The sequence below is a fragment of the Erythrolamprus reginae genome, chromosome Z (assembly GCF_031021105.1).
Source record: "Erythrolamprus reginae isolate rEryReg1 chromosome Z, rEryReg1.hap1, whole genome shotgun sequence".
NCBI classification, from domain to species: domain Eukaryota; kingdom Metazoa; phylum Chordata; class Lepidosauria; order Squamata; family Dipsadidae; genus Erythrolamprus; species Erythrolamprus reginae.
In genome coordinates this window covers 87,893,191-87,965,279 of record NC_091963.1, presented here as the reverse complement: position 1 = coordinate 87,965,279, position 72,089 = coordinate 87,893,191, and positions in this window count along the sequence as shown.

Below are 72,089 nucleotides of genomic sequence, written 5' to 3'. Positions count from 1 at the left end.
CCCAAGACAACTTATTATGTAATTATTTGTGGGCTCGGTGCTGGGGCAAAATAAGGTCCCTTCCCACTATGTTATTCTGTTATTTTATATTTCAATTAATATCATTATCCTCTTATAAATCCAGATAGGCCATCATGCCTACTCCTCCTTGTACATTCTTTTTAAAAGAAACAAAAAACCCTTATACAAATTTTTCCTAATTAGAAAAAAAAATCCCTTCTTTTTTATTAAAAGAAATTAATAATAAAACAAAACCAAAATCTATTACTATTAAATCTAAAACAACCAGCAAAACCAAAAAACACAACTATTAATAAATCCATGCTTTAAAATCTTCATTTCTTAAATATTTATAGTATTAGTAATATAATAATACTATGAAAATCTATCTGGACACCAATGCATCAATTAATATATTTCCATATTTGCTTTTCTATAATTTCATTCAATATTTCCAAGCTCAATTAATTTTCAGGACTTAACATTTATTATTATTAACTTTCATCAATCTTCTACATTTCCAAGTATATTTTAAATTAATAATGCAAAGTCATAAAATCATATATACATATCATAACCCCTTATTTATCCTATGTATCGTCCATTAATTTTACCTATGTAATTGTATATAGTTCTAAAAATCTAATCTAATTTTACGAATTAATACATCCTAATATTAAACAACTTCTAAATATATATTTTACCATCGTTCCAGAGTCAATCCATATTTAATAATCAATCATCCCTTCTCAAATGTCTACCACTGTCTCATTTCTGGGTGCCTCTCCTGTCTCTCCCCCTTTTCTCTCTCACTTGTTTCTCATTTCTCCCTCTTCCTTCCTTTTTGCTCTCATTTCTCTCTCTTCCTTCCTCTCCTTTTCTCTCTCTCTCTTGCTTTCTTTCTCTCTCTTACTTTCTTTCTCTCTCTTTTGCTTTTTTCTCTCTCTTGCTTTCTTTCTCTCTCTTTCTCTCACACTTTCTCTTGCTTTCTCTCTCACTCTTTCTCTCTCTCTTGCTTTCTTTCTCTCTCTCTCTCTCTCTTGCTTTCTTTCTCTCTCCTTCTCTCTCTCTTTTTCTCACCCCCTCTTGCTTTCTTTCTCACTCTCTCTCTTGCTTTTTTTTGAAATTGAATACAGTACTCCAGGGGAGGTCTGACTAAGGTATTATAAAGAGGTATTATTACCTCCTTAGTCCTAAATTGTATCCCTCTGTTGATGCAGCTCAAGATTGTGTTGGCTTTTTTTAGCCGCCGCTACACATTGCTGGCTCATGTTTAGTTGGTTGTCTACCAAGACTCCTATATCTCCCTCACAATCATGTGTGTTGAGCAGTGCTCCCTCTAACGTGTGCCATGCACTGTAGCGCACTAAAAAATGAAGCCTGGCACATGATTTTCAGAGGCTGCCCAGAGAGGAAAGTGGTGGAGGGCCACCCCACCCCCGCCCACCGCTGCCACCACCAGGTCTGTGCCGGGAGCGGCAAAGCGGTGTTTGGGGCTTTCTCCTTCCCCCCTCTTGCTACTTGTTCAACGGTAGTAGCAATGGCCATCTCTTATTCATCTTCGATGGCGGAAGGCAGCCCCCAGAGTGGCGGCAAGGGCCGAGGTGAAGCTTGGGGATGGTCCCGGGCCCGTCGCCCCTGGCAGCAACATCAAATTTGGCAGCAGAGGGGACCCTGCGGCAGGGGGAAGCCCCCAGTGTGGCGGCAGGGGAGGAGGTGAAGCCGGCTGCCTGGGGAAGTGGTGCATGTCAAATCTGCGCCCAGTAAAGCAGCGCATTTTTCAAATGCACCGCTTCCCCGGGCAGCTGGCCTCGCCTCTTCCCCTGCCCCCATGCTGGAGGCTGCCCCCCACTGCCAAAGACGAATGAGAGACAGCCATTACTACCACCGTTGAACAAGTAGCAAGAGGGGAGAAGGAGAAAGCCTGAAATGCTGCTTTGCCGCTCCCGGCACAGACCTGGTGGTGGCGGCAGTGGGTGGGGTAGGGGGGCCCTCCACCTCCCTCCTCTCTGGGCAGCCTTTGAAAAGCATGTGCCAGGATTGATTTTTAGTGCGCTACAGTGCATGGTGCATGTTAGAGGGAACACTGCATGTTCTGCACTCTAAAGAAACTGCTATAACAATTGAGCCCCTCTTTCTTTCTCTCTGACCCTGTCTCTTTTTCTCTCTCTCTCTTTCTCTCTCATACACCATGGCAGAAATAGCGGCATCGGGCAGTAGCCATGGGGTGGTGGCAGGGAGGTCAGCTGCGAGTGGGAGCTCCAGGGTGGAGGCACTGACAGTGATGGCTGGATGTGTTGCTGGATGCCATACATGCTGGCGCTGCACTGGGCATGGGCGCAGGGCTGGCACATCTGTCCCAGCCCAGCCAGTGGGCCAGTGCCAGCCCCGGAGCGCCAGCATGTATGGTGTCCAGCAACATGTCCAGCCGCTGCTCTTGCTGCCTCTGCCCTTGAGCTCCCGCTCGCAACTGACCGCCCTGCCACTGTCCTGCAGCTACTACCCGATGCCGCTGTTGCTGGCATGGTGTACGCTGTTGCCAACCACTCGCAGCAGCCACCCCATGGCTACTGCCTGGTGCCGCTGCTGCTGGTGCCCTCCCACTCCCGCTGCTGACACCCTCCCACCAGGCCCCAAAGCTTACCTGCCACTGCCGCCAGGGAAGCTCCAGCTGGGTGGGGTGCTGCAGCTTCCAGAAAACTTGGAAGGCAGGAAGAAGAAAGCTCAGCTTCTGGTCTTGCAACTTTTTGCTCTTCACGCCCTCAGCAAAAAGTTGCGAGACCGGAACCTGAGCTTCCTTCTTCATGGCACACCTGACCATGCACGCTGAAAAACACTGATTTAGAGAGAAGACCTTGAAAATTGATCACCTAGCGACATTGTGTGGCCGGAGGAAATACAGCAGTCTGCTTCTGGTTTAAAGACGGTATTCTTGCTTTGAGTCGATTTGATCTAATTGGACTGATTGACTGGAATTACATATGTTACAGGCTTAAAGACAGTACTCTTGAGAAAATTGATCTGCTAATTACATGGAAGGAAATCAATGTTCAAGATGAAATGATTTGAACTGAATTAAACTGATTTGATTTGATCTAATTGGACTGATTGGTTTGACTGAAATTACATTTGGACTGTCTGATCCGACTGAAATTACATTGACTGAAATTACACTGAATAATATAAATTGAAATTGAAATTAAATACTTCTAAGAATTAAATGCTTTTAAGAAATTTAAAATTAAAATACTAGTAAGAATATTTAGAAGTTACTAAAAGATATTAGCGCTTTCTTTTCTCTGTTCTCTGTTCTTACAAAGTTCTTACAAAGTTATAAATTACAAAAAGGATTGAGTTTATTTAATGAATGGGATTGATTAAGATTTTAATATTTTAATTTCATGGGAGCTTACTAATGAAAATACATATACTTTATATATATATACAAATATATAAGCAAGTGATACAAAGTGTAAAATGGAAATAGTATATAAGAAGAGAAAATTTAATGGCTTATAAATGAAAAAATTGAAAATATCTTTGATTATTGAGCATAATATAGGTGAGATATTTGATGTTTTTGATTAGTTTAGGATGATTTTTTTTCTTTTCTTCTTTGCTCCCTTTGCTCTCTTTTTTATTATTCTGATTGTTTGAATTATAAATTGCTTATTTGATTTATAGTGATAAACAAAGTGGAAGGAAGGGGGAAAAGAAAAGGGAGGAGAGTTATTATTTATTTATTTATTGTTAGAGTTGAAAGGGACCACGAAGGCCATCAAGTTCAACCCCCTGCCCAAGCAGGAAACCTATAGCACACCTGTCAAGTGGCAGTTCAATCTTCTCTTAAAAATGTCCAGAGTGTTGGAGTTAACAACGTCCGCTGGTAGGTTGTTCCATTGGTTGATCGCTCTGACCATCAGGAAGTTCCTCCTTATCTCCATGTTGAATCTCTCCTTGGTCAGCTTCCAGCCGTTGTTGCTCGTCCGGCCCTCTGGTGCCCTGGAGAATAAAGTGATCCCCTCCTCTCTGTGACATCCCCTTGTATACTTGTAGGCTGCTATCATGTCCGCTCTGGCCCTCCTTTTCTCTAGGCTATCCATGCCCAGTTCCCTCAGTCTCTCTTAGGAAGTCTTGGTTTCCAGTCCCTTAATCATCTTGGTTGCTCTTTTTTGCACCTTCTCCAGAGTTTCAATGTCTCTTTTGAAGTGTGGTGACCAGAACTGAATACAGTGTTCCCTCAATTTTCACGGGGGATGCATTCCAAGACCGCCCGCGAAAGTCGAATTTCCGCGAAGTAGAGATGCGGAAGTAAAAACACTATTTTTGGCTATGAACAGTATCACAAGCCTTCCCTTAACACTTTAAACCCCTAAATTGCAATTTCCCATTCCCTTAGCAACCATTTAGATTATTACTCACCATGTTTATTTATTAAAGTTTATTAAAAATATATTTATTAAAGGTGGATGAAGGTTTGGTGATGACATATGACATCATCGGGCAGGAAAAACCGTGGTATAGGGAAAAAACCCGCAAAGTATTTTTTAATTAATATTTTTGAAAAACCGTGGTATAGACTTTTCGCGAAGTTCGAACCCGCGAAAATCGAGGGAACACTGTACAGTACTCCAGGTGTGGTCGGACCAGGGCATAGTAGAGTAGTAATAATAGGAGTAGGATTAATATGGGATAATAACTAGCACTAATTTTGTTAGGCATTATAAGGAAAGACAGTTGAAATAACAAAGTGATAAAATCAATTATTAGGGAAGATTATCACTGAGTTCGATAGTGGAAGATATTTAGAATTAGGGATAATATATAGATTAGGATAATATATAGATTAGGGCAAGATTGTGGTACTGCATTTAGCAGTGAAAATAATTAATATAGGGAAGATTATTGCACTGATATGACAGTAACACAGAGATTAGGGAAGATTATTATGCTGGGATTGGCAGAGGGGTTTAGAGATTAGGGAAGTTTATTACACTAAGAATGACAGTGGAAAATATCTAGATTACAGAAGAATATTAATACTTTGGTCTTTTTTAATGGAAGATACTTATCACATAAAATAATGGAATGATAATGATTTATATTTATTTTGATATGTTAAAGTAGAAAGGATATACTGATATAATGAAAGAAGTGAAATAAATGAATTGAGTAGGAAATGTATTTTAAATTTTTTAACAACAACCCTTCCTCCTATATATAAATTAAGATATGATATGAATAGTGGTTTTCCTTTTCTGTTTCCTTTCTGCTCTTCTTTTTTCTTTCATTTTTTCTTTTATTCTTTAAAAAAATTCTTTCCTTCCTGGGTTTTTAAAGAGACGTAAATTTGGATATTTTCTATTGTTAAGGGCAGTTATAATAAAATGAGGGTTTTTTCTTAAATGAAAGTAGGAAAGTGTTTTCTAAGAATGTTAGAAAGGGACTGAAGCACAATGGCATAGTTAGGAAAAATAGCAAATAGCCAACAGAAATTTAGATAGCTATAGCACTTTAAATATTGCCGTTCCAGGGGAACGAGAGATCGTTGCTTAATAACGATCCCTTGTTCCGGCTCTGTGAACCCAATCCTGGGTGCTGGTGATGAGTGTAATTCTGGCCCTGGGCTCAAGCTGCTGCTACTCAATGCCAGGTCGGTGGTAAATAAAGCTCTCCTCATCCGGGATCTGATCCTGGATGAGGAGGCTGACCTGGCATGTGTTACTGAAACCTGGCTGGGCCCAGAGGGAGGAGTTCCTCTCTCTGAAATCTGCCCAGCCGGGTTTCAGATATGGCATCAGCCTCGACCCCAGGGAAGGGGGGGAGGAGTGGCTATTATAGCCAGGGAGAGCCTTGGCTTGCGTAGACTCGTTGCTCCAGAGATTGCGGGCTGCGAGTCCCTCCTGGTGAAGTTGGACTTAGGGGTCCAGGTGGGCTTGTTTCTCACGTACCTGCCTCCCAGCTGCATGTCACAAGCCCTGCCTGTGCTACTCGAGGAGGTAGCCGGGTTGGCGGTGGGGTTCCCCAGACTTATTGTCTTGGGGGACTTTAACCTGCCGTCGCTCGGTGAAACCTCTGGACTGGCACAGGAGTTCATGGCCACCATGACAGCCATGGACCTGACCCAAGTAGTACAGGGTCCGACTCATGAGGGGGGGCATGCACCCGACATGGTATTCCTCTCTGAGCAACTGAGTAATGGTCTGAGACTAAGGGGCTTAGAAGTGTTGCCTTTGTCATGGTCAGACCATTTTCTACTGCGGCTTGACTTCCTGGCTCCAATCCTTCCCCGCAGGGAGGCGGAACCGATTAAGCTGTTCCGCCCCAGACGCCTGATGGATCCAGAGGGCTTTCAGAAGGCGCTTGGGGTTATTCCAGATACACTCGTACACAGTTCGGCAGAGTCTCTGGCTGAGGCCTGGAACAAGGCTGCAGCGGAGGCTCTTGACCGAATTGCACCGTTGCGACCTCTCCGCGGCACTAGACCCCGTAGAGCTCCATGGTACAACGAGGAGCTCCGGGAGTTGAAACACCAGAAGAGACGTCTAGAGCAGAGGTCCCCAACCTTTTTTGCACCAGGGACCGGCTTTCAACTAGACCAGTTTTCCATGGCCCGGTGGGGGGGGGGGGGGAGCTATCTGTCAGCGGCGCCGTAAAAGGGGCGATCAAGAGAGGAATGGGTGAATGAATGGACGGAGGGTGGGAAGGAAGGAAGGAAAGAGGGAAGGTACAGGAACAGAAGAAGGGTGCAAAGAAGCAAAGAAAGGTGTGAAAGGGGAGAGTAAGAGAGGAAGGAGTGAAAGAAGGGAATGAGGGAGGAAAGAAGGGAGGAAGGAAAAGGAAAGCAAGAAATGGAGGGAGGAAAGGAAGGGAGGAAAGGAAGGAAGGAAGGAAGGAAGAAGGAAAGAGGGAAGGGACAGGAACAGAGGAAGGAAGCAAGGAAACTTATGAAAGGGGAGAGTAAGAGAGGAAGGACTGGAGGGAGGGAGGGAAGAAGGTAGGAAGGAGAAAGAAAAGAAATAGAGGAAGGAAAGGTAAAAGAGAGAAAGAAAAAGAGCAAGAAAGAAAGAAAGAAAGAAAGGCAACTTCAAAGAAAGGCTCACTGAGCATCTCTCACTCTCTCTCTCTTTCTATCCCTCTTTCTTTCTTTCTCTTCCTTTCTCTCTCTCCTCTTCCTTTATCTCCTCTTTCTCTCCCCCCTCTCTCCCCCTTTCCCTCTCTCTTTCTCTCTCCCTCTCTTGCTATCTCTCCCCCCTTTCCCTCTCTTTCTCCCTCTCTTTCTCTCTCTCCCCCCTCTCTCTTTCTCTCTCTCTCCCCCTCTTTCTCTCTCTTCTTCTCACTTTCTCTCTCTTGTTTTCTTTCTGTCTCTTTTGCTTTCTCTCTCTCTCTCTTTCTCTCTTGTTTTGTTTCTCACGCTCTTTCTCTCTCTTGTTCTCTCTCTCTTGCTATCTCTTTCTCTCCCCCCCTTTCTCTCACTCTCTCTTTCTCACTTTCTCTCTATCTTGCTGTCTGTTGCTTTCACTCACTCTCGTTCTCTCTCCGTTCTTCTCAGCGGTGACGCGCGCACGCCCTGCCCGCCTCACATTTGCCGAGAGGACTTTCGCCCCGGGCTCTCAGCAAGGGGGTTTGCATGAGAGGCGGGGCCGGCGGAAGGTGATATTCAATGTCGGGGGCGCACGGGCGGTCTTGCGCGCGCTCCCTATCTCCCTGCTAGCCCACTCGGAATACGTATTCAAAATAAGAAAAGCCTTTGCCGGCGAAGGCTTTTCTTATTTTGAATACAGTATTCCGAGTGGGCTAGCAGGGAGATAGGGAGCGCGCGCAAGACCGCCCGTGCGCCCCCGACATTGAATATCACCTTCCGCCGGCCCCGCCTCTCATGCAGCCCCCTTGCTGAGAGCCCGGGGCGAAAGTCCTCTCGGCAAATGTGAGGCGGGCAGGGCGTGCGTTCCGGGTGCGGGAGGAGCTGCGGTGAAAGGCAGGAGGTGGCAGAGGAGCAGAGGGGGCAAATCGGGCGGGCGGTGGGCAGCGCGGAAAGGCCGAGGGGGCCCTGGCGCCGCGGACCGGCTGAAAACCCCCAGCGGCCCGGTGCCGGTCCGCGGACCGGCGGTTGGAGACCCCTGGTCTAGAGAAGCGATGGAGGAAGAGTAAGTCCGAATCCGATCGAACACTTGTAAGAGCACATGTTAAGACTTACAAAGTGGCGCTCAAGGCGGCAAGATGTGCGTATCATTCCGCCTTGATTGCATCAGCGGAATCCCGCCTGGCCGCTCTGTTTAGGGTGACCAGCTCCCTTCTTAATCAGGGGGGAGTTGGGGAGCCATTGCAGAGTAGTGCCGAGGATTTTAACACGTTTTTCGCTGATAAAATCGCTCGGATCCGAGCGGACCTCGACTCCAATTGGAATACAGAGTCGACTGACAACGAGTCAGTTGAGGTGACTGGGGCACGTACTTGTCCACCTGTCTGGGAAGAGTTTGATCTGGTGACACCTGATGAAGTGGACAAGGCCATTGGAGCTGTGAGTTCCGCCACCTGTTTACTGGATCCGTGTCCCTCCTGGCTGGTTTCGGCCAGCAGGGAGGTGACACAGAGCTGGGTCCAGGAGACTGTCAACGCTTCTTTGGGGAGGGGGTCCTTCCCGGATCCCTACAAGGAGGCACTTGTGCGCCCCCTCCTCAAGAAGCCTGCCCTGGACCCAGCCATTCTCAACAACTATCGACCACTCTCCAACATTCCCTTTATGGGGAAGGTTGTTGAGAAGGTGGTGGCGCTCCAGCTCCAGCGGTCCTTGGAAGAAGCCGATTATCTAGGTCCTCAGCAGTCAGGATTCAGGCCCGGCTACAGCACGGAAACTGCTTTGGTCGCACTGATGGATGATCTCTGGCGGGCCCGGGACAGGGGTTTATCCTCTGTCCTGGTGCTTCTTGACCTCTCAGCGGCTTTCGATACCATCGACCATGGTATCCTTCTGCGCCGGCTGGAGGGGTTGGGAGTGGGAGGCACTGTCCTTCAGTGGTTCTCTTCCTACCTCTCTGGTCGGTCGCAGTCGGTGTTAGTGGGGGGTCAGAGGTCGACCTCTAGGTTACTCCCTTGTGGGGTGCCTCAGGGGTCGGTCCTCTCCCCCCTACTATTTAATATCTACATGAAACCGCTGGGTGAGATCATCCAAGGGCATGGGGTGAGGTATCATCAGTATGCAGATGATACCCAGCTTTACATCTCCACCCCTTGTCCAGTCGGCGAAGCAGTGGAAGTGATGTGCCGGTGCCTGGAGGCTGTTGGGGTCTGGATGGGTGTCAACAGACTCAAGCTCAACCCGGATAAGACGGAGTGGCTGTGGGTTTTGCCTCCCAAGGACAATTCCATCTGTCCGTCCATCACCCTGGGGGGGGGGGAGTCACTAAGCCCCTCAGAGAGGGTTCGCAACTTGGGCGTCCTCCTCGATCCACAGCTCACATTAGAGAAACATCTTTCAGCTGTGGCGAGGGGGGCGTTTGCCCAGGTTCGCCTGGTGCACCAGTTGCGGTCCTATTTGGACCGGGAGTCACTGCTCACAGTCACTCATGCCCTCATCACCTCGAGGCTCGACTACTGTAATGCTCTCTACATGGGGCTACCTTTGAAAAGTGTTCGGAAACTTCAGATCGTGCAGAATGCAGCTGCGAGAGCTATCATGGGCTTTCCTAAATTTGCCCATGTCACACCAACACTCCGCAGTCTGCACTGGTTGCCGATCAGTTTCCGGTCACAATTCAAAGTGTTGGTTATGACCTATAAAGCCCTTCATGGCACTGGACCAGAATATCTCCGGGACCGCCTTCTGCCGCACGAATCCCAGCGACCAGTTAGGTCCCACAGAGTTGGCCTTCTCCGGGTCCCGTCAACTAAACAATGTCGTCTGGCGGGACCCAGGGGAAGAGCCTTCTCTGTGGTGGCTCTGACCCTCTGGAACCAGCTCCCCCCTGAGATTAGGATTGCCCCCACCCTCCCTAGCCTTTCATAACCTCCTTAAAACCCACCTCTGTCGTCAGGCATGGGGGAATTGACATGTTCCTTCCCCCTAGGCTTATAAAATTTATGCATGGTACGCTAGTGTGTATGATTGGTTTTAACTTGTGGGGTTTTTTAAATTAATTTAAATATTGGATTTGTCTTACATTGTATTGCTATTGCTGTGAGCCGCCCCGAGTCTGCGGAGAGGGGCGGCATACAAATCTGATTAAACTTAAACTTAAATATAAATGAAAGCAAAGAACATTATCTAAAATCCAGATGATAGCACTTGGAAAGGGGGTAGCACAGGATGAATGATATCTATCAGAAATAATTGGATAAATAATTTAAAAAAAATGATTAATTTGACTAAAAATTTGGCATTTGATATTGTATTGAATCAGTGCAAGTCAAGGTCTATCTGTACAGTGTTCTTATGGTCAGAGGTGGGTTCCTCCCAGTTTGAACCGGTTCCATAGAATCGGTAGTAATGTGGAGGCATGGGTTGCTAGAACCAAGCAGCAACCCAGACCTGCTATGCCCCCGAACTGGCTCTTTCATTTTTGGCTTCAATACATGTACAGAAACTGGGTTTTTAATACTGCACATGTGTGGACCAGCACATCATGCCCAAATGTCGCATCAGGAAGCGAACTGGCAGTGAAGTAAACCAAAGCCCACCCCTTCTTATGGTGAAGAACCGTTGTACTCACCTGAATGGTCTTCTCCAGGTCCTGGAAGGAGAGTCCAGCATGGGTTTAGCTCGAGTCTTATTGGTAGGGACTGAGTTATAAATTAATATAATTATCATATTAATTAGGTACCGCCCCCCTTGCTGCCCCCGTACCTCAGTTTTAAAAAACGAATTCAAGTAAGAACAAAAATTTATTTAATAACCAACCATAACCATTAACTGAATGCAACATTGTCCATGGTGCAATGGGAGGGTTTGGACTCTCCTTCCAGGACCTGGAGAAGACCGTTCAGGTGAGTACAACGGTTCTTCTCCCATGTCTCTGGAAGGAGAGTCCAGCATGGGATATACCCAAGTTCCAGAGTTCCAGGGAGGGATATCATTGAATCATGTCCTAGTAGTATCACACACTTGCTGCAAAACTCTCCTCCCAAAGGCCGCCTCGGCCGAAGCAAATGTGTCCAGTTTATAATGCCGTATAAAGGTGGTAGGAGAAGCCCACGTGGCCGCCCTACAAATGTCCTCTATCGATGCCTGTGTGGCCCATGCCGCTGAAGTAGCGGCACTACGAGTTGAATGAGCCATGATTCCACTAGGCAATGTCCGGGAATCTGCTTTGTACGCTTCTGTTATACAAAGCTTCAACCACTGGCTAATGGTCTGCGAAGACACCTTGAGGCCCAATCGATGTTGACCAAAGGAAACAAACAAAGCCTCAGTCTTGCGGAAAGGGGCAGTGCGCCTAATATAGAGTTTTAGAGCTCTGCGCACGTCCACCTTATGCCACTTAAGCTCCAGCGGATGTGATCCATGCACACAAAAATCTGGCAGAACAAGTTCTTGTGACCGGTGAAAATGGGTGTTGACCTTTGGTATGAACGTTGGGTCTAAACGGAGAACCACCTTATTAGGATGAAAGGTACAAAGGTCCGGCCTTACTGACAAGGCCGATAGCTCCGACACCCGTCGTGCCGATGTAATGGCCACCAAGAACGCTGTCTTAAGGGATAACATCCTTAAAGGTACCGTCCTCAGCGGCTCGAATGGGGGCACTGTGAGCGCTTGTAATACTATGGTAAGGTCCCAAGTAGGAAAACGTCGTATCAGTGGAGGATGCCTATTGGCAGCCCCTTTCAAAAAGTCCCTGATCAAGGCATGGTGAGACAACGAACCACCATTTTCAGGTCGAATAATCGTTGCCAAGGCCGCCACCTGCCTTTTCAAGGTGTTGGGAGCCAGCCCTTTCTCTAGACCGGATTGTAAGAACTCCAACACCACGACCACACTAGCATCCTGCGGTCGCTGATGTCTATCCATACAAAAGGTGGTGAATGCGGCCCAAGTAGCCTGGTAAATTCTAGTCGTTGAAGGCCTCCTGGCCGACTGGATCATAGTGATGACATTCTCAGGAATATGCCAGGTTCTCAATCTGTCCCCTTCAAGCGCCAAGCGGTCAGGTGGAACCACTGTGGCTCCGGATGAAATATCGCTCCCTGAGTGAGGGTGACTTGGTCCTCCGGAATCCTCCAGGGCTGGACAGTTGAGAGTCCCATTAGGTCGGCAAACCAAGCCCTCCGCGGCCAGTGCGGTGCAATCAGGATGATCTCCGCCTGTTCCACTATAATCTTCTCTATCACCTTGGGGATAAGTGGTGTTGGTGGGAAGGCGTATAGCAGTTCCTTGGGCCACGGAAGGTGTAAGGCATTGGTTCCCTCGGCTCCCCACGTGGGAAACCTGGAATAAAACCAGGGAAGCTGGGTATTGTACGGAGTCGCAAACAAGTCTACCGTCGGGTTGCCAAACCTTTTGGTCACCTGCTGAAACAACAGTGGGGTCAGACTCCACTCCCCTGGATCCACTGTTTGCCGACTGAGCCAATCCGCTTGAGTATTGGTCTCCCCCGCAATGTGTTCTGCGTGGAGAGATGCCAGGTGGACCTCCGCCCAGTCGAATAGAAGTCGAGTTTCCTCCATCAACCTGAGAGATCTGGTCCCACTTTGGTGGTTGAGATGCGCTCTGGTCGCGACATTGTCCGTACGAATCAACACATGCTTTCCCTGAAGAAAGGGTGTGAAGGTTAGCAAGGCTAGGTGTACCGCTTTCAGCTCCAGGAAGTTGATATTCGTTGGAGTCAAGTCCTGGGGAAGCCACAACCCCTGGGTTACATGATGGTCCACATGTGCTCCCCAACCCAGGAGGCTGGTATCAGTGGTCACAATGACGTGATGTAAGTGGCCAAAGGGAGACTCTTGATGTATCGCCCGGGACTGCCACCATTTCAGGGAGTCTCGCAGGCGTCTTCCTACCGCAACTAACCTGTGTGTATGACTCACACGCCGCCTCTGGTATGGGAGCAATGTCCATTGTAGCGTGCGAAAATGATACCGTGCCCAGGGAACAATGTCCACGCATGACACTAGTGTCCCCAGCACCTTGGATAAAAGGGCCAGCGTTACCATACGCTGATGCTGCAACTTGTTTACTAAGACCTGAACGTTGCGCCGTCGTTCTAATGACAGGTAAACTTCCATGGTGATGGTGTCTATCACCGCGCCGAGATGAGTAATATTGGTGGTGGGTGAAAGGTGACTCTTTCCCCCGTTTATTGTAAAGCCATGTTCCTGCAACAGTGCTAACGTGGCTCCTAGATCTTGTCGCGCGGTCACCAGATCTCTGGACAGTAAGAGGATATCGTCCAAGTAAGCAATTAGTCTTATCGATCGGGACCGTAAGGAGGCAATCAGCGAGTCAAGGAGCTTGGTAAAGGTACGCGGTGCGGAAGTTAGGCCAAAGGGCATCGCCCGGTACTGGTAGTGCTGCCCCTGGACATAAAACCGGAGGTATTTTCGGTGTCCCGGATGGATGGGGACGTGCAAATACGCCTCCTTCAGGTCGATGGATGACATGAGATCTCGGGGTCTGATTGACGCGAGTATGGTGCGAAGGGAGGCCATTTTGAACCTGCGGTATAACACGTACCTGTTTAGGTGCTTCAGGTTCAAAATTAGCCTGCAACCTCCCGATGTCTTGGGTACTATGAACCCCATGCCCTCCATGTGGGCTGGCACCTTCTCGATGGCGTGGATCTCCAGAAGATGGGCGATCTCCTGTTCCAGCAATGCCCGTTTGGCAGCATCGGTGGGCACTGGACAGGGCACAAAATGGGTCGGTGGGAGACATAAGAATTCGAGGCGGAGCCCTCGGGTCACTGTGTCCAAAATCCAAGCGTCGGAGGTTGTGGTCGTCCAGGCGGTACAAAACCTTTGGAGTTTTCCCCCCAAAGGGACCTGCCCTGTGGAGTCACTTGGCTCCACGGAAACCTCGCTGGTTGGAACCTCGAAAGGGCCGTTTCGACTGCTGATATCCTCTGCCTCGGCCCTGGAAGTAAGTCCTATCGTTCCGGTACGAATAGGACTGACCATATTGACCTTGTGAATAAGGTCTGGAAGCCTGAGTAATTCCGGAAGCTGGGTCCCATTGAAATGGCTGCCGGCGTCGGTACGGGGTGCTATTGTGATCCTGGCGTCTAGAGGATCTGGTGAGAACCTTCCTCTTGTCCTTGTCCTCCACAAGGACGGCCTCCAATACCTCCCCGAACAACTTCGTGCCTTCGAAAGGGGCAGATGATAGGCGCCACTTCGACTTGGCATCCGCCTGCCAATGTCGAAGCCAAAGCAGGCATCGAGAAGAAATCGTAGAGGCCATGCCCCTTGCGGCAAACTTCGCCGCCTGCAAGGTAGCATCCGCCGAGAATTCGGCCGCAGCCAGGAGCTTGTTGAGATCTTGTTTAAGACGAGGATCTTCAGGTCCCATCCGAGCCTGAACCTCCTGGATCCACATGATGGATGCCCTATTAAAGATGGATGCCATTGATGCAGCCCGTAGGGCCCATGCTGCCATCTGATGGGCCTTCTTCAGGAGGGTTTCGGCCCGTCTCTCATCTGGCTTGAGACTATCCGCAGTCTCGGAAGGAAAGGCGGCATTGGACACCAGTGTGGCTACCGGTTTGTCCACTGGCGGAAACTGCAATAGATTCTCCAGCTCGTTGTCAAATGTGTAGAAACGACGCTCTACATTGGAGGGGCCTTGTGCCGCTGCTGGGTGCTGCCAGGTGCGCTTGATGTTCTCTAAGAATATCTCCATTGCAGGTACGGTATCGGACTCCCTGGGCTGTTCCTTACACAGTGAAGCAGAAGTCCTAAGCCCATCCCCTGCATCCGGAGGTGCAGCCGCACCTGGCACATCCAAGGTTTGTTTCACCTTGTGCAAGAGCAGCCGAAATAATGTTGGCTTAAACAGCCCCGCGGGAGCTGGCTGTTCTGGAAAGGTATACTCATCGTCAGACAGTTCATTGTTCCCATGCTCACTGTCCTCCTCCAGCAGCCCAGTGTCTCCCGCAAGCGAATCTAGCCCAGGGGGGGGCGGTGGTGCTGACCAAAGGTCCCTGGGATGGTAAAGCTGTGGCAATGGAGGTGTCACACTTTGGGCCCCAACCGCCATTCCCTGCGCATAAATGTTGGCAATCATGTCCTGCAGGGATGGCGGGAAGGCCTGCCAGACATCAGTTTGGGATCTAAGCCCCGCAGCTGTTGGCGTGAACGTTATTGTTGGAGCAGAAGCCTGTGTCCCTGAAGAGACCCCATAGGCATGATGGCTGGTTGAAGCAGGCCTATCTGGCCTAGCGAGAGGTGAAGGTGGAGGAGGGTCTGGCAAGGCCTGGCGGTCAGGAGACCAGTCCCTTTCACTTGCAGTGCCCATGGCCCCCAAGGGCAATCCAGGGGATGCTGTTCTTGAAGGGGGAAGAGGCTGGAATGGGGGTATGGCCAGAATTCCTGAAGCAGGAGAAGCTAAGGCCGCCTCCAGCCTTTGTTCTAAGGCCCTGATCTTCCTTTCAGCCTCTTTAATTGAAGCTGAAGACTGAGAGGACTTCGATTTAGTCTTGCCAGACACCTTTTCCTTATTTTTTGCAGACACAGAAGTGGGGTGAGGCTGGTCCTCCCCACGATTGCTTGAATGATCAGCCATCCTTTCTATTAATTTTGAAACGAGGCAGCGTTTTACTCACAGTCTATTTTTAGACAGTCAGACAGCACCGTAATGGCAATTGCAGCAGCTCTCCTCACACTCTCGAGGCTGTGGGCTGCCTTACAGTTCTTTTAGTCGGTCGAGGGCAATGACGTCACGTCACGTGACCAGCCCACCGCCATCAGGGGAGTTACTAGGCAGAAAAAGCCACAACGGTTCCTGGTGCGCCGCCAAGCTTTCCGGTGACAATGCCGGCTTTTCGCGCTCTTTTGCCTGCGAAAATGGCGGGCGCGACTTCCCCCCAGCTCCTCTCTAGCCTTCTCTTCAGCCGGTGAAGTGGGAACGGTAAGGGATCTCTCCCTGCGGCGCCGCTGCCTGCGGCTTTCCCTCGGCTCGCCTCATCTCGGTGCCTGCAACAGGCACGCTGGGAATCAGCTGAAAGGCGGCCCGATAATGCTGCGCCTCATTTTTATGCATTTTTCTCCCACTTGTCCGGCGCTTCGCCGCCCTCATCAATGGGGGGGCGGACCCCCCCCACCCGAGGTGTAGGGCTAGGTTTGACCTCGGGGGACAGGGACCTGTAGCCCGTCCTCTCCTCTTCAGGGCAGTACTCGCGGGGAGAAGAGGCCCCATAAGGAGACCGAAGGGGGTGCTGCCCGCGGAAGGCAGAGACCCCAAACCTTCTGATACCTGTATAAAGATAAAACAACAACATTAATAAAGAAATTAATAAAGAAATTAACAGTTTTATTATTCATTAAATTGATTACTCTCCCTCAGGAGTAAAAAACTCAGAGTCCCTTCCTTGACTGAGTTTTTTAAAACTGAGGTACAGGGGCAGCAAGGGGGGCGGTACCTAATTAATATGATAATTATATTAATTTATAACTCAGTCCCTACCAATAAGACTCGAGCTAAACCCATGCTGGACTCTCCTTCCAGAGACATGGGAGAATAGTTGACAGTACAATACTTCAGATTTGAAGGCTAAAAAGTGCTTCTGAGATATGAATTCCAAGAGTTATACATGTCACACACAACTTTTTTTAAAAAAATCATATTGTCCAGGATTGCACTGTAGCTACACAGAGCCGCCACATAATATTGGGGGGAAACTAATCCTTGTTTTAAGGAATTGCAATTAGGTATCATATAGATATGCTTTAAATTGCCTTTAAATTTCCTTTAAACTGGAAGCACCGAAATGCTAGATCTAACTTCCATTTCCATGACAAAGGCTGATTACAAGTAAAATTGTTAATAAATTATCAAAAAATTAAAATTTTAGCATTTGCTTGACATCGTAGTAGAATGCATAAATGGCAAATTAATTAACTATTACTGGACTTAAATTTTGTGCTTGTAATGTTGTTGGATAAGAGACAGTAGATTTGAGGATCATATAAAATCATTTGGCACTTTTTTCTTAAGAAGATGTTGTTTTGCAACATTTGATATCAGTGGTTATATTGTTAATATTTTGAATGCTATCAAAATAAGAGAACAAAGAAGTCCAAAACTTTCACCTTCTTTCCTGCTTTCAGTAGCTTTCTCTGCAATCAGATCAACCTCGCAAATTTGGGTTTCTACAGACTAAATTAAGAACAATATATTGTTAAATCTGGAATCTCAGTACCCTACAGCTTATCTAATTTTAATATGGGGTTTCAATGCAAGACCAGTATCTGATTACAGTACTTTGTTTTCTTCCTATCTATAAACTTGAGACTTGCATCAATCATGATAGTTGTTGTAATGATCCTTAATTTAATTTTCCGGGTATTTGTTTAACCCAGAGGGAGACTCATCTTGCTGTTACTATGTTAAATGGCAAAGGGTTATAAAATTAACACTTTCAACCAACTAGTGAGTTTAAATTGATTTCTAGTTGTAGATCTAGCACCTTTGATGTCTCTAATATTTTCCTCTTTATTGAGTTTTTTTCTGTAAATTATTGAATTAAAACTGATCATTTAGCTCTTATATTTGAATAAATATATTCCAAATATCTGACTGTATTTTTCTCTGTGATACTTCACCATCACAATGATTACAGTGATTCTAGTGCTTAAATTGTATCTCCTCAAACCTCGGAGCTTAAAGGCACAGTGATTGATGTGTATGATATCTCAAAAGCCGGGGTGATTTTTCTTCATGTATACTGTATACAATAATCTCTGAATGCAAAGAAATTCATGTTTTGTAAGAGGAACTCCTTCCATGCTAAGTTTAATAAGGAATGTTTCTGAGATTTTTTAAAAAATGTACAAATATATTAAATCCAATGTAGGCAGGCGAAATTTCCTCACAGCATCCAGAGAATTTTATAGCTCAAAATATACTACATCTTTATCAGGTAAGAAAAAGCAACTTGATCAGCAAAAGCAATGGATATTTTTATTCCCAAGATCTTCTTGGTTGATGATATTAAAGTGTCGAAGAAAAATGTGTCAGACATCTTAGATAATTTGTTTCATTCAACATATTGTATTATACATTCAGAGCAGCAATGGTCAAGACTCTCACCTCCAACTCAGAAGGTTGAGAGTTCAATTCTAAGTAGCAGTTGTTTCTTTCCTGGGCACAAAGGGAAAAAATATCTGTGAACTCCTTGTGGTGTCAGAAAGAGCATCCAGACAGTAAATGCTAGTTCTATCCATTTTAACCTGAATTAAGGATTAGAGGGTCTTAAATATGAGAGTACATTCTAGTGTCTTTGAAATGTTTAATGATCCCAGAAAACTGTTTGTTATAACATTCTATAAATAATTGTCTTTGATTTCTCTTTTGATTCCTGGAAAAGCTTGCAATGGACACAATGGATGAAGATATGTGTTTGATACACGTATAAATCACTCAAAGAAAGAAAGAAACAAAGAAAGAAAGAAACAGACAGACAGAGCAGACAGACAGACAGACAGACAGACAGACAGACAGACAAACAAACAAATAATAATCTTTAATGCAATGGTCAGGGCAAAGAATGCCCTGACCATTTCCTTTCTCTAGAAAATCAACAGAATTGTAATTCTGCAGGTGAAATTGGGTTTATGGAGCCAAGATTTGAGTTGGCTGAGTGAGGAACTGCTGGCAAGGAATAGGGAACTCTGTTTGGTCAAAGCATGTGAGATTAAGAAAGAACCTTTAAATAAGGACTTTTCTAATTTCCCCCCTTAATATAGCTTTAATTTAAAAAATGTACAGTTTTAAATCCAAAACCAAAAATGAACAGAAATGAACAATGACAACAATACAATGAATGTTTGGGAGGAGTGGATTTATTGTAAAGTTTTCCAATCTCTTCAAGACTCTGTCTTTACTTCCCCAAGCTCAGAGTAGTAAAATCTTCTTTAAAGGGAATGATGTATAGGTCGGAGTTGTACAGTGATCATTCACAGCAATTTGTGATAATTGAAAATGGGACTAGTGAATTACTGAGTGAAAAATAAAAAAAATACTCTTTTATGAAGTAATGGCTTTTATATCTATATGTTAATAGCCAGAGAATGGGAAAGTGGGAAGAGGACCCTGAGCTACACAGAGAAAAATATAATTTCATAGGCATATCAGATATGTAGTGGGATGATTCCCCAGACTGGAATTAGTATTAGATTAATTTCCATTATGCCCCCATAGAAAGCCATTTTAGAACTTTAAATTTGGCCTGCTGGTAACACTGGGAAACAATATCATGAAAACTATGCAACTACTAAAGTAGATGGCTAATTGTACTGCAGCTAAGCAGACCAACAGTGCTAGAATCAATCCAATCCAATCCACTCAGATAACAGAACAGAATTATATATTGGCCAAGTGTGATTGGATACACAGGGAAGTTGTCTCTGGTGCATAAGTTCTCAATGTACATACAAACAGCATGATAGATCATAGTTACAATCATTAATCATGAGATACAAAAAACAAGTAATAAATCACAATATATCAATAGGAGAAGATGAAAAGATGAAAAAAAGATGAAAAATTAGAAGATGAGACGCATAATAGAAATACAGTCTACTATATTGGTAAATATCTTCAGGTCTAAGATAACATTGCTGTGGGAATTAGGTGTTCAACAGAATGATGGCACATAGTGTCTAGTTGTTTTGGAATGCAAAACCCTACAGTGGCATCCTAAGAGGAGATGTTGAGGCAGTTTATGGCCGGGATATGAGAGGTCTATAGATATTTTCTCAGCCCCTTTTCTAGTTTGTGCAGTATATATATTCTCAATGAAATGCAGGCTGATTGCAATGGGTTTTTTTCCCTGCAGTCCTAACTATCCATTGAAGCCTGTACCTATCTTGTTGGGTTGCTATGCCAAACCAGCCTGTTATTGAGGTACAAATGATAGATTCAATAGTTGCTCTGTAGAACTGTTTCAGCAGCATCTTGGGTAATCAGAGTTTTCTGAGTTGATGCAGGAAGAACATTATGCCTTTTTAATGATGGTTCTAATATTAGGTGTCTGTTTCAAGTTCTGGGAGATAATAGAACCCAGAAACACAAAGTCTCTACTGTTGATACTGTGTTGTCTAATATTGTAAGAGGTGGTAGAATAGGAGAGCCTCTTCTACAATATACTATCATCTCTAAAGTTTTAAGAGTGTTCAACTCCAGATTGTTCTGGCTAGTTGATTTATTTCTCATCTATATGCACACATTATAGTTTTGAATGAGAGCAATGATTGTTTTATATCTGTAAACGGCAATACAAACACAGAGATTCAATTCAATTCAGAATAAATATAAAACAAGCATATAGAACAAATCTAATATATTAAAAAGTATGACTAAAAACCCTATGTAATACACAATCATACAGTACAATCACACCATGCATCACATTTATTGCTCAGAGGGGCAAGGTCTAATTGTCCCATGCCTGGCGACATAGATGAGTCTTAACGCTTTTGCGGAAGGCGAGGAGGGTGGGAGCAGTACAAATCTCTGGGGGGGGAGCTGATTGCAGAGTGTCGGCGCCCTCACAGAGAAAGCCCCTAGGTCCCACCAAACAACTATTGTCTGCTTGATGGGACCTGGAGAAGACCAACTCTGTGGGACCTAACCAGCCGCAGGGATTTATGTGGTAGAAGGCGGTCCCATAAGTATTTATTTATTTATTTTTATTTATTTTGTCCAATACATAATACACATTGAAGAAAATAGATATGTAATAATATAAATAAGGAAAAGAATAGAAGAAAAGATATAAAAGTATAGGTTAATATATTTGAAAGGAAGAAAAGATAAATGAGATAAGGAGAGACAATTGGACAGGCGACGGAAGGCACACTGGTGCACTTATGCACGCCCCTTACTGACCTCTAAGGAACCTGGAGAGGTCAATCGTGGATAGTCTAAGGGAAAAATATTGGGGGTAAGGGGTTGACACTACTGAGTCAGGTAATGAGTTCCACGCTTCGACAACTCGGTTGCTGAAGTCATATTTTTTACAGTCAAGTTTGGAGCGGTTAATATTAATTTTGAATCTGTTGCGTGCTCTTGTGTTGTTGTGATTGAAGCTGAAGTATTCATTGACAGATAGAACGTTGCACCATATAATCTTGTGGGCAATACTTAGATCGTGTTTTAGGCGACGTAGTTCTAAGCTTTCTAGACCTAGGATTGATAGTCTGCTTTCGTAGGGTATTCTGTTTCGAGTGGAGGAGTGAAGGGTTCTTCTGGTGAAGTATCTTTGGACATTTTCAAGGGTGTTGATGTCCGAGATGTGGTATGGGTTCCAGACAGATGAACTGTATACAAGGATGGGTCTGGCAAAAGTTTTGTAGGCTCTGGTGAGTAGCGTGAGATTGCCAGAGCAGAAGCTGCATAGGATCAGGTTAACAATTCTAGAAGCCTTTTTGGTGATATTGTTGCAGTGGGCTTTGGCACTTAGATCATTTGATATTAGTATTCCAAGGTGTTTTACTGAGTGGGGGTTGGCTGTGAGATTTTGTTTATTCAGTTTATATATGAGGTTTGGATTCTTTTTGCCGATGTGGAGGGTAGAACATTTGCTGGTTGATATTTGAAGTTGCCAGGTGTTAGACCAGTGATCCCCAAACTATAGCCTGGGGGCCGGATGCGGCCCGCTGAGGCAATTTATCCGGCCCACGGCAGCACACGAGATTTTACATGGAGCCGGGCGTTGGAGTTGGGGGCGGAGAGCGACGAAAGTGCAAGGCCGGCTAAAGCTTTTCTTTTTTTGAATGGCGAAGGTTTTTCTTATTCTGAATGTTGCGCATGCGCGCGCACTCCCCATCCCCTTGTGGGCTGGCAGGGGGATGGGGGTGGAGAGGCCACAACTGAGATGCTCGTCACCTACCCATCTGCGGTGGCCGTGGCTCCCTTTCCTTCTCCCACCTATATCTACCACTGGTGGCCGTCACTGCAGGTTCCTCGGGTGGGAGCTGCCACTCCCCTCTGGGCACGCCAGGCAGGTGGCCATAGAAAGTGCAGAGATTATTAGAAAGTTGCAGAACCCGCCTGAGGAACTTGCGGTGACTGCTGCTGGCTTGGCTGGAGGCGACGGCGGTGGGTGAAAGAAAGAGCCGCGGCCGTCCCGCCCACTGCGAATGTACTGGTGCCGAGCCTCACTGCTCCACACCAGGCGGGCTGGCTGGTGGATGGGGGTGGGGAGGCCACAACCGAGATGCTCGGCACACGCCCATCCGCAGCAGGGGGGAGCAGCTGCAGCCATGGCTGCCTTTGCTTCTCCCACCTATATCTACTGCCAGTGGCCGTCACTGCAGGTTCCTCGACGTGAACTACCACTCCCCTCTGGGCAGCCCAGCCAGGCAACCATAGAAAGTGCAGAGATTATTGCACTGTCTATGGTCGCCTGGCTGGGCTGCCTGGAGGAAAGTGGCAGATCTCGCCAGAGGAACTTGTGGCAACTGCTGCCGGCTTGGCTGGAGGCGACGGCAGTGGGTGAAAGAAAGAGCTGCGGCCGCCCGCCGTGAATGCTGGTGCCGAGATTCCCCGCTCCATGCCAGGCGGGCTGGCAGGGGAATGGGGGCGGAGAGGCCACAACCAAGATACTCAGCACCCGCCCATCTGCGGCAGGGGGGAGTGGCTGCGGCCATGGCTCCCTTTCCTTCTCCCACCTATATCTACTGCCAGTGGCCATCACTTCAGGTTCCTCGAGTGGGAGCTGCCACTCCCCTCTGGGCAGCCCAGCCAGGCGCCGTAGAAAGTGCAGAGATTATTGCATTTTCTACGGCCGCCTGGCTGGGCTGGCCAGAGGGGAGTGGCAGCTTCCGCCCGAGAAACCTGCAGCGTCGGCCACCGACTTGGCAGGAGGCACTGGCGGTAGACATAGGCAGTGGGAGAAGGGAGACGTGGCTGCCCCCGCCCGTTGTGGATGTGCCGGTGCCATGCCTCCTCGCCCCCGGCCTCCACAGAGAGGTAAGGAAGAGAGAAAGAGAACAAGAGAGAGAGAGAGAAAGAGAGTGTGTGTGAGAGAGATCAACAGACAGAGAGCGAGATAGAAAGAAAGGAGAGAGAAAGTGAGAAAAAGAGAGAGCAAGAGAGGGGAGAGAGAAATAGAGATAGCAAGAGAGAGAACAAGAGAGAGAAGGAAAGCAAGAGAGAAAGAGTGAGAGAGAGAAAAAAATCAAGTGAGAGGGACAGAGAGAAAGAAAGAAAGAGAGAGAAAAAGCAAGAAAGAGAGGGACAGAGATAGAGAGGGAGAAAAAGGGAGAGATAGTGAGTGAGAGAGAGAAAAAATCAAGTGAGAGGGACAGAGAGAAAGAAAGAGAGAGAGAGATAGCGAGCGAGAGAGAAAGAAAACAAGAGAAAGAGTGACAGAGAAAGCAAGCAAGAGAGATAGGGACAGAGAGAAAGAGAGAAAGAAAGGGAGAGATAGAGAGGGAGAGAGGAAGGGGGAGAGATAGAGTGAGTGAGAGAAAGGAAGAAATCAAGAGAGAGAGAGAGAGAGAAAGCAAGAGAGAAAAAGAGGGACAGAGAAAGAAAGAAAGAGAGAGAAAGAAAGAAAGAGGGAGAGAGAGAGAGAGAGAGAAAAAGGAAGAAGGAGAGATAGAAAGAGAATGAGTGAGAGAGAAAGAAAGCAAGAGAGAGAAAGAGGGACAGAGAGAAAGAGAGAAAGAAAGGAATAGAGAGGGAGAGAGAAAGGAAGAGGGAGAGATACAAAGAAAGTGAGGGAGTGAGAGAGAGAGAAAGAAAATGAGAAAGTGAGAGAGAAAGAGAGAGAGAGAAGAAAAGGAGAGGAAGGAAGAGAGAGAGAAAGAAAGAGAAAACTCGGCAAGGAGTTGGGGACTTGCTCCACTTCACCTCCTCCTCCTCCCTCAAGGCGGCGGCATTAAGAAAACCGCAGGGTTTTTTTTATAGTCCGGCCCTCCAACAGTCTGAGGGACAGTGAACTGGCCCCCTGTGTAAAAAGTTTGGGGACCCCTGTGTTAGACCAATGCAAGACAAAGTCAAGGTCTTTTTGGAGAGTAGATGTGTTGTCCGTGGTGTTGAAAAGTTTTACATCGTCGGCGAAAAGAACACAGTTACTTGTGATATGATCACAGAGGTCGTTGATGTAGAGAATGAATAGAGTAGGTCCTAGTACGCTTCCTTAGGGAACGCCACTTTTAACTGGGACAGGGGTGGAAATGGCGCTTCCAATTTTGACAACTTGTTGCCTGTTTGACAGGAATGAAGTAATCCAGCTGTGGAGGAATCCTGAGATGCCATAGGATTTGAGTTTTAGGAGTAGTTTGTCATGGACCACTGAATCGAAGGCTTTGCAAAGGTCAATATAAATTGCATCAATGGATTTTCCTTCATCTAGGTGGGTAGTCCATATGTTTTTGCAGTGAAATAGTTGAAGGTTGCAGGGTAATTTCTTTCTGAATCCAATTTTTTTGTTAGAGAGTAGGTTATTAGATTCTAAGTAAAGGGTGATTGATTGATTTATAATTGATTCCATGACTTTACATGAGATGCAGCATAGCGAAATTGGTCTGTAGTTATCAACGAGAGAAGGGTCTCCTTTTTTGAAGATGGGGATGACTACTGCTTTTGACCATAGCTTGGGGAGTGTGCTGGTCCTGAAGGAATTTTGAAAGATGATGCTTAGTGGTTCGGCTAAAGCTGAAGAAAGGTTTTTTAGGAAGTATACGCAAAGACCATCTGGTCCGACTGATAGAAAAGGTTTAAGGTCTCGGATTGCTTTTTCAACATAGTCTATAGTGAAGTCTACTTGGGTTAGGTCGTTGAGAGAGTTTGAGGTGCGATTTGTGAAGATGGGGGATGAACCATTACTGTTAACGAAGACAGAGCCAAAGAAAGAGTTGAAGAGGTTAGCTTTGGATGGATTGTCATGGTATTCTTTGTTGTTGAGTCCAACGAGAGGTGGAATAGGTCTAGAGTCTTTGAGTTTGTTGTTGACAAAGTTGTAGAAGGCTCGGTTAGATTTGGTGCGAAGGAGATTTTCCTCTTGTTTGCTGTGGTAGTTGAGACATTCTGCTTTTATTTCTTGGCAAATGCTTTTATAGCGTCTTTTGAACTTGGTTACTTGGCCTTTTTTTTAATTTAATATTTTTATTGATTTAAAATACATATACACACATTTACAAAAATGTAAGATAAATAATCAAACCATAAATTGAAACAAAACGAAACTAACACATACAAACAAAAAAATAATTCTAGTAATATAGTTAATTACTTATTTAAGTACACTAAACAATAATAACAATAACAATAAACAAATTACATAATATATATTATTTAAATTTAAATTCCCTTGTGATGGGGAAAGTTATAAGTCATCTTATAATTTCAAATTATCTTCTGGTGAAGTATGTCATCATCGGTATCCACTATTTTTTCCTTTTCGTTATCCATATATATTTAATTATTTTTATTTTCTTAACCGCCTTCGTACATTCTTATTTAATTTATTTAAATTCATACAGATTTTTCCTGAAAAATACTGTATATAGATCTTTTGTGATTTGTTATATCAAAAAAGAGGAAAGGAAGTATTATTATTGTTGTATTTCAATTTATGTTTTCTTTTCTTCTCTTAAACCAATCATAAAAGTATTTCCAAGTTTTATCATGGTCAGAGTCTTTTTTATTTTTTAATTTGAGCGTTAATGCACCCGATTCTGCACAGTCTAATATTTTTTTTAATATCAAGGCATCGTCAGGAGGTTTGGGTTGTTTCCAATGTTGGGCTATTGACATCCTAGTTGCAGTCAATACATGTATTAATAAATAATATTTATTTTTATCTATTTTTTGGTCTATAATCTCAAGGAGGAACGCTTCGGGTCTTCTGTTTATCTTAATTTGTAACATTTCTTTTATCCATTTTTGTATTTTAATCCAAAGATTTTTAATTATTGGGCAGGTCCACCAAATATGGTAGTAAGTCCCCATTTTTTCCTTGCACCTCCAACACTGTGGGTTTATTCCTTTATACATTTGTGATAATCTTGCCGGGGGGAGGTGCCATCGGTAGAACATTTTGTATAGGTTTTCTCTAAAAGCTGTTGACCTCATCAGCTTGTAATTTCTGGTCCAAATTGTTTCCCATTTGTCCAAACTTATACTATACCCAAAATTTCTACCCCAGCTGTATATATTATTTTTAACAATATAATCCTCCATTTTGTAATTTAACATATATTTATAAATTTTCAAGATCATCTTCTTATCTTGGCTTAAAATTATTTTGTCCAATTCTGTTTCTTTTATTTGCATCTCATTTCTTTTCCCTTCTTGGTATTTTGATTTTATTAAATTATATGTCCACCAATCCATTGTTGTTCCAGTTTTTTCTAATTGTTCTCTTGTTTTTAACTCCCTATTTCTCTCTAATATTTGGTAGTAGTTAAGCATTTTATTTAACTCTCTCGAGTTAGGATATATTATCGCCTCCATGCTGGAGTACCATTTCGGGATTTGTGTATAGTACATTTTTAAAATTCTGGTCCAGACTGTGTATATTGAGTTCCTGATTATATGTTGCCTAAAGTATTTATGTATTTTTTCTTTATTATCCCATAGAAAGGCATGCCACCCTATCATCAAGTCATGCCCTTCTAATATCAATAATCTTTTATTTTCTAATTTAATCCATTCCCTCAGCCAATCTCTAATTGATGCATTATAATATATTTCAAAATCAGGTAGCCCAAAGCCTCCTTGTTTAACATTGCCTTGCATGTATTGAATTTTAATCCTAGGTTTTTTTCCGGCCCAAATAAATTTTGTTATTATTCTATTCAATTTTTGGAAGAAGGTTTTTTTTAACATAATTGGAATTGTTCTGAATAAATACAGTATTCTAGGTAAGATAGACATTTTAATTGTTGATATTCTTCCAAAAAGTGAAATAGGTAGTTTATTCCATTTTTCCAGTTTTGTTTGTATTTCTTTCATTAAGACTGTATGATTGTCTTCTTTTATTATAGTTGCTCTTGGTGACAATTTTATTCCCAAATATTTAACTCTTTTTACGATTTGTAATTCTAATTTATCTTCTAATGTTTGCTTTTCTTTATTTAAGTTTTTTGTCAATATTTTAGTTTTCTGCTTGTTGATTTTTAATCCTGCTACTTTGCCAAATTTAATAATCTCATTTAATAAATTTTCACTGGATTCGATGGGATCTTCTATATTAAATACCAGATCGTCAGCAAATGCTTGAATCTTATATTCTTGCCCCTTAATTTTCAACCCTTTGATGTCTTTATTTGATCTTATCTGTATTAATAAAACTTCTATAGCCAATATAAATATTAAGGGGGGAAGAGGGCATCCCTGTCTTACTCCTTTTTCAATTTTTATGTTTTCCGTTAATTGTCCATTTATAATAACTCTTGCTGATTGTTTAGAATATATTGTCCGGATAGCTCTTATAAATTTTTCTTTGAATTTCATCTTAATTAATGGGTTAATAAAGAAATTCCAGTTTAGATTATCAAACACTTTCTCAGCGTCTAGAAATATCAAGGCCAAATTTTTCTCCGGGTTTGCTTCATAATATTCTAGTATGTTTATTATGTTTCTCAGGTTATTTTTAATATTTCTATTTGGTAGAAAACCGTTTTGATCTGAATTTATTATTTCGTTAATTATCGTTTTAAATCTTTCTGCTAATATTGATGTAAATATTTTATAATCAGAGTTCAGTAGTGTTATCTGTTCTGTCTGGGTCCCCCCAGACGCCAACACCAACCAAAAAGAGTAGCCAGACACACTGGTAAAAAGCAAAGGCAGTTTATATACTGGATTTCCTTTTTCAATTTTTATTAATTTTTGATACAACTTTTTATAAAAGGTTTTTTGATCTTTGTTAGGAGCATATATCACAATTAGAGTTGTTTTCTTTTGTTTGATTTCGATTTCTATAACAAGTATTCTACCCTCTTCATCGCTGTCAATTATTGTGGGGTTTAACCAGCTTTTAACATATACTGCAATTCCTCTTTTTTTTTCTTTAGCAAGAGATGTAAATAATTTTCCCAATTTTGGGTTTTCCAATACCTTTTTATCCTTTTTTTTAAATATGAACTTCTTGAAGGCACACAATATCTATATTTTGCTTTATTAATTTTGCATATACTTGTCCTCTTTTTTGAGGAAAGTTCAACCCATTGATGTTCACCGAAAATAATTTGATTTCTTTGTCCATTCTATGTTAACTATTTAGCTCTTTTACTACTACTTAATTCTCTGTGGTTTCCTGTCCTTTCTTCTTTCCCTTTTTTAAGTTTATCCACTTTCTCCTCTTCCATTTCTCCCTCCTCTTGACTTGTTGTATCTAAATCAATACTGCTTTCCCCTTCTTTTTTCAAGTGCTCTGAAATGAATTTATCTGCTTGATCCAAAGTTTCTATATTAATCTTCTTCCCTTTCCAGGTTATCATTACTCCTTCTGGGACTAACCACCTAAACTGTATTTCATTCTTTATTAATTTATTTGTAAAATAGTGGAAGTCCCTCCTTTTTTCTCTGATTCTTTTGGGTATCTGTTTCAATACTATAACATCCTTTTCTTTATAAGATAGTACTCCTTGGTATTTCTATATATTTCATCCCTTAGGTTTTTTTTGGTAAATCTAATGTGTATCTCTCTGGGGAGCTGGTGCCATCGTGCATAATTAGTTTGCACCTGGTACACCTCATCTACATGATTAATTAATTCATTGTCATCTATTTTTAGTTCCTCTGCAAAATTTCTACTGCTGTTGCAAATAAGTTTTCCCCTTTTTCTTCCGGTACATTTTGTAGTCTTAGGTAAAAGGAAGCTTTTTCAAACTCTAGCTAGGCAATGGCTGCTTCCCGATCTTTATTTACCCTTTTAAGTTCTTCCTCATTTTTAGTTAATCTTAGTTTATTTGCCTCTGTTGTCTCTTCAACCTGTTGTATTTTAATTTCCTGTTTGTCTACTGTTTTTTTAATACCCTCTATTATGGTATTAATTTTAGCAAAATTCTCACTTACTTCTTCAAATCTTTTTTGTGTCTCCAAGTAATTTTTTAATATCGTCTCTTGAGTTTGGCTTGAGGCTTCTTGCTGTTTTATCATAAACTCTTGTATTTTGTCTAAAGAATTTTGTAAACTTTGTAACGGGGGGATCTGATCTTTACTCTCTGCTGTAGTAATGTCAGAGGCTGAGGAAGATTTCTGCACTGCCGGTGATAGCAGAGTTAAGTTACCTCTCTTCATTGATTTAGTAGTAGTTTGTTGAGTAGCCATTAGTAATTTAAATTCAATCACTTTTTAAAAAACTGTTATCTATCAATCCTAACCTATCTATACATATGGCTATATTAATAAAATACAAAGTTCAAATTTATATAAATGTCAAACAATTAATTCGTAATAACTATACAACCTATTCAAATAATTTGTTAATTAGCAAAATATATGCCCAACACAGTGTCAAAGGGGAATAGTATCTGTATACTTAATAGGTAATAGGCAATAGGAAAGAAGAAAAAGAAAAGAAAAAAGGAAAAGAAAACAAGTATTAGCCAAAAAAAGAAGAAGGACCGGGCAGGAGAAAATGTTTCAACTAATATCAGTATCAATACCTATATCAATACTTAATCTAACTTATTCTAATTTAATTTTAATGTTTAATTAATTAGTTAAATAAATCAATCAATCGTTAATTCCTTACTTTAAACAATATTATATACAATCAATTTTTCCAAAGGCAGATGTCTAGATAATATAAATCAAATATAAATCAAGAAGATATCACATCAATTCATTAATTAATTAATTAATTAGTAACAATATTAATAATAATAACTTTTAAATTTATCTATTTATGTCCCAATCCAATCCCTAATATTTATATTTCAGTATTGTTAATTTCTTAAGAATTTTCAGTTTCCAGTTGTTGTTTCTTGACTCCAATTTCTATCTCAGTTTGAAGTAGTTCAAAGCAGACCCGATAATTCCACGTTGATTGTTCAAAATGTAAAGTTCAAGGTACCAGTATAAGTTTTTATAGGAAAGTTTACTGTAGTAATACCTGAGACACCTGAAACAAATTAATAATATTATCTCTACAATACCATATGTTTTCTTCTTATATCCTTCGGGGGGCTCAGGTGAGGGACTGATCAAAAAGCAAATCCAAAATCCAAATCCAAAAAAAAGAGCGTAGATTTAACTGGCGTTGTTTATATGGCGACTATTCCTGTCTTCTCTCTCTCCGCGTTTCCAGAAAGGAAAAGGCTTAGTCATCAACACGTAATATCCGCTTTAGAGATCCACACGAAGAAGTTTTAAGTCTCGCAGTTTCGTCTCCATTTACAAATGTATTATAGTTGTTGTTTACTCTTCCACTGCTACACAATAAATTATGCCTTTTAAACTCTCCTCCGATACTGCATTCCTTTGTTGTAGGACCTTTGTTATTACGCCTTACTCCGATTTCACCGCATTCCGATCTCGTCAGCCTCCTATCCTCCAATCCCCGATCTCCTGTCACCACACGGCCGATCTCCTGTCACCACACGGCCGATCTCCTTTCACCACACGCCCGATCTTAATCCTCCTGTTGCTCAAACCTCTTAATCGCCGCTTGTTGAATTTCGAGCTTCTCTGTCTTTCAAGATCTTACTATTAATCAAAGTGTACAAGAAGCCTCCAAAATAAAAGAAGTATTTTGATATAGATACCGAAGTTCACCGATCTCTTTCCACTTCCCTCCTCGCTGTTTACAGGGCGGCCATGTCTACGGGCCAGCAAACGCTGGCTTCTTTTCTGTCTGGTCCTGGTGGTTCAAGGGCTTGTTCCGATGCAGGTTTGCGGTCCTCGCACCGGGCACAGCATAATCACCCCTTACGATACCCTTCTCTCTAGGATGGGCATCTGATTTTATATTAAAAGACAGAAAAAGTCGTGCTGGGAGAACAGCGGCTCACCCTCCAGCTCCACACCGATCAAGCCCCGCCCCGGAAGTCCTACTTGGCCTTTTTTATTTTTATGCCAGAGAGATCTTTTTTTGGTTTGTAGTTTCCTTACTGAGACAGGTAAGTAATTTTTTGTTTTTCTTCTGGTTGAAATTAGTGGTACATGTAGTCTGATAAGTCTTTTAACTTGTAGTAAGAATGTGTTGTAGAAATCATCAATAGTGTTGCAGTCAGTGTTCCCTCTAATTTTTTTTTTGGGTGGGCGGAAAAGTATAGTGTCTGAGCGGCAGTCCCTTTGGGACTGGGCGGCACAGCAATAATAAATAAATAAACAAACAAACAAATAAAAAACCCATCCTGTTTTGCCTCAGAGAATTTCAAAATAAAATACTGTACTGTGTGTCTATAACAGTGAGCTCATAATAGGGCAACTCTATCAATATCAAAATGCCACTTAAATAGTTGAGCTAGTTTCAAACTAGATTTTGATTTTCTTTCTCTCTTCCTTACTCCCATTCTTTTTATTTCTCTTTTCTTTCCTCTCTTTTTTCTATCTGTTTCTCTCTCTTCCTCTCTTCCTCTCTCTCTCCTTCCCTCTCACTCTTTCCCTCTCGGCTTCTGGGCAGGTTTGGAAAACTCTGAGTTGATGATGATTTTTAAGTGAGCGATTGCTCACTGCTCAGCTTAGAGGGAACTATGGTTGCAGTTAGAAAATATAGTTTGACAGTCGAGAATTGAGAGATTGGCATCTATGAGTTCATAGTTGGCTTTCCTAAAATTGGACACATTATACAGGTGAAAGTTATCCTGGTGTAGATTGAGATTGAAGTTAATCATACTACAATTACTGTTGGAAAAAGGTTCTTTTACATGCAGACCTTAGATTGCGCTTTTGCTATTACAGAATATGAGGTCAAGACAGCTGTTAAGTCTAGTATTGTTTAATACTAATTGGTCAAGTCCCAGGCTGGTGACGGCATTGTATAAGGTAGTGTGGATTGGTTCCGTGCTGCATTTATTTAAGGTCCAGTTAATGTGAGGTAGGTTGAGGTCACTAAGGAAGATAATGGGGTAAGGGCAGGAGGTTGCCCATGTTAGCAGTGAGGTTAATTTGGTTGCATGAGTGATGTCGGAGTCAGGAGCTCTGTAGCATAGTAGGAAGCGAAGTGTGATATTGAGGGAAAGATCACATATAATGGTTTCTGGGAGGATAAAATCATGTGCAACTTGGATGTTTTTTAGATTGAGTGATTTTTTATAGAATATGGCTACACCGCCTCCTCTGCAGGATTCACGGTCAGACCAAAGGACAAGGTAGTTACTTGATGTGATGATGGAGTCAGGATAGGAAGTATTTAGCCATGTTTCACAGACAAAGATCAAATCAAATAAGTTGGTGTCTAGAAGGAGGAGGAATTCAGACAACTTGTTATTTATACTTCTTGCATTGATTAGTTTACATTTGAGATTGAGTTTGGGTTCTGGGTTGAAGTTGGGCTGAGTTGAGTTGAATTTAAATTGGAATGGATTGAGGTTGGATTTAACTGAGGAAGTAAGGGGTGCGCTTTCCTATTCTTGGTTGGAAGTACTAGGGATGACAATTTGATGATGAGGGGTGGTGGGTTGGGAAGTGTGGGATGGTTGAGGAGGGATGGGATTTTTGAAGGGAGGGTTATAGGTCTTGGTTTTGATGCATTCATTGCGGTAGTCTACGTATAGATTGGTTTCACCAAACTCAAGACGTCTCTTGAGTTCGGACCGTAGTTCACGAGAGCGGATGCGTTGAAGTAGAGTTAGATCTGGTCTGGATCTGAGTTTGTTGTAGTTATTATTTCTGGCGATGGAGTTCATGGTTTTGATGAACAGTTGTTTGGCAGTTTCATTTTTGCAGATTATCCTTCAGAAACGAGGGGCCTTTGATCCATCGCTGTACTTAAGTGCAGGGCCGTTTCTAGTAACCTCTAGGACAGGGGTTCCCAAACTTTTTACACAGGAGGCCAGTTCACTGTCCCTCAGACTGTTGGAGGGCCGGACTATAAAAAAACCCCTGTGGTTTTCTTAATGCCGCCGCCTTGAGGGAGGAGGAGGAGGTGCAGTGGAGCAAGTCCCCAACTCCTTGTCGAGTTTTCTCTTTCTTTCTTTCTCTCTCTCTTCCTTCCTCTCCTTTTTTTCTCTCTCTCTTTCTCTCTCTCTCATTTTCTTTCTTTCTCTCTCACTCCCTCACTTTCTTTGTATCTCTCCCTCTTCCTTTCTCTCTCCCTCTCTATTCCTTTCTTTCTCTCTTTCTCTCTGTCCCTCTTTCTCTCTCTTGCTTTCTTTCTTTCTCTCTCACTCATTCTCTTTCTATCTCTCCTTCTTCCTTTTTCTCTCTCGCCATCTCTCTCTCTTTCTTTCTTTCTTTCTTTCTCTCTCTTGCTTTCTTTCTCTGTCCCTCTTTCTCTCTTGCTTTCTCTCTCTCTCTCTTGATTTCTTCCTCTCTCTCACTCACTCTATCTCTCCCTCTCTATCTGTCCCTTTCTTTCTTTCTTTCTTTCTCTCTCTCTGTCCCTCTCTCTTGCTTGCTTTCTCTCTCACTCTTTCTCTTCTTTTCTTTCTCTCTCTCTCTCACTATCTCTCTCTCTTTCTTTCTCTCTGTCCCTCTCACTTGATTTTCTCTCTCTCTCACTCACTATCTCTCCCTCTTTCTCCCTCTCTATCTCTCCCTTTCTCTCTCTGTCCCTCTCTTTCTTGGTTTCTTTCTCTTTCTTTCTCTCTCTCTGTCCCTCTCACTTGATTTTTTTCTCTCTCTCACTCTTTCTCTCTTGCTTTCCTTCTCTCTCTTGTTCTCTCTCTTGCTATCTCTATTTCTCTCCCCCCTCCCTTGCTCTCTCTTTTTCTCACTTTCTCTCTCCTTTCTTTCTATCTCGCTCTCTGTCTGTTGATCTCTCTCTCACACACTCTCTTTCTCTCTCTCTCTTGTTCTCTTTCTCTCTTCCTTACCTCTCTGTGGATGCCGGGGGTGGGGAGGCATTGCACTGGCACATCCACAACGGGCAGGGATGGGGGCAGCCATGTCTCCCTTCTCCCACTGCCTATGTCTACCGCCGGTGCCTCCCGCCAAGTCGGTGGCCGACGCTGCAGGTTTCTCAGGTGGAAGCTGCCACTCCCCTCTGGGCAGCCCAGCCAGGCGGCCGTAGAAAGTGCAATAATCTCTGCACTTTCTACGGGGCCTGGCTGGGCTGCCCAGAGGGGAGTGGCAGCTCCCACTCGAGGAACCTGAAGTGACGGCCACTGGCAGTAGATATAGGTGGGAGAAGGAAAGGGAGCCATGGCCGCAGCCGCTCCCCCCCTGCCGCGGATGGGCGGTTGCTGAGTATCTTGGTTGTGGCCTCTCCGCCCCCATTCCCCTGCCAGCCCACAAGGGGATGGGGAGTGCGCACGCACATGCAACATTCAGAATAAGAAAACCTTCGCCATTCAAAAAAAGAAAAACTTTAGCCGGCCTTGCACTTTCGTCGCTCCCCGCCCCCAACTCCAACGCCCGGCTCCATGTAAAATCTCATGTGCTGCTGCGGGCCAGATAAATTGCCTCAGCGGGCCGCATCCGGCCCCCGGGCCATACTTTGGGGACCACTGCTCTATGATGTCATCAGGAGCAAAGGTTTGTGGGTGTAGACGGCGGATGATGTTGCGTATATTTGTTAAATCAGATTCCCCATTTTCCTCAAGGCCAAAAAGGATGGCATTCTGTCATCTGGTCCAATGCCATGTAGGGCTTTATAGGTCATTACTAACACTTTAAATTGTCTCCGGAAACCAATTGGCAACCAGTGCAGTCCGCAGAGTGTTGGAGAGACATGGGAATATCTAGGGAGACCCATGACCGCTCGCACAACTGCATTCTGCATGAGAGATCCTTTAAAATGCATTTATTGATATATACCCTGTTTTCCCCCATATAAGCTATTCCCTGATAATAAGCCCAAATGGGCTTTTGAATGCATGGCAATAAAGCCAAGCATGTATTCCAGGGTTCAAGAAAAATATAAGACAGGGTCTTATTTTTGGAGAAACAAGGTAGAGAGAAGAGTAATGGAGAGGCTCCTGTGCTAATTGAATAGATATTCAATGTGATTTTCTCTAACTTTACTTGCTGCTTCCTATTCATTAGAAAGCTTTTCTATAAGTGTGGTCAGGCATAGGTAGCTGAGTCAGTTTTGAAAGGAGGATTTCTATAATGATGTTGAGTGCTGAGCTGAAGTCTATAGAAAGGACTCTTGCATAGGTCTTTGGGATTAAATATATTGTAAGCAGTGTGATATTGACAGTATCTGCTGATCTATTCACACAATAGAGAAATTGCAAGGGTCTACAGTGGTTCTCAACCTGGAGTCAGGAACCCTTTGGGGATTGAACGAACATTTCACCGGGGTTGCCTAAGACCATGGGAAAAGACCCCTCTCTTGACTACTCCAATTTTCACAATTGAAGTGCATGGAAATATATGGTGATGATGATAAACCTGAAATACTCCTTAAAAGGAGTGGTTCTAGAGCAGGGATCTCCAACCTTGCAACTTTTAAGACTTGTGGACTACAACTCCCAGAGTTCCTTAGCCACCTTTGCCACCTGCTCTAGGATAGCATTTCTCAATCGTAGCCACTATAAGCTATGTAGACCTCAACTCCCAGAATCCAGCCTATGCCATGAAAAGCCTCCCTCCCGGATAAAAGTCCATCCAGTTCAGAAACCCCTAAACCAGAATTGAAGAGGGAGGCACCAACTCTGAGAGGATTCAGCAAAAGAATCTATTTATGCTGAATGCTGTCACCCCGCATTTCAGCAACCCTGTTTGCTGGGGACCCTTTCTTAAGAGCTCATCTCCTCTTCAAGAATGCCAAAGGAGCAATCCAGATGCCAACTACCCCTGCTTTGAATGCCACAGTCCAGCCTCATTTTAATCCGGAGTCGGCTCGATTCTGGATTCGCTTCCTTCTTGAGCGAGCAGCATTCCCAGCGAAGGCAAATGACAGCCAGCTGTTCCAAGCAGCCATGAGTGATTTCTGGATTCCCCATCCTGCGAGGATGCAGCTCAGATCCTTCGCCCTGGCTGAGCCCCCCTGGGAAGCATGGGAGGTGTAGTCCTGAAAATCTGGGAGGAAGCTACCTAGGGGAGGACACCATCCACGGGGTTACTGGGGGCTCCATCCACTGCTGCGGACAGAAACGCCCCTCTCCCAGCCAAGCGATCCTGGCATTGGCCACTGCAGCAGTGAATAGATCGATGAAACGGGCTGCCTGCTGCATTCCAGAGACCCAGCCAGGCAGCGGGCTTGTGAGGGAGGGGTGGGGGCTTTTCTGAGTGCAGGCAGGTGACAGGGTGCAGTTGGCCAGAGAGGCAAGGGGGTGATCCTTAGCCAGAGCCCCCAGTAACCCCATGGCCGGCGGCAGGTCCTGGGAGACAGGCTTGTCTAGGCTCTGGAGCACCACCACCACCGCTCCTGCTATGGAAAGGCAGCTGAGGGGAAATGTCAACTCAGCAGTTGCTGTTACCACTGCCTCTGCCGGTACTGACTAACTTGGATGGCATGCGTTGTCCCTGCCAGCTGGGACTCCTGCCAGCCGGCATTGGCCGAAGAGCCCTACCGACAGGCTGAAAAGTGGCTCAGGCAAGCAGCTCCATTCTTCTCTGGAGCCACTCGCCCAAGCCGCTTTTCGACTGGGAAGGCTCCTAGGCCAACTCCTGCCGGTCTCCCGCAGGGAGGGAAGCCATGGGCTGCCAGGCAGTCTCAGCAACATTCGATGTATAAGACACACCCAATTTTTAAAGCACTTTTTAAAGGTAAAAAGGTGTGTCTTATACACCGAAAAATCCAGTATGTACACATATGGTATATATACATATAGGATTAAATAGTATATTTTGGATGTTCAGTAATAGTAAATATCTTGTATCTCTTTGACATGAGTGACGTTGGCCACCTTTAAGCCAGTTAGTCAAGTCACTCCCACCCAGCCACATGCTCTTTCATTGTTACTCTCTGCGAAGAATGTTTTCCTAGTCCTAAGTCTTTGCAGGGTTTTTTCATTGCTTTAACTTGTTCGAAATATGTTTCTTTCCAGCCCTAACCAGGTGCCAACAATGTTCCCAGCTCTTACCAGCTTGCAAGCTCTTTCATTGTTTTTTTAAAGGCCTAACCAGGGGATAAAATAATGAGTTGGGTAAGGATGCTAGCCAAATGAATACCTGGTAAGCAATGTTCCCTCTAATTTTTTTTCCTGGTGTGGGCAGAAAAGTATAGTGTCTGAGCCGCACATTAGGTGAGTCCTCTGGGACTGGGTGGCATAGAAGTCAAATTAATTACTCAATTAATTAAATTTTCATGCCTGAGTGCCTGATTTTTTTTCACAGATGTCACCCAAGCCAACCTGTTGCGTAATTATTTGGGGCTGGGGCAGAATAAGGTCCCTTCGCACTATGTTATTCTGTTATTCCGTTGCTTAATTATTGATATCACTAGCATACAAATATTCCAACTGAAATTAGCATGATCAATAATTTAAAGAATGGAAAACTACAAATAGGCAAACTTAGATCAGCTGATGTCCAAGGGAAGAAACCATGTTAAGCTTGTTTATATCTTGTTTGTTAACCAAAATAATTTATGAGTGGAAATAATAGATTTAAAAGATACTGTATATTTGCTCCCAACTAGTATATTATGTCCATAGAAGGCTTCATTTTAACAGAAGGCTAAAATTGTTTGCATGTTTCTTTGGCTATACAGTGATACCCCTCTTTATACGAACTTTTTGTGATACAAACCCGGTGTTTAAGATTTTTTTGCCTCTTCTTCTGAACTATTTTCACCTTATGAACCTGAGCTGCTGCCCCTGGGATACCCTGAAGTGCTGGGAATCCTCGCCTCCAAACTTCTATTGCCAGCCAAAGTGCCCATTCTTGCATTGTTGGGATTTCCCTGAGGCTCCCCTCGCTGAATTCCCTTCATTTTTGCCAGCGCTGCTTTGAATCCCAGCGACAAACTCCCCCCTTCCAAACTGCATGGGGGAAATGAGCACGGGGGGGGGGGGGGGGGCAAAAACGGGAGGCAAAGACTCAAGGAGCTCCAGAGGGGAGAAAAGTGTGGGGGAGAGGAGCAGAGTAGTGGGGACAAAAATGGGAGGCCAAGACTCATGGAGCTAAAGAGAGGAGAAAGGTGTGGGGGAGATGAGCAGAGTGGGGGGGGACAAAAATGGGAGGCAAAGACTCATGGAGCTCAAGAGAGGAGAAAGGTGTGGGGGAGATGAGCAGTGTGGGTGGGGACAAAAATGGGAGGCAGGGACTCATGGAGCTCAAGAGAGGAGAAAGTTGTGGGGGACATGAGCAGAGTGTGGGGGACAAAAACGGGAGGAAGGGACTCGCTTAATCGGGACTGCCACTTCTTACCACCTCTCGCTGTCCCTCCCCCCACTCCGTTCGCCTCATCTTCATCTGCCCGCCACTTTTTTAAAAAAAAACCTTAATGTTTTGGATTTTCCTATTGGGCTTGCAAGCATTATTTGCGTTTCCATTGATTCCTATGGGAAACATTGTTTCCTCTTACGAACTTTTCACCTTAAGAACCTCGTCCCGGAACCAATTAAGTTCATAAGATGAGGGAGCAGATTGGCAGGAAGGTCAGAAGGACACTGCAAACGCTTATTGGTCAGATTGTAAGGAACACCATGGGAAATTAGTCTTTTCCCATGGTCTTAGGCGACCCTTATAAAATGGGAGATAAGCATTCATTGTTAGTTCATTTATTATTTCACACCCAACTGTTTTGTACATAGTACCAACTGTTTTGTACATAGTACCAGACTACGGGAGTACCTATGCAGCAGCCTGTTTTTTGTATTATCGGAGAGGGAAAAGTCACTGCCTCAGAGGACTCGTTTGTTTGCCTCTGCTGAAGACATCCGAAAGCCGGCCAGCCAATTAGCTGAGACCAGCTGGAGCTCAAAAAATGGTGACCGCCATTATAGCCTGTCTGTATGTATGAAGTGAATGGATACTATATGAATGAAACTTTTGGCACACCTGACACTAGAGAGGCAAGAGGGGAGGGAGCACTATCTCTGGGGTGGCAGAGGGTCAAAATATCCCGGTCTTGCTGGGGAGAGGCAGATATGGCGGGGTCCATGGAGCTAGCCATTCCAGGGGAAGGAGGGATCGCTGCTTAGTAGCGATTCCTTCTTCTGGCTCCATGAGCTCAACTCAAGGCACTGGTGATGAGTGTAATTCTGGCCCTGGGCTCAGGCTGTTGCTACTCAATGCCAGGTTGGTGGTAAATAAAGCTCTCCTCATCCGGGATCTGATCCTGGATGAGGAGGCCAACCTGGCTTGTGTGACCGAAACCTGGCTGGGCCCGGAGGGAGGAGTTCCTCTCTCTGAAATTTGCCCAGCTGGGTTTCGGATATGGCATCAGCCCCGACACCAGGGAAGGGGGGGGGAAGAGTGGCTATTATAGCCAGGGAGAGCCTTTGCCTACGTAGACTTGTTGCTCCAGAGATTGTGGGTTGCGAATTCCTCCTAGTGAAGTTGGACTTAGGGTTCAGGTGGGCTTGTTACTCACGTACCTGCCTCCCAGCTGCGTGTCAACAGCCCTGCCTGTGCTGCTTGAGGAGGTAGCCGGGCTGGTGGTGGGGTTCCCCAGACTTATTGTCTTGGGGGACTTTAATCTACCATCGCTCGGTGAAACCTCTGGGCTAGCACAGGAGTTCATGGCCACCATGACAGCCATGGACCTGACTCAAGTAGTACAGGGTCCGACTCATGAAGGGGGGCCCGCCCCCGACATGGTATTCCTCTCTGGCCAATTGAGTAATGATCTGAGACTAAGGGGCTTAGAAGTGTTGCCTTTGTCATGGTCAGATCATTTTCTGCTGCGGCTTCACTTCCTGGCTCCAATCCTTCCCCGCAGGGAGATGGAACTGATTAGGAGGTTCTGCTGATGAATCCAGAGGGCTTTCAGAGGGTGCTTGGGATTATTCCAGATACACTCATCCACAGTTCGGCAGAGTCTCTTGCTGTGGCCTGGAATAAGGCTGCAGCGGAGGCTCTTGGCCGGATTGCACCATTGCAACCTCTCCATGGCACTAGACCCCGTAGATCTCCATGGTCCAACGAGGAACTCTCGGAGTTGAAATGCCAGAAGAGACGTCTAGAGAAGCGATGGAGGAAGAGTAACTCAGAATCCGATCAAACACTTGTAAGAGCTCATATTAAGACTTACAAAGTGGCGCTCAAGGCGGCAAGATTCGTGTGTCATGCCGCCTTGATTACATCAGCGGAATCTCACCCGGCCGCTCTGTTCAGGGGGGAGTTGGAGAGCCCTTGCAGAGTAGTGCCGAGGACTTTAATACATTTTTCACTGATAAAGTTGCTCGGATCCAGGCAGACCTCGACTCCGATTGGATAGCAGAGTCAACTGACAATGAGTCAGTCGAGATGACTGGGGCCCGTACTTGTCCACCTGTCTGGGAAGAGTTTGATCTGGTGACACCTGATGAAGTGGACAAAACCATTGGAGCTGTGAGTTCTGCCACCTGTTTACTGGATCCGTGTCCCTCCTGGCTGGTTTTGGTCAGCAGGGAGGTGACACGGAGCTGGGTCCAGGAGTTTGTCAATGCTTCTTTGGGGAGGGGGTCCTTCCGGCTCTGTACAAGGAGGCACTTGTGCGCCCCCTCCTCAAGAATCCTTCCCTGGACCCAGCCATACTTAATAACTATTGCCCAGTCTCCAACCTTCCCTTTATGGGGAAGGTTGTTGAGAAGGTGGTGGCGCTCCAGCTCCAGCAGTCCTTGCAAGAAGCCAATTATCTAGGTCCTCAACAGTCAGGTTTCAGGCCCGGATACAGCACAGAAAATGCTTTGGTCACATTGATGGATGATCTCTGGCGGGCCCGGGACAGGGGCTTGTCCTCTGTCCTGGTGCTTCTTGACCTCTCAGCAGCTTTTGATACCATCGACCATGGTATCCTTCTGCACTGGCTGGAGGGGTTGGGAGTGGGAGGCACTGTTTTTCAGTAGTTCTCCTCCTACCTCTCTGGTCGGTCGCAGTCGGTGTTAGTGGGGAGTTAGAGGTCGACCTCAAGGTCTCTTCCTTGTGGGGTGCCTCAGAGGTCAGTCCTCTCCCCCCTGCTATTTAATATCTACATGAAACTGCTGGGTGAGATCATCCAAGGGCATGGGGTGAGGTATCATCAGTACGCAGATGATACCCAGCTTTACATCTCCACCCCATGTCCAGTCAATGAAGCAGTGGAAGTGATGTGCCGGTGTCTGGAGGCTGTTGGGGTCTGAATGGGTGTCAACCGACTCAAACTCAACCCTGATAAGATGGAGTGGCTGTGGGTTTTGCCTCCCAAGGACAATTCCATCTGTCCGTCCATCACCCTGAGGGGGGAGTTACTGACCCCCTCAGGGAGGGTCCGCAACTTGGGCGTCCTCCTTGATCCACAGCTCACATTAGAGAAACATCTTTCAGCTGTGGCAAGGGGGGCGTTTGCCCAGGTTCGCCTGGTGCACCAGTTGCGTTCCTATTTGGACCGGGAGTCACTGCTCACAGTCACTCATGCCCTCATCACCTCGAGATTCGACTACTGTAACACTCTCTACATGGGGCTACCTTTGAAGACTGTTCGGGAACTTCAGATCATGCAGAATGCAGCTGCGAGAGCAATCATGGGCTTCTCTAAGTATGCCCATGTTACTCCAACACTCCACAGTCTGCATTGGTTGCCGATCAGTTTCCGGTCACAGTTGAAAGTGTTGGTTATTACCTATAAAGCCTTCATGGCACCGGACCAGAATATCTGCAAGACTGCCTTCTGCCACACGAATCCCAGCGGCTGTCAGAGATTAGGATTGCCCCTACCCTCCTTGCCTTTCATAAACTCCTTAAAACTCACCTCTGCCGTCAAGCATGGGGGAACTGAGACATCTCCCGCTTGCCCATGTAGTTTTTGTGTATGATATGATTGTGTGTATGTTTTTATATATTGGGGTTTTTTTTAGAGTTTTTAATGTAAAATTATTTTTAGATTTTAAATATTAAATTTGTTACCATGTATTGTTTTTTATCACTGTTGTGAGCCGCCCCAAGTCTACGGAGAGGGGCGGCATACAAATCTAATAAATAATAATAATAATAATAATAATAATAATAATAATAATAAATAATAATATTACTGTAAATGCTAACTAGCAGTTGAATATACTAAATATCTTGCTAAATATTGATCTAGTCACTGAAGTATCATACATTTGCTGATTCCTCCAGTTCAAAGTTTGGAGATATGAATTATCATACTTATCATATTACTTAATGTTCAATTTTATAAGAACTCTGTTTTAAGAGAGCTGTTTGAGACAGGTTATCTACAATTTTGTTCAGGAAACTATCTTTACTGCCCAAAGGCAATATCAGTAAATCTGACTAAGCTCAACAGTTATTACAAAAGTGATTATCTCAAGATACATTTTTGTGACAGTTTCTATCATTTTCCAGCCATAGTTGATAGGGGGGAAAAGTTTCCTACTGTTTTGAGCCTGGGAGTGAAATCTGTGACATCTCACTATGATATTACTCATATTCCAAGTGTAAGGCCACACTTGGAATACTGCATTCAGTTTTGATCGCCAAGATGCAAAAAGGATGTTGAGACTCTAGGAAAAGTGCAGAGAAGAGTGACAAAGAGGCTAGAGGCTAAAACATATAAAGAACAGTTGCAGGAACTGGGCATGGCTATTTTAATGAAAAAATGACCAGGGGAGACATGATAGCAGTGTTCCAATATCTCAGAGGTTGCCACAAAGAAGAAAGAGTCAACCTATTCTCCAAAGCACCTGAAAATAGGACAAGAAGCAATGTGTGGAAACTAAACAAGGAGAGAAGCAAGTTAGAACTAATGAATGAATCCGTGGAACAACCTGCCATCAGAAGTTGTGAATGCTCCAACACTGGAAGTTTTAAAGATGTTGGATGTGCATTTGTCTGAGGTAGTGTAGGGTTTCCTGCCTAAGCACGGGGTTGGACTAGAAGACCACCAAGGTCCCTTCCACCTCTGTTGTTATTATTATAATTATTAACCCAGATCGCTTTACCACCACCGAAGAGCCACTGAAACCCCTTCTGGAAAGCGCCGGCCATGGAAGCAAGTTTCTAGTCCTCATCACTCACCCACCTACCCCGTCCTTTTCCCTCTGGCCTACCGACAGCCAATAGCTGGCTGGAGGCTAGGGTGGGGAGCCTGCAGAACTCTCTCTCTTTTTTTGCCTACCTTTTGCAAAAGCGACACCGGATCTTCCACCAGCACCTTGTAAAAGGCCTCAGGCAGTGGGGCAGTGGAAGAGGAGGTGGTGGAGGTGAGGGGCTTGCAAGCAGCTGCCTCCCCCATGGCACAAGACGAGCATGGCGGTCAGGGGGTTGCTGTTGGGGCAGCGGGGACCCACTGACATCAAGTCTGGCGCCAGCCAGCAAAGCTGGCTGCCTGGGAAAGTGGCACTTTTCAAATGCAGCAGGGGGCCGCTGACGTCAAACCTGGCAGTGGCGAGCAAAGCTGACCGCCGTGGAAGTGGCATTTGAAAAGCGCGCTTTTGATGTCAGCAGGCCCCTGCTGCCCCAACAGCAACCCCCCGACTCCCGTGCTTGCCTTGTGCCACGGGGGGCGGGGTGGCCACTTGCAAGCCCCTCACCTCCACCACCTCCTCTTCCACCGCCCTGCTGCCTGAGCCCATTTACAATTGCTGGTGGAAGATCCGATGTCGCTTTTGCAAAAGGTAGGCAATCTGCTTTTGCAAAAGGTAGGTGATTGGCTCCTGCACGGGGTTGAAAAACTGCACGGCAAGCCGTTGCTAGGTGCACCAGTGCGCACTTGCGCACCTTAGAGGGAACGATGCTGGTAAACAGATTCTTTTCCTCATTTTGCTCCCCAAAAACTAAACTGCATCTTATATTCCAGTGCGTCTTGTACTCTGAAAAATACGATAATTATTTCACCAAAAAAATTTCTATTTGAGTAAAGTAAACTTTTTTTAGCAACCCAACTACAGTATATATGCATTGGAATTGGAGAAGAGATGTAAAAAGAATAATTCATATGTAGTTTGAAGAAATTAATCTTTTATTGAGTTATCTGCTCCAAATATTATTTTCAAAAAGAGTCTTAGCAGGAAAAATAGGATAGCACATTTTTAATTATAATTAAATACTGTATTATTTTGAAAAATAACTGAGTAATCAAGCATTAACAGTTTGTTTTTCATGTTTATTAGTGATTTATCCCATCTATATTATCTTCTTTTCATCTATTAGTTTTTTCAACTTATATAAAACCAAGTTTCCCCCTCACACCCTAAATAGCAGGTCTGTGTGCAAATGGAAGGGGCATATAAAATGTTTACAAAAAAGGTTGCCTCATCAATAAAGCAAAGAATGGATATCGACTTTTTTTACTGTGTTTGTCAGCTTGTAACCTGTTTAAGAAATGGCCAATAGCAATGAAATTTAATCAAACATCCTCTGCAATTCCCTCTTTTCCTGATCATTGGCAGAGGATTCAATCTCAATAAAAGAAAATGAACCACTTATCATATAAATGAGAAGAAGGTAATTAATGGTTTCAAATTTTAACTGGAGATGGCTCTTATTGAGAAGCAGGCAATCTAAGGAGTTGTATTATGCATTTGATCTTATTCAGTATTTTTCTTCAAAGCTTTGAACTGCATATTCCCATCCTCTATTTCTTGATAAAAATTGATAGAAAGGTTAAAATTGTTCTAAACATATTTAAAAATATGTATCATAACTTGAGGAAGTATAATTCTCTAAAAATAAAGCATAATGCTTTGAGAATACCTTTTGCCAAACTGCTTTAGACTATAAGCTGCATAATCACAATCTCTGCCTTCTTTTTCTGGTTTTACCCAAATATATTTCTCTTCAAATTAATGTAAACAAATAAGATATGTTTAGAACTTATTATTTATTAAATACATTAAAAAAACTATAGTTGTTACTACATAAATTCTTAAAGGTATTTGTGTCCAGGGGATTCTGCTTATTTGTTTGTCAATCTTGCAATTTTCTTGGCAAGACTTTCAAGGTAGATTGCCTTTGCTTACTATTTAGGGCTGAGAATTACTGGCCCAAGATCACCCAACCGGTTTTGAACCTAAAGGGTGACTAGAACTCACAATTTTTTTTGTTTTCTAACTTGATGTCTTAACCACTAGAAAAGTTTTAAATCAAGTTATTAATAAAATAATAGTGGTCCTGTTACAAAACATTGAGCTTCTAGAATTAATACTAGTCCACCTTTACAGCTGCAATCATTCCATGAATTATGGAAGGAAATGACAGAATTTTGGCTTGACGACAGTGAAATGCTGGGCTTGTAGGCTGGAAAGCCAGCAGCCCAAGTTCAACATGGCAGGGTGAGCTCCTCATCTCACCCCAGCTCCTGCCAATCTAGCAATTCAAAAACATGTAAATGTGGGTAGATGGATAGGTATTATTTTGATGGAGAAATAATAATGCTCTGTAACATTGTGATGGCCACATTACCATGGAAATTGCTTTAAACAGCATTGATTCTAATGATAATGAAACAGATATGAGTCCCCTCCCCCCCAAGTCAAGGAGTAGCAGGGGAAAATCCACAAGTAATGATTAATCTTTTTAAAATCCTCAGCACTACCCTGCAAGACTTCGTCAACTCCCCCTGATAAGGAGAGAGTGACTCCCCCTAAACAGGTGGTTGGGTGGGATTTCGCAGATGCAATCAGGATGACATGATACGCGCATCTTGTTGCCCTGAGCACCACTTTTAAGTCTCCATATGAGCTTTTACAAGTGTTCAGTCAGATCCAGATTTACTTTTCTTCCAACACTTCTCTAGACATCTCTTCTGGCATTTTGTCCCCCGTAGTTCCTCAGTGAACCAAGGAGATCTCCAGGGTCTACTGCCACAGAGAGATTGCAAAGGTGCAATTCGGTCTAGAGCCCCCGCTGTTGCTGTATTCCAGGCCACAACAAGGGACTCTGCCAAACTGTGTACAAGCAAGTCCGGTAAAATTGCAAGCACTCTTGCAAACACCTGGGGTGGAACTACCTAATCAGTTCCACCTCCCTGCAGGGAGGATTGGAGCCTTAAAATCAAGCCATAGTAGAAAATGATCTGACCATGACAAAGGAAAGGTATCTAAGCCCCTTAATTTCAGACCATTACTCAACTGCTCTGAGAGGATACCATGTCGGGAATGTGCCCTTGTGAGTTGGACACTGAATTACTTGGGTCAGGTCCATGGTTGCCATGGTGGCCATGAACTCCTGCGCCAACCCAGAGGATTGGTAGATTTAAGTTCCCCAAGACAATGACAGCCTGGCTACCTCCTTGAGTAGTGGAGGCAGGGCTATTGACACGCAACTGGGAGGCAGGTATGTGAGCAACAAGTCACCTGAACCCCTAGATCAGACTTCTGAAAGAGAGACTCACAACCTGCTATCTCAAGACAGCAAGCCTGTATAGGCTGATGGTGTTCTTGGCTATAATAGCCACTCCTCCCCCCCTTCCCTGGTGTCGTGGCTGGTGCCACACCTGATACGCAGCTGGGCATATTTCCCTCTGAGCCCAGCCAAGTCTTAGTCAGATATGCCAGGTTGGCCTCCTCATCCAGGAGTAAATCCTGGATGAGGGGAGCTTTATTTATAACTGACCTAGCATTGACAGCAACAGCCTGAGCCAAGGGACTGGATTTCACTTGTCACCAGTACCTTAGGCTGAGCTCAAAGGCTTGGAACAAGAGATCACTTTCGAGCAGTGAGCGCTTGTTCTCTGGGAATGGCCTACCCCATGTCTTCCACCATATCTGCCTCTCCTCAGCAAGATCAGAATATTCTGGTCCTCCACCACCCCAGAGATAGGCTTCCTCAACTCCTCCTGCCTCTGCAGTGCCAGGCAGGCTGGCCTTTCCATTCAGTTCATTCATCCTAATCATGCTCTCCAATCAATCATTCACAATAATCTATCCTTAAAAATTTAATCATTTATAATTAATTAAAGTTAACTAATTTACCCACCTCCCCACTGACCCCCCCCCCCCCCCCAAAAAATATACCCCATAACCAGGCATGGGCTGCTGCCTGAACAGGGTGGATCACAGTGTGGTAGCAAAAATGGAGCTCCATCCCAGAACACACAGTCTGCACTGAAAGATGTTGAAAGAAAATGCAGGGTGTCCTGTAGAAGCCATGCCTACCGTGTCATAGTAAAAAATTTGGTAGCCCTTCACTGCCCATAACCCCTCTAATTTAAATGCCCTCCCCAGTTAAAAACATATTTATCAAAAAGCCCTAAAAAGTAACACAGTTAGTTAAAAGTCCAACCCCAACCCGGGAGTGACCTCACTCCTACAGATAGACAAGGATGGCAATAATGATCTTTCAGTCTTTTTCGTAGAAAGAGTCCTGCTTAGCAGCAAATATCTGTCCTTGGTAAGAAAATAGTATGTTAGATCTGGACTAACCCATGTGATCTTCACTGTTGTTATCTTAATGGCAGCAGCAATCAATAAATTAGCAAGATAGGTCACTACCATCCTGATGATAGTCTGTAGTGACTTCGTTTAGAAAAAGTTCACAGATGTTCAGAGTTAAGATATTAGTCAATAATGGCTTATTTCTGCGGTTCTGTCTAATTGTGATATGAGTCTTCCTTCCCACTCTCTCCTTGGTATCTTTTCCTAGCAACTCTCACCTGCTGGCTCTCAGGTTGCGTTTCTCCCCGCTGACTACTCCCACCCACTTCCTGCCTCCGTCGGCTACTCCCACTCGTCAGCTCAGGCCAGTATTTTCTTCCTATTAAGCAAGAACTCCCTTCTCCCACCACCGACACCAAGTTGCCGTCCCAGTTGCTCTCACCTGCTGGCAATAATCGGCAGCGTAACCTGGTTTGATGGCCAGGCTGTGCTTGGTGATGCTGTCACCTCCGGCTGCACTCAATTGCTGGAGTGGCAGCATCGTTTTTACCTTTCCAAATTCTTTAGAGCACAGTCACCCAGATCAGTTGTCAACCACTCTCACTGGCCAATGACCCAAGGGCTAGATATTAACAATATGGCACACTCCTCGCAACTCTTTTCCTTCTACTTCCACTCAGTTCATTTAAAACATTCAATTTCCATTCTATATTCAGTTCATCCCCATTAGGCTCTGCTAAATCTGGCTACCCTTGCTGCTAAGTGCTCTTCACATAGCCACCGTCTTCAGTGTCACCAACTCGGGGTTCTCAAATGTACAGTCAATAAACTCAATTAAGCTCTTGCAAGGGCAGCCAAAGTCCATTTGAACCCCCCCCCCCAGTTCATGTTTGTTTGTTTGTTTGTTTGTTTGTTTGTTTATTTACTTACTTACTTACTTTATTTATTTATTTATTAGATTTGTATGCCGCCCCTCTCCGCAGACTCGGGGCGGCTGAAAGCTTAGAGCCCAGCCCCAATGTGATCAGGGGGTGAAATAGTGGCTTGGTAAAGGTTTCACTTCATTGTCAAACTGTCATCTCAGCAGTGCTCTCTTCTCATCCTCCTCTCCCTCATTTATTTGAATTTCTAATTCATCCTGTTTATTCCTCATACTCTGTGCTTGGTGCATAGACATTTAATTCCATTTTGGTTGATCCTGTGTTTACTTTCTATATAACCTGTGTTGTGCCTGACTGCTCCTTCTTTCTTGCCACCTGTTTCATTAGTGCACATGGAATGGCACTCACTATTTCATACTTGGCTTTGTTTGACAGCAGGGATGATAAACTTACCTGCACACATATCTATGTTGTGTGCACTGTTAACCCTATTAGGTTTATATTGCTAGGGACAGAAATGGTCTTTATTAATTAATTATTCCATATTTCAATATGGCATGTCTAATAAAATAATTTTTGAAGTCAGCATTAACCAAATTAAAAGCAGTGAAATATAGTTTCAAATCTTGGAATACTATATTTAACCTGTGGAGATTTTTTCTCCTGCAAAGTTAATTCAAATATATATTTCTCCCTTTTTTAAATGGTACATTTGCTGTTAAAACAGGTATTATCTAAACAAAAATATTCTTAGCAAAATATTCACTTTATCTCAGGATTTTTCCCCAAATTGACAATTTTAATTTTTCCCATCTTAATTTTTAAATTTTCAGTTTACATCTTAACATAACATTTAGTTCATATGTATCAGTTATAACCAACTATTTTACTTTTTTCTTAATCTTAAAACCATTTTTTTCATGAGTTCTATTTGATATTCTAATGTCATATTTTTGTTAACATTTTTTGACTTCTGATTATTAATCTTGAAACGTGCTTACAGATGAGACCTTTAATTTTCCCATAGTAAATCTTAAAAATTATCATCAAATCATCCACAAATGCGATACACTTATAAATGTGTTTTTAATTTTAATTCTTATAATTTTCTGAATTTTTATCTTTTGTATGTATTCAGTATCACAAGAACCAAAATTAGCAAAAGTGGATTTAATGGACATTCTTGACCTTACATGTAAGTTGTTCTAATGAACCCAGGGATGAAATCTAGCATGTTCTAACAGGGTGTGGTTATCCGGTAGTGGAGATTTTAAGTACTTCGGAGAACCGATAGTGGAAATTTTGAGTAGTTTGGAGAACTGGAAAATTCCACCTCTGGCTGGCCCCAGAGTGGGGTGGGAATGGAGATTTTGCAATATATTTCCCCCAGGAGTGGGGAGGAAATGGGGATTTTGTAGTATCCTTCCCCTGGAGTGGGGTGAGAATAGAGATGTTGTGGTATCCTTCCTCTGCCATGTCCACCAAGCCACACCACCATACCCACCAAGCCATGACCACAGAACTGGTGTTAAAATATTTGGATTTCACCACTGAATGAATCCCTACATCCTTCCCTCAATTTGGCAGCTTTCCTGGTGGCTTCTCTGACAAGAAAGTAAAAGTATAACAATTACTATGTTAAAAATAAAACATAAGCAACCTCTTTACATATATATTTTGCTTTTCTTTGTCTGCAATGTTTTAGCTCCAATTAATTCTCCATAGTTATAGTCCCTTAAAATCTTATTGTGTATTTCTGGGCCTTTATTAAGATTATTCACAAAAATCCCTTTAGCACTTTATTGTTATTTTTACATCTCCACCAGTTCTTTTTTATAATATAATTTGTTCAATCTATACCTTTTTGTTTTATAAAATCTACTGATTACTACAATCAACATTGCTATGAATGTCCAGTCTGTTAGTCTAATAGCTTTATTCTTTTGAAAAGTTATCAGAAAAAAAATCCCTCTGTTTTTTAAAACTACTACCCTCTTTGTCCATTTAATACTTATTTAGATCACAGTTTTGTTAAATTTTTGTTTTAAATTAAAATCCTTTAATACTGTGAGGTCCCGCTTCATAATTTCAAAAAGAAAAAAATCTTTGATCTGCAGTTCTGTTTTAAATATCTCTGTTAGGATATAAATTAAATTTACAATTTAAATTTAAAATGTTTAAGAAGATAGGGATTTTGTCAATCAAACATCCATAAATATTCTATACCATGTTAAACTGCTAATAACAACTCATTCAGAAGTCACCTGATGTTTCTAACTGAAAACGGCATCAAGGGAACTGAATGGTTTATGTTGTCACTCTCTAAATCCACATTGCTTTTGGTATTGGACTCTGCTATCAAGTCAAATATCCAGTCAAAACAAATACAGAATAAAACTCCATAAGTTTATATCCAAATGTGCAGAATTGGACTAATGAAATGTGCTGAGAGCTGGATTAATTGAAATAACTCATTTTTTTAACCTTTTGCTTTAGGCCAGAATAACAAAATTGTCAATAGGAATCAGTCTTCAAATATAGTTTAATCAAATATGAAGTTGTAAAACCAGATACTGTATTGGTCTTGGCCATACTGTTCCAAGCCATGTGACAAAGAATAGAGACAAAGAGACACAGCAGAAAGTTATAATATCTTCTTCTAAAATTTGCTCTCAATTCTTTCTAGGGGAGCAAGTGTGTTATAACTAGGCACCACACCTGTGCTCTAACTTTAGCAGGCTATGCTCAGAATGTAGCTAGGATAATTGAGGTTCCTTTACTGGAGAAATAATGTAGATCTCTGGATGTTTTGGACTGCATTTTGTCCGGGCATTTTGCTAGAGGTCATGACATGAAAAATTATGCATACTTCTTTAAACAATTTAACCCTCTCAATAGGATAATAATTTCTAATTTATTTTCCGGACAGTTTCACAAAGTTGATCGCCTTATTTTTATTATGGTTAATTTCTAGAGCTTCAGAAACTCAATGGCTGGCAATATTTGATTGGCTCTTAGGTCAACCAGAGCAATAACAATGAGACTTATATATCACTTCATAGTGTTTGACAATCTTAAGCAGTTTACAGAGTCAGTATATTTGCCCATATATAATAGGGCCGAGATATGTTTCATTGCTAGTGTAATTGGGTGAATGGAAAGGTAATTCATCACAGCAACTAATATGTTTAAGGTAATAGTTAAGTTTAGCAGTATAAGTGCTAGTGCTATAGCTAGTTAAATCACAACACAGCAAAAATATAGCCTTCTTTGACTTCTCTATTAACAGGGATCTTGTTAATATAATGTCCTTGACAGCTAAGTCTAACTTATGATGGATTTGTCATTAAAAAGTTTTGCAATTTGCAACTGAGGCTGGACCTAGGATTTAGCACTAAAACTGAAATAATTAAAGCCTATGATTTGGAGATGTGGCGCTATAGGATTAAGGCATGGTCAAAGATGAAGTAGCCTGCTCTAGATCCACTTTGTTTCTTAGTCATTATCTGAGTTCCTCCAGTCCAAAAGCTTGAGAACAAGATGCTTAGCATTTATCTTACTGATGATGGTGAGGAGCAGATGGCTAAGTAATTTCCTGACAATGTATGTATGTATGTATGTATGTATGTATGTATGTATGTATATATGTATATTGTATATATATAAACTGCTAAGATTAGTCCCCAATCTTTGGAAATAATCACTTTGTGGCTCACCACTATGAACAAAAAAATCCAAGTCCACAATTCATCCTTATCTACAAATTCAATTGCAATTTGAACCAAGGACGGAATTTTTAAAGCTTGAAATAATTTTGGAATAAGTAAATATGAGAGCAGTTGTAAGATAGGTTGACATTTCAGATTTTGGTTTCTTAGTTCAACTTCTTTAGGCAAGAACTTACAAAAGAGATCTGAAGGAAGATCTTCAAGATTAATCATTCAATTTTGAGGTGGTGACTGATCACATCCGATCTTAGTCTGAAAGCACTAGAACAAAAACTCCATAATGCATTTGACTAATCTAATTTTTAGCCTATTCCTAAAAAAATACCCCAACCCCAACCCACATGGTATTTATATTAAATTTATATTAAAGAGCCACTATTTCTTTGTATCTCAAATTTAATAATACAATTATAAATTTGTCACTTTTGGATATCCTTAAAGCATTTACTACCTACATGTGTATATTTAGTCTTTTAAAATTTTTAGTTGATCTAGATTTTCATTTCTTGATGAGATCTGACAGCTCAGCCCAAATATTAGTTGCCTTGTGACCTAACTTTTATAACTTGAAAAAGCAACTCTAATAATATATCTACTGAAATCAATTTTTAATAAATAGTCACCCCTCCCCAACAAAGTTCTGCTTAAAAAATAAATTATTCAAACTGCTTTTAAACAATTAGTTATTTGAAAATTTTAATTGGAGAAGATAAATCTGTAAAGAATGTAATGGAGGCACAACTCTCCCACATTCCAGATTATCTGTCACCTGATGACCCAAATTCTTTACACTACATTTTAATTTTTGTACCAATTATAGTGTATAAGGATAATTCCTATTAGCATATTTATGGTCATTGCTTCATATTTATTGTCTGCACAACTCATTAATCTTTGTCTAATGTGTAGGGTTGACAGCACAATCTATTTTGCTATCTTTGAATTCCAGCCATATTCAAAAAGGGCTTTGTTTCCATGTAAATAAACTATGTTTAGGATAAAAGAACAATGGTGCATCATACAGTGATTGACACAAGCCAGGGCTGCTAATCAAAAGTAGATTTTATTACCAGATGAGTCAAATGCATTATGGGGCCTTTGTTCTAGTGCTGTCAGGCTAAGATTGGATGTGGTCAGTCACCTCCTCAAGATAGATTGATTGTTCTCCAAGATTACAAAGAGTCATCTTATTATCCAGCCCAGACAACGGGACAGTTCTTTCCAAACAGACACCTTTTGCAAAAAGTGCCTATGCTTTCAGTTGATTTGAATTGCTAATACACAATCTGCCTAGCACAGATGTGCAATGAATATTGGGATGTTTTGCAGGTCATTGGGTGAGGTTGGAAGATGAGGTAATGATTATTCAGTGATGGTTACTGGACATTTGCCAGCACTTAAACACTACCATTTTCTGTCAATACTAATCAGATCATTTTCCAAAGCATCTTTCCCTTCATCAGTTCAGAAATAATAAATGTAAGAATATAACATAGCCTTACTCTTCTACTTAATACCGATGTCAGGAATTTAATGCTTTCATGTATTTTTTTAAAAAAATGTTATTCCTTCTCAGAAAAAACTGAGTAACAACGACAACAATTCATTAAAACTCATCTAGAGTAAAATGATTGCTTTATCATAAAACTTATTTTTATTAGAAACAAAAAAAATATACATTCAATTTCCATGTTTTGAAAAAAGATGTAACAGGAACAATATAACAGAATTGGATGGGACCTTGGAAGTCTTCTCATCCAAATCCCTGCTCAAGTAGAAGGTTCCACATCTGTGATAGCAAACCTATGGCATGTGTGCCACAGGTAGCATGTGGAGCCATATCTACTGGCACGCAAGCCGTTGCCCTAGCTCAGCACCAGCACACATCTGCACACTGGCCAGTTGATTTTCAGCTTGTGTAGAGGCTCTGGGAGGGCATTTTCAGCCTCTGGAAGGCCTCCAGAGGCAGGGAGAGCGTTTTTGCTCTCCCCAGGCTCCAAGAAAGCCTCTGAAGCCTGGGGAAGGTGAAAAATTGGCTTCTCGGCCCACCTGAAATTGAGAAATGGGGGGTTGTGCATACATGCTTGTGTGGTGGAGCAGCGTGGAGATCATGAACACATGCACAGGGGGGCAAGGCATGGGGGGACATTTTATTATAGGTATGGGCAACTTTCACCATCATTGTCCTATATCCTTCTGGACAAATGGCTATTCAGTCTCTTCTTTAAATACTCTAGTGAAGAAATATTTACAATTTCTGAAGGCAAGTCATTCCATTGATTCATTGTTCTCATTGCTGGGAAACAAACCTTCCTTCCTTTTCATTTTTTTTGAGGAATGCATATCAGTTCTTTCCAGAATTAATTATTCTCTTCAAGATCTTTGAAAGATATGGTTCAGTGATTTTGAGATCACTACTGTCAACTCTGGGATATAATCCATCTGGTCCAAGTGATTTGAATTTATTGAGTGGAGATAAATAGATGATAGATAGATGGATAGATGGATGGACGGACAGACGGACGAACGGACAGACAGACAGGGTACAGTGGATCCTCTTCATACATCTTCTTCATGGACCACTATCCTGTTGTGCAATTGCACAGCACAAAGAGCTATGAGCTAAGCCATGCAAGGCTATTCAAGTTATAGTGGAGAGAAGATAGAAACTAATCAAGGAGAGAAGCAACCTGGAACTAAGAAATTTCCTTAACAGTGAGAACAATTAATCAGTGGAAAGACTTGCCTTCAGAAGTTGTGGGTGCTCCATCACTGGCAGTTTTAAGAAGAGACTGGCAGCCACTTGTCTGGAATGGTATCAGCCAGGGCTTCCTGTTTGAAGTAGGGAGTTGGACTAGAAGGGCCTCTGTGGTCCCTTTTAACTCTTGTTGCTTGTGCCTGGATTACAGTGAATTATATGGCATGGTCAAATTTCCCCAAAGCTCTCATAACTTCAACTCCCCTCTATCATTTCACAGTGGTTAGAATGCAGCATTGCAGATTAACTCTGCTCACTGTCAGAAGTTTGCTTGATTGATTCCGGTTGATTCAACCTTTTACTTCCAGGGACAGTAAAATGAGAATCTAGATTGTTGGGGGCAGTATGTGACATTGTAAATTGCTCAGATAATACTGTAAAGCACTTTGGAGTGGTATATAAATGTGGAATTTGAGATGCCATCAAATTCCTATAACGCTATAATAATTTGGTGAAAGACAAAGGAGGAAAAAAAGAAGTTGTGAATTGACCTTGCTTACAGAAAAAATGCTGTGAAAACTTGTAAGGAGTGAATGCTTTGAACTATAGAATTTAATCAACTTCATTGTCAGTGAACGGATAGTAAAACTTCGACTTGGAAAGGAATAGAATAAAACTGGACATTTGGATACTAAAACATGAAATTTTAAAGACTATATGGACATTATGTTTGAATCAATAAATTTATAATAGCAAAACCCTAAAGACAGTAAGATGGATCAAATGGAACTGTGGTTATATGAAGAATTGATGGAAATCTCAAAAACTATATATGATGTTTTAAAACTTGTAAAAGATGATGAGAAATAAGGAGTGATGTTGGATGATAACAAAATATGTAGAAAATATAGCATTGGGGAAGCAACAAAAAACATAAAAGTTCGAAAAAATGGAAAGCAAAAAACAGATAAAGGATTTCTTTTTTTTCCAATTTTTTTAAAAAAATTCTCCATTATATCACATATAAATCTATATGCATACACCTTAAAATATTAGAAGCAAAATTCATAATTACACATTTTTATAAATTGTTCAAAAATCCATCTTATTCTGCCCTTATATCAACCAACATCAGTCTGCCCCTCTTTTTCCCTTTTCTTATACTCCCCTCGTTTCCTCCTCCTACCTACTTACTCCTTCCTTTCCCCTCCACATCTCTCCACTCCTTCTCTTCCTCCCCTTTCTACTTCCTCTCCCACCCTCTTTACCTTTCCTAGAGTGTCTTTTATCTTAACTCACCTCATGATTGGCAGACTGATGATATGTTCCCAGATTTAAAAAACTGAGTGTCTCTTCCACAAAACTTATTATTAATACATTTATTTATGAAAGGGGAAAAATCATTAATCTAAGTATATGTCACCAAAAAAAGCGACCTCCAGAAAGAAAATCTAATTTTGTCTTCTGAGTTCTCCATCAGTTAAATCCAAATTTAAACTCCAGCTTTAACCTCTATTGGCTTAACTTTCCAAAATAATTATTATTTCTTGTGAATCTTAATTTTATGCCTAATGCTTCCTCCCCTTCCTTAATCTCTTCCCTCAATGTTTATTTTTCTAGTCCCCGTTTTTATCATAACTATGTGCCTCTCTAAGTACATTTAGACTTATAGTTATTCATATCATCTTATACTCTTATTAATTATACATTTTCAATATTTCTTGTTAGTAATCAGCATTCATATATTATTTTAAATCAATTAATTTGTTCACACTTCCATTTAATACATCTCTGTAAGGGTATGGCTAGCTGATGAGGCCAGAAGCAAGGCCAAAATAGTGCTGTCCTAGTCTCCCTTAATATTAAAGATTCAGCAAAAACATGTGATATATAATTAATATTAATATTTTATTAAGAGCTGTGTTCCTATTGTATAACACAAATATCGTACAACAGAGGCAGGAATAGATGGATAATAATGGCTGATTAATTTTTGATTAAGGAAGCAACACTGATTGATAATCAATTTCACATGCTGTTGTGCACATTCAGCTTTGTACAGAACAAAGTATTAAATGAGAATATTTTATTCATTCAGATCTAGGATGGGTTCTTTGAGTGTTCCCTTTATTTTTTTGAGCAGTGTATGTATGTATGTATGTATGTATGTATGTATGTATGTATCTATGTATGTATCTATGTATGGGTGTGTGTGTGTGTATACAGTTCCTTTTTGCCTCTAGGCCCAACCCAGGGCCATTTAAAGGCAGTTAATTTATTCATAGCCGATAAACTATATTCTGTATGTATCACGTTTTTGCTGAATTTTTAAAATTAAGGGAGACTAGGATAGCGCTATTTCGGGTCTAGAGGCAAAAAGGAACTGTGATGTTCCTTCAATATACCAGTGATCTGACAGAAAAAACATATAGCCCCTCCCTGGTACAAAGCTGAGGGGATCAGATCCTGTGGCCTAGAGGTTAATTCTCTGCCTTACAAGGCAGAAGTCCCAGGATCAAATCCCAGTAAGAGTATGGCTAGCTGATGAGACCAGAACAAGGCTGCGATTTCTCTGAGGCTTCCCTCGCTGGGAAACCCCACGTCCGGACTTCCGTTGCCAGTGAAGTGCCCGTTTTTCTGATGCTGGGATTTGCCTGCAGCATCAGGAAAACGCGGAAGTCTAGAGGTGGGGTTTCCCATGGAGGGGAACCTCAGGGGAATCCCACCAGTGTGAAAAAAGGCGCTTTGCCTGGCAAAAGGGGTGAATTTTGGGCTTGCACACATTAATCGCTTTTCCATTGATTCTTATGGGAAACATTGTTTCGTCTTACGAACTTTTCACCTTACGAACCTCGTCCTGGAACCAATTAAGTTCATAAGACAAGGTATCATTGTATTTAAACTAAGAAGAAAAATATATAAATGTGAAAGATGAAAAGTAGTAATATGGCTTATTTTTAATGGTGATTTAAGATGTGATGAAGAACAGATATTAGAAAAAACAAAATGTATTAATGTTATTGTGTTTAAAATATTTTAAAATGTTTTTTATATAAACTATACTGAAAACCTTAATGTGCTCAATTTGGTTCTCATTGATTGATGACAGTTGTACATATCTTAATAAATAAGATCTGATTTACTTTAAATTAATTAGCTTATTTTTCGGTGTATAAGATGCACCATTTTACCTCAAAAAAGTGCATCAAAAACTGGGTGCATCTTATACACTGAAGTCGCCGCTTGTAAGCAGCTCCAGCAGCATCCTGGTGGAACAGAGCAACTTGCCCGTTCAAGTCCAGCAGCCTCAGCCGACACCGGCTGCTGCCCTGCCACCGGCTGCTGCTCCCGCATCTCAAGCTGTCGCCTGGCCCATTTGCCGGGATTCCTACAGACTGCAGGAGGTGATCAGTAAGTTGGCACAGAAGGGAGCGGCTTCTATCTCTTAGGATGGGTGAGTGGAGGGGGGAAGGAAAGAGGGGTGGCTGACTCAGTGGAGAAGGGGGGAAGAGGAGCTAATGCTTTGTCCGCCGGCTTTTACTTGCTTTTTTTCCTGTTACTAGCAATCCTCCCCCCAGCAGCAGTAAAATACATGCACTTGGTAAATATTTAGATTACTGACAAGCTGCCGTTTCTGACCATTTGGCTCAAAATACCTTTTTTCTTGTTTTCCTCCTCCATAATCTAGGTGTGTCTTATATTCTGGCGTGTCTTATACACCTAAAAATACGGTAATGTCTCATTTTTTGGTAACGACAGAAAGTTACTAGAATATGGAGACTCTGCCAAAGGCCAACCTGAAACAAGGACATAATGATGACATTGTTATTCTAAATAAAGGATAGGAATAAGTAATGGCAATGGGGGTGATATTCAGATTTTTAGAAAGCCTGTATTATGGAATTAATATAAGTTGAAAATGCACAAACATTTCTGATTGATTCCTTTAATATGGAATTTAAATGGCAATGTGCTTTGACAGCTCAACATAAACCTAATTCTTTAGCTGCTTCTAAATGACGATATGTTAATATTAAAGAATTCAATTTTAGATTTTAAATCTACTTTCTTCTTTTTTTAAAAAAATCAAATGAACAATTCAAAATAACTATAACAAATATACAAGAGCTTGGAAAAGATATACAAGAGCTTGGAAACAAAAATTGGAAACTCTGATCATTCTAAAAATGATGGACACAAATTTTGAAGGATATGAAGTGGATTAACCCAATTCTTTGTATATATGACGGACAATGACAATAAAGACTGCTATTATTGTTGTTGTCGTTATTGGTTTAAATTAATATTGGCTATTGCTTTTCATATTCATTGGATTCTTTGAAAGAGAAGGTGTGTGTATTCAGGTCACAAGCATAGAAATATCAATCTAAAGTTGCTTCATTGGCTATTGTCACCTGTAAATAGGATTACATAGAGCACTCATTACTTCAATATTAATCATAATGTGACTGACCTTTCATGTTAGCCTGAAGACTCAGATTGTACAAAATATCATAAATGTGTTCCTAAACGTTAATTCTCAAGGTAATTCAAGGTACTGGCTTTGACATATAAGGTCCTGGTAGTCCTCAAATTGAGCCCAAAATGTATGTTGCTAAGTGAAACATTTGTTGAGTTTCCCCCATTTTATGACTTTACTTGTTTAAGTGGTTAAGTGAAGCATTGCATTTGTTAAGGCATTCAGAGGTTCAACATCTAGTCTATCAATTCAGGAATACCTGCCCCACTTTAAGCATTGTCTAGGCTAGGCAAATAGATGGTCCTCGACTTACAACAGTTGAGCCCAAAATTTCTATTACTAAATGGGACATTAGTTCAATTCAATTCAATTCAATTTATTAGATTTGTATGCTGCCCCTCTCCGTAGACTCGGGGCGGCTCATAACAATAATAACACAATATATAACAAATCTAATAATTAAAAGTCATTAAAAAAACCCTTATTAAAAAGAAAACATGCACACAAACATACCATGCATAAATGTCTCAGTTCCCCCATGCCTGGTGGCAGAGGTGGGTTTTAAGAAGTTTACGAAAGACAAGGAGGGTGGGGGCAATTCTAATCTCCGGGGGGTAGCTGGTTCCAGAGGGTCGGGGCCGCCACAGTGAAGGCTCTTCCCCTGGATCTCGCCAGACAACATTGTTTAGTCGATGGGACCCGGAGAAGGCCAACTATGTGGGACTTAACCGGTCGCTGGGATTTGTGCGGCAGAAGGCAGTCTCGGAGATATTCTGTTAAGTGACTTTTGCCCATTTCATAACCTTTCTTGTTACAATTGTAAAGTAGCATTTAACATTGCAGTTGTTAAAATAGTAACATGGTTGTTAAGTGAATTGGATTCCCCATTGAATTTTCATGTTTCAAAAGCTGGTCATATAACCCTGGGACACTGCAACCATTATGTGAACCACTTGCCAAACATAGTTCCCTCTAAGCTGAGCAGTGAGCAATGGCTCACTTAAAAATCATCATCAACTCAGAGTTTTTCAAACCTGCCCAGAAGCCGAGAGGGAAAGAGTGAGAGGGAAAGAGTGCCACCCAGTCCCAAAGGGACTGCCGCTCAGACACTATACTTTTCCGCCCACCCCCAAAAAAAATTAGAGGGAACACTGTTGCCAAACATTTGAATTTTGATCATGTGACCATGGGGATGTTGCAGCGGTCACGTGAAAAAAGATCACCACTTTTCAATGCTGTTGTATTTTTAAATGATCACAAAATAAACTGTTGTAAGTCGAAAACTATCTGTACTATATTTAGGATATTATTATTTTGCATGAACAAATCTAAAGAGTGCGGGGTTTTTGGATACCTTAATTTGAGGCTCTCAAATGATTTGATTTGAAGAGGGCCAATGGGAAAAAATTAAAAGAATACAATTTTGCTTCTTTTTATCCAGACCCTAAAGCAGTTTTTCCAGCACAAATTTATGCAATTCTAACTTGGTTACATGCAGATCCTGTAATAATTTTGTCTGTTCCCTGGTAGGGTTAGCCAGAGAATAGGTAGTCTTTTATGCTGGCACTGAGGGTTGCTAGCCCACAAGATTATAAACTGGATATCTGCCATAGTTCAGGGCTATACTAGTTCTGGAAGAACTTTTAAAAATAATTCTTTTTGCAATATCTTAAGAGGGCAATTATAAAACTAGATACTTGCTTGGCACAGGTTGACATTAGCAATCCAACAGCTAAATCCAAGGGAAAAGACAAGAAACAATATGAGATGGAATCTAGAGTTTTTAGCACAGCCCAACAAAGTAAACGTAAACAGTCTTGAAAAATTATTTTAGCTTCTGCTCCCAGGCCAATAAATCAGAGGTTGAGACTCTACCCAATACATAGCTGTGGCAGTTTACTCTTTAATGAGCTCATTTCTTGGCACATCTCTTCTTGGCAAATCTCATAAATTTTTCTCTTTGTTGTTGAAACTTTCTTAGAGACCTCTGCTTAATACTGGGCAGTTGGCTTTCAGAACTGGAGTGGCTGTAGGTAAAGCATTGTGGAGGATTGCTGAAACTGTCTCGGCCAGAGTGAAGTCACTAGTTACATCCCTACTGGAATCACATTTATATCTAAATAATCCTGATTCTTCCTCCCTATTTTCTTCAGAATGTAAATCCAGTAGTGCTGTAACCCTGAACAACTTGTAATTATTATTATCTTTTTACATTTGTATATTATCATAGGATGCAAAAATGGCACATTAATGATATCCCAATAGATCAGGTTCATACAGAACCTCTTGGGGTGTATTTCCAGGTCTTTTGGGAGTGCTCACTTGTCATATTAAGAATAAGATCATCAGGCGTCTTGGGATCAATATATAAAGACTAAATTTTAACTGGTTGACTGATACAATATTCCCCAATCACCCAAAGTCTTAAATCTGTTGTCTATCTTAATCTGCTCTTTTTTAACAGAAGTTATTGTTGTAAAGAAACAAAAAAAGTGAGAAACAATCAGACTTGCCTCAGCCATTTATGCTGGAGATATGAAGTAATATTAAAGGATCTTTCTCCTCTTCTGTACTTAACATTAGAACTTTTGGCAATTCAAGTATGTCAAGAGTACAGAATATGAAGAGTTAAATTAGCTTCACAAGGGCATAAATTGAAGTCATGTTGATGATATACCGTATTTTTCGCTCCATAAGACGCAGTTTTTTTCCTCCCAAAGTAGGATGAAAAATCAGCCTCGTCTTATGGAGCGAAGATGCAGGCAGGGAGGGGGGGGGGAGGCTGCGAAGTCGGAAGCGCCATCCCGCCGGCTGGCTGGCTAGCTGCTGCCTGGCCCCCTCCCTCCCGGAGGAGGGTCTCCCTCCTCACCACCAGCGGCGCTCCCCCCGCCAGCCAGCCAGCCAAGCCCTGCCCGCCAGAACCGGCTCCTCGCTCTCCACCCGCCGCCCGCCGCGTTTGCAGGAGGTGGGGAGGGTCGGGCGGCCCGCCAAGGCCAGGAGGGATGCCGCTGCCCCCCCTTCCCTCTCTCCGCCCGCCGCTGCGCCGAGAGGAAATGCCGACAAAGGCTTTTCTCAGCGGAGGCCGGCGAAGGCGATATTCAATGCCCTGCCCGCCTCACCTTTGCCGAGAGCTCTCAGCAAGGGGGTTGTAGGAGAGGCGGGGCCGGCGGCAAAGGTGATATTCAATGTCGGGGGCGCACGGGCGGTTGCACGCGCTCCCTATCTCCCTGCTAGCCCACTCGGAATATTCAAAATAAGAAAAGCCTTTGCCGGTTAAGGTTTTTCTTATTTTGAATATTCCGAGTGGGCTAGCAGGGAGATAGGGAGCGCGTGCAACCGCCCGTGCGCCCCTGACATTGAATATCACCTTTGCCGCCGGCCCCGCCTCTCCTACAACCCCCTTGCTGAGAGCTCTCGGCAAAGGTGAGGCGGGCAGGGCGTGCGCGCGTCACCGCTGAGAAGAACGGAGAGAGAACGAGAGTGAGTGAGAGCAACAGACAGCAAGATAGTGAGAAAGAGAGAGTGAGAGAAAGGGGGGGGGAGAGAGAAAGAGAGGGGGGAGAGAGAGAAAGAGAGGGAGAGGGAGAAAGAGAGTGGGAGAGGGGGGAGAGCTAGCAAGAGAGGGAGAGAGAGAGAGAGGGAAAGGGGGGAGAGAAAGAGAGAGGGAGAGGGGGGGGAGATAGCAAGAGAGGGAGAGAAAGAGAGAGGGAAAGGGGGGAGAGAAAGAGAGAGGGAGAGGGGGGAGAGATAGCAAGAGGGGGAGAGAGAGAGAGAGGGAAAGGGGGGAGAGAAAGAGAGAGGGAGAGGGGGGGAGATAGCAAGAGAGGGAGAGAGAGAAAGAGAGAGGGAAAGGGGGGAGAGAAAGAGAGAGGGAGAGGGGGGAGAGATAGCAAGAGGGGGAGAGAGAGAAAGAGAGAGGGAAAGGGGGGAGAGAAAGAGAGAGGGAGAGGGGGGAGAGATAGCAAGAGAGGGAGAGAGAGAAAGAGAGAGGGAAAGTGGGAGAGAAAGAGAGGGAGGGAGAGAGAGGAGATAAAGGAAGAGGAGAGAGAGAAAGGAAGAGAAAGAAAGAAAGAGGGATAGAAAGAGAGAGAGAGATGCTCAGTGAGCCTTTCTTTGAAGTTGCCTTTCTTTCTTTCTTTCTTTCTTTTTCTCTCTTGCTCTTTCATTCTTTTTTCTTTCTCTTTCTTTCTTTCTCTTGCTTTCTCTCCTTCCTTCCCTCCTTCCATTTCTTTCATTCCCCCTCTCTATTTTTATTTCTCTTTCATTTTCTTTCTCTCTTTCTTGCTTTCTTTCTTGCTCTTTTTCTTTCTCTCTTTTACCTTCCCTTCCTCTATTTCTTCTTTTCTTTCTCCTTCCTACCTTCTTCCCTCCCTCCCTCCCTTCAGTCCTTCCTCTCTTACTCTCCCCTTTCATAAGTTTCCTTGCTTCCTTCCTCTGTTCCTGTTCCTTCCCCCTTTCTTTCTTTCTTTCCTTCCTTTCCTCCCTCCATTTCTTGCTTTCCTTTTCCTTCCTCCCTTCTTTCCTCCCTCACTCCCTTCTTTCACTCCTTCCTCTCTTCCTCTCCCCTTTTTGGCTCAAAATATTTTTTTTCTATTTTCCTCCTCTAAAATCTAGGTGCGTCTTATCAGCAGGTGCGTCTTATAGAGCGAAAAATACGGTAGTATTAATCTGATTATATGGATACAAAATTTCAATATGCAGTTGTAGAGATTGAACACTGGAAATTTCAAGGCAAAAAGTATAGTTGCTAAAATGAGAGCTCCTAATAAGAACATGAGAAGAGCCATGCTGAATCAGGTCAAAGCCCATCGAGTCCAGCATTCTGTGTCACACAGTGGCCCACCAATTGTACATGGGGATCTTAAGCAGAAAGAGAAGACAAAACCCTCCCTTTCCCTTGACCTCCAACAAATGTTACTCAAGGGAATCCCATCTGCCTCAACCAACAGAGGCGGCACATGGACATTTGTTTCAATAACCACCGATACACTTGACATCCATGAATCTGTCCAATCCTGCCTTGAAGCTATCAAGGTTGACAGCTGTCATGACCTCTTCTGGAAGTGAATTCCATAAACCAATGACCCTCTAGGTGAAGAAATATTTCCCTTTATTTGTCCTCACTTTCTTACCTATGAGCTTTAGGGAGTGCCCCCTTGTCCTAGTATTGTGTGATAGAGAAAATAATTTTTCTCTATCCACCTCTTCTATCCCATGCATGATTTTATACACTTCGATCAAATCACTCCTTAAACATTGCCTTTCAAGGCTGAAGAGACCAAGGCGTTGTAACCTGGTTTCATAAGGGAGGTGCTCCATTTCCTTAATCATACTTGTTGCCATTGTTTGCACCTTTTCCAGTTCCATTATATCCTTCTTGAGGTGTGGTGACCAGAACTGTACACAGTACTCCTAATGTGGTCTCACCATCAATTTGTACAAACGCAATACAACACTTACTGACTTATTTTCGATTCCCTTCCTAATCATGCCAAGCATGGAATTTGCTTTTTTTTACTGCTACTGCGCAGAGTTGACATTTTCATTGAGCTGTCCACCAAAACCCCAAGATCCCTTTCTTGAGTTGTCTCAGAAAGCTTGGTCCCCATCAGTTGGTAGGTATAGTTGGGGTTCTTTGCCCCGATATGCTTAACTTTGCACTTGTTTAGGTTAAAATGCATTTACTACTTTGTTGCCCACTCACTCAATTTCAAGAGATCCTTCTGGAGCTCCCGACAATCAGTTTCACTTTTCACTACTCAGAACAATTTAGTGTCGTCAACAAACTTTGCTATCTCACTATTTACTTCTACATCCAGGTAGGTAAAATGAGGACCCGGATTGTGGGGGCAATATGCTGGCTGTTAAAAAGTGCTATTGCTAACATGTTGTAAGCCGCCCTGAGTCTAAGGAGAAGGGCGGCATAAAAATTGAATAAATAAATAAATGAATAAATGAATGAATGAAAAAGGTCCCAAAACTGAACCTTGGGGTACACCACTTCTCACTTCTTTTCATCCAGAGAATTGTCCATTTATTGCCACCTTTGCTTACTACAATTTAGCCAGTTACCAATCCAGGACCTGTCCTCTAATTCCATGGCTGAAGAGCTTTTTTAGTAGCCTTTGGTGAGGGACTTTGTCAAAAGCCTTTTGAAAGTCAAGATATACAATATCAACTGGGTCCCCTTTATCTACGTGTTTATTTACACCCTCAAAGAATTCTAACAACTTAATAAGACATGATTTGCCTTTGCAGAAACCATGTTGATTTTCTTTCAGCAATGCCTGTTTTTCTATGTGCCCAGTAATTTTATCGTTAATAATGGTTTCCATCACTTTACCTGGAACTGAGGTTAAACTGACTGGTCTATAGTTTCCTGGATCACCTCTGGATCCTTTCTTGATTAGGGTTACATTTGCCTCCCTCCAATCCTCAGGTACAGTGCCTGATCTTAGAAAAAGATGATATATTTTAGCAAGAAGTTCAGCAATTTCACACTTGAGAACTCTAGGGTGGATGCCATCTGGACCCGGCAATTTGTTGACATTTAGTTTAGAAAGTCATGCAAGGACATCTTCCTTGTTTATGTCTATCTGGTTTAATTCTTCGAATTCCCTCCCTGAGAAAACTAATTCAGTGGCAGGCAAATGCTCTCTATCCTCCTCAGTGAAAATGGAGGCAAAGAAGTCATTTAGCCTCTCAGCAATCTCCTTGTCTTCTCTGATTATCCCCTTCTGATCATTGTCATCGAGTGGTCCAACTGTTTTTCTGGTTGGGTTCCTGCTTCTGATGTACTTAAAAAAGGTTTTGTTATTATTTTTATTTGAAAATAAATTTATTGAATATATACAATAAAAACGAGATACAGAAAGACAAAAGGGATATGCATACTGTACATTTTAACATTTACAATCTACTTATGTAGTAATTGGGGAGTGGGAGAAGGTTAGGGGGTTGGGAAGGGAGGGAAGTAGATATAGGAGGAAGGGGGATAGAAGAAAGGGGCAAAGAGGGAAAACCAGCGTTAAAGCTGGGTCTTTCATGATTTGCGGCCTGTAGTTTAAGCTCGTAGTTGGTGTGTTTTACCCTAAGGTTTTATCGATATGTTTTGAATGTAGTTTTTAGTGCCAATATGTATAAGTGATTTAGGGGTTTATTTTCTTTGTAGAATTGAAGTCCGTGTCGATCGATGTTTACAGTTTGTTGTTTCAATTTGATGTTATGATTTGTGATGTAGGTTGCTAATTTTTCAAGTTGTTTTTGTTGGATATTTTTCTTGATGAATAATTTTTAGATAGTTCCTTTTTTTTAACCAGAGGTACCATTTATCCCAAGCTTTGTAGAAATCTGTCTCATCCTTGTTTTGCAGTTCCATTGTTAGTTTGGACATTTCTGCGCATTCCATTATTTTAATCAAGAGTGATAGAGCAGTTGGGGTTTTTTTCTTGTTTCCAGAATTGTGCATATAAAATCCGTGCGGCTGTAATAATGTGGATTATAATATATCTGTTTTCTTTACTAAAATTTTGTCTTATGATTCCTAGTAAAAATAGTTCGGGTTTCGCATGGATGATCTGAGAAGTAATTTGTTCTAGCATAGTTTTGATTTTTTCCCAGTATTTTTGGGTGGTTTCACATGTCCACCAGATGTGGTAATATGTACCTGGTTTTTCCCTGCACTTCCAACATAATGGTGATAGATCTGGATACATTTTTGCAAGTCTAGCAGGTGGCAAGTGCCATCTGTAGAACATTTTATAATGGTTTTCCTTATATGAGGTTGCCATCATTAGTTTATAGTTAGCAGTCCAAATTTTTTCCCATTCGTTTAAATATATTGTGTACCCAAAGTTTTGTGACCACGCTATCATAGTTCCTTTAACTATTTCTTCAACAGTATCGTGTTGGAGGAGGATATTGTATATATTTGATATTTGCTTTTTTTGTGGACCAAAAATTATCTTATCGAGGGGGTTGTTTTTTGGGAAGCCTGATTTGTTCTTATCTTCATTATATTTTGATTTTATTTGTAGGTAGTGTAACCAATCTACTTTAATACCTTTTTCCATGAGTTTTTGCTTAGGGATTAGATCATTATTTTCGTTTAGTAGTTGGTCGTATGTTATAATTTTATCAGGGGTTAATGCATTCGGGTATATAATGGCTTCTGTTGGGGTAATCCATTTTGGGATGCAGAGGTAATGGTTTTTTTTAATGAAGTGCCAGGTGTTAATTAAGGTTTTTCGGATATAGTGTGATCTGAAATATGTTGGTATTTTATCTATGTCTGTCATCAGAAACTTGTGCCACCCGGATTGAAGGTCATAGCCTTCAAGTGTTAATATTCTAGAATTTTTAAGTATTATCCATTCTTTCAGTAGGTTTACAATTGAGGCATGGTAGTATAGTTCCATGTTTGGTAACCCAAATCCGCCCCTTGACCTATGGTCTTGTAGGTCTTTAAGTTTTATCCTGGCCTTTTTTTTTGTCCATATGAATTTGCGAATTTTTTTGTGTAAGTTTTTGAAAAAGGTCCTGTTTAGCTTAATGGGTGCAGTTTGGAAAAGGTATAGAAATCTAGGGAGTATATTGCTTTTAATTACAGCAATTTTCCCCATTATAGAGAGTGGGAGTTTCGACCATCTGCAAAAATCTTTGTCCATTTCATTGATTAGTTTATCGTAATTGTCTTTCTTGATAGTACTGCAATTTGCGGTAATCCATAGTCCTAAGTATTTAACTTTTTTGGCGGTTTTTATTTTAGTGGATTCTTCTAATTTCAATATCTGCTGTTTTGTCATATTTTTTGTTATCATTTTTGTTTTTTCTCTATTGATTTTTAGTCCAGCAATCTCTCCAAATTTATTTATTTCATTAATTAGGATAGGTGCAGATTTTAAGGGGACTTGTACAATGAACACCATGTCATCAGCAAAAGCTTGAAGTTTATAGTGTTCATTTTTAATTTTTAATCCTTGGATTTCCTTGTTGTGTCTTATTTTATTTAGTAGAACTTCTAGTGCAAAGATAAAAATCAGGGGGGCTAAGGGACAGCCCTGCCTCACTCCTTTTTTAATACTTATTGTTTCTGTCATATCATTGTTTATCAGTATTTTGGCTGTTTGTATTGAGTATATAGTTTTAATGAGTTCTGTAAATTTATTGCCAAGTTGCATTGACGCTATTTGTGTTGTAAAGAATTGCCAGTATAAACTATCAAAGGCTTTCTGTAAATCTACGAATAGGAATGCTACTGGTTTATCTATGTTTTTATCATAGTATTCTAAAGAGTCCAAAATAATCCTTGTATTTGTTGTTATGTTTCTTGCCGGAAGGAAGCCATTTTGGTCTGTATGTATTCTAACAGTTAATATTCGTTTAAATCTTTCGGCTATGATAGATGCAAAAATTTTATAATCTGAGTTAAGCAGGGATATTGGGCGATAATTTTGTATGTAAGCTCTATTTTGTGTATCTTTAGGTATTAAAGTTATGTAGACCTCGTTCCAGGAGGGAGGAAGTTTTGAACCCTCGAGAATTTCATTAACAAGGGGTAACATTATAGGCTCCAGAATTTCTTGAAATTGTTTGTAGAATTCGGCAGGTATACCGTCTGTGCCCGGGGTTTTATTATTTTTTTGTTTTGTAATTGCATTAGTTAGTTCTATTGATGTTATTTTGTCATTTAGCATATCCTGATCTTCCTTATTTATTTTTTCTGTATTTTCTAAGTTCTTGAATAGATTATTTATTAGTTGTTCATTTACGTCATGTTTTTTATATAATTCCTCAAAGAAAGATTTAATTATTTGTTTTTTATTGCTGAGTGTTGTTTTTAAAGCATCTGTATGATCATATAATGCCTCTATAATTTTATCTGCTTTTTGGTGAGCGAGTTTTGAGGCTAACCATCGCCCAGGTTTGTTTGCAAATTCAAAGTGCTTTTGTTTGGCAATCCTTAATTTATGTGAGAGTTCTTCTTGAGTTTGCAGGTTTATGTAGTGTTTTGTAATATTCAATTCTCCTAAAATTTCGGCGTTGTCTGGTTTCATTTGTAGGGTTTTTTCGAGGTTCTGAAGTTTTATTTTTAGTGTAGATAGGCTATTTTGTTTCTGTTTTTTCTTTTTATTTTGGTATGCAATATAGGTTCCTCGCACATAAGCTTTCATTGTGTCCCATAGGTTTTGTATAGAAGTGTTACCATCATTGTTAATAAGGAGAAACTCACCCAATTGTTGTTTTAGCATTTTTTGAAAGTTTTCTTCTTTAAATATTGTTTGGTTCATAGTCCATCGTCTTGAATAGTTATTAGTTGAATCTCTCCATTTCAACAATATGGGGTTATGATCTGCCCAGGAGTTTGGAAGCATTTGTATGTCTGTTACTTCATTAATAAATTCTAAAGCCGCCCAGGCCATATCAATGCGGGACCATGACTTGTGAGGGGAAGAGAAAAAGGTATATTGCCTATTATTTGGGTTAAAGTGACGCCATATGTCTTTTAGAGCTAGTTCAGTTGTAAGTTGTTCAAAGGTTGTTGGTAGTTGTTTTCTTTTTTTCATTTGTTTAGTGCTTTTATGGTCCTTTTTCCTATCTAATATTGCATTGAAGTCGCCTATTATTATTATATTTGTCAAGTTTAATTCCGTAATTTTTTGATGTAGTTTTGCATAAAAAGTGGATTGATTTATTGTGGGAGCATAGATTGCAATTACTGTATATGTATTTTCTTTGTTCCTGATGTGATTTGTACTATTAATATCTGTCCATTGTCATCGGTGTAAATTAGTTGGGGATTGAGTTTAGATTTAATGTATAGTACTACTCCTCTTTTCTTGACTTGGGCAAGGGATGAGAAGATTTCTCCAAGCTTGGAATGGTTTAGGATTAGTTGGTCTTGTTTTCTTACATGCGTTTCCTGGAGACAGATTATATCTACTTTTTGTTGTTCAATTTTGTGGAATGTTTTTTTCCTTTTACTAGGAGAGTTAAGGCCGTTAATATTAATAGAAAGAAGTCTTATTTCATTGTTCTGTAAAGTTTTTTTGAGATGTAGGTTTTTTCTCCTTTCTCGCCTCCGCTTGAGACCTTGTTGTTGGGCCGTCTCTGCCATGTTCTTCCGTTAAATTAAGTCTAGTTTCCTTATCTGCAAGGATGTCTTCAGAGCTATTTTCATCCGGGTTAGATTTGTCTTTTAATTCATGTTCCCTAATACATTCCTCATCCACCTTTCTAATAACTTGATCGTAAAAGTCCCTTGCATCTTCTATCGAGGTTATTTTGTATTTTTTAATCAATTAATGAGATAAGCATGCCCTCAGGTGTCAGCCATCTAAATGGTATCTTGTTTCTGTTGAGTTTATTAGCTAGGGTTTGATAGGGTTTCCGCTTTTCACGCACTCGTCTGGGAACTTGACGAAGAACTATAATCTCTTTTCCTTTATAAGATGGAGGATTTTCCTTTGACATATTGTAGATTTCATCTCTTGTAGTACGCTTAGTGAATCTAATATGTACTTCCCTGGGCAGGCGATTTCTTTTTGCGTAACTTGTAGATAATCTGTAAATTTCATCCATTTGTTGATACATTTCCTGTGGGGTTTTATTTGTGATGGGTGCAAGAATTTCTGACATAATCTGAGGCAGGTTCTCTTCACTTGATTCGCTAATATTCTGGAACCTCAAGAAGAATGCTGATTTTTCAAGCTCAAGATTTAAAATGGCCTCTTCCAGATTTTTATTGATACAGTATATTCTGTTCTACTTTCTGCATATTGTAACCTGGTTTCCATTCTATCATTTTGTTCCTCAATTTTTTGAATTTTTTCATCATTCTGTGTGAGGGTTCCATGCATCATCGCTATCTTCTCATCAAGCTGTCCAACACGGTCGTCAATTTTCTTGATCTCTTCCTTGATATCTTCCTTCATTGCACCCATATTTTTCATCATTAATTCATACTTACGATCCATTGATTTCTGCATATTAATCATTATCTCTTGTAGGGAGGCTAAGGTAATGGGTGCAACTTGGTCTGATTGTGCAACTGATGTTTTGTCAGTAGACGGGTTTTCTAAGTTACGCTGGTTGGTTGGGGTTGACGATTGAGGTGTTGCCTTCTTCCAAGCTTTAGTAATTGTGTTTGTGTTAGTAGATGACATTTTGAATGTTTTATGGGAAAGTCAGATAGAGTATAGTAAGGGTTACAGAAATATTAGTTTTCGCTTGTACTCAAAGTATTCAATATTATTGATTTATATTAATCTTAGGAAAATAACTTATAATAGACTTATAATAAGATAATTTATAATAAACTTATAATAGGCTCTATATTCCAATCCTTAAGACTCAAAGATGTCAAATATACAGTTCTATATCAGTATCTCATAAGTATTATTAATGTTCTAGATAAGGGTATTCAAGTGAGTTAGAATAAGTCAGAATAATTAAGTAAGTAATAAGTAATAGAAAATAACTTTCAATTAATAGTTAATAGTTATACTAGTTAAATACAGTTGTTTAAGTTATAGTATTTGTATTAATGGATAAGTGAATAGATAGATAATAAATAGGTAGATTAACACACCAGCATATATGTATATAAGTCAATAAATAGATTATTAGTTTAGATATAAATAAATCAGTAAATAAATCTAGCTCGGTAATTCAATTAATTCATAGGTTCA